The sequence below is a fragment of the Erpetoichthys calabaricus genome, chromosome 11 (genome assembly GCF_900747795.2).
Source record: "Erpetoichthys calabaricus chromosome 11, fErpCal1.3, whole genome shotgun sequence".
NCBI lineage: Eukaryota > Metazoa > Chordata > Cladistia > Polypteriformes > Polypteridae > Erpetoichthys > Erpetoichthys calabaricus.
The window spans coordinates 106,438,171-106,510,259 of record NC_041404.2 but is presented as its reverse complement, the minus strand read 5'-3'; the positions used below and the strand labels follow the sequence as shown (position 1 = coordinate 106,510,259).

Below are 72,089 nucleotides of genomic sequence, written 5' to 3'. Positions count from 1 at the left end.
CAGTCATAATTAAACATGATGAGGTGCGACTTGTGAGTCCTTTCTGTCTCTCTGGATATAAACAGCCCCCTTTGTAAGGGCCGTAATCTTTGGTGGACAGTCACTGCAAAAATGAAAACAAAGAAGCATTCTACTGATGTGAGAAACAAAGTTATTGAAATGCACAAGACTGGGAATGACTATAAAAATATCAAAAGAGTTTGAATGTCCCATTGCGCACTGTTGCATTCATCACCAGAAAGTGGAAGGTTCATCAAAGTACACAGACTCTGACTAGAACAGGCTGTCCCTCAAAACTCAACATCAGAGTGAGACATCAACTGGTGAGAGAGGCGACTAGAAATCCAACTGTCACTCTCAGATGTCTGCGACGATCTTTAGCTGGAGTAAAGGTGCAGGGGTCCACAATTTCAAGAGTTCTCCATAAAACAGGCTTCTATGGGAGGGTAGCATGAAAGAAGCCATTCCTTAAGAAGGTCCACATAAAACAATGTATGGCGTTTGCCACAAAGCATTAAAAAGACCCAGTTAAAATGTGGGAGAAGGTTTTATGGTCATATGAGACCAAAATAGAAGTTTTTGGACAGACGCAAGAGGTATGTGAAGTGTAACACTAACATTGCCCAGGCCTCAAGAAACAACATTCCTACAGTGGAATATGGTGGTGGCAGTCTCATGGGGATGCTATGGGGATGTTTTTCATGTGCTGGGTCTGAGAATCTTGTCAGAGTTGAAGGGACAATGGATGGACACATATACTGCACAATTTTGCAAGAGAACTTGTTCCAGTCTGCTATGAAAGCTCAGGAGAAGCTTCATCTTTCAACATGATAATGACCTTAAGCATTAGGACAATGTGACACTTTAATAGCTCAAAAACAGAAAGGTGAATGTTTTGAAGTGGCCAAGTCAAAGCCCTAAGCTTAACCCTGTTGAGAATCTGTGGCACTGTTTGAAAACTGCTGTTCAGAGGTGCCATCTCACAGACATAGAGGGTCTCTAGAAATCCTGCCAAGAAGAAAGGGGCAGAATCACTCCTGAGCAATGTGCAGAACTGGGGCCTACTTACAAAAGAACGAAAGCTGTTACGGCAGCAAAAGGGTTCTTGACAAAGTATGAATGTGTTGGGCTTGAATACTTAATGCAAACATCAACTTTGGAGTTTTTCTTCTTCAGTTAAATATCTACAGAAAATGGTTTATTTAGAAATGTATTGTTACAGCACAAGAGTTCACATTAAAAAGAATGAATAAATAAACGTGGAAAAATCTTTTGTCATACAGAAAATTAGGATGACTTTTAAAGTGAATGAATACTTTTGCATGTCACTGTTTGTTTCTGAAAGGGCTTGGTGGTTATTATTTTTAACAGTATTTTCCCGTATTTCTGAAATATTCACGGGGCTGACGTGAGGTGCACATTCTGCTGGCTTTTTATTCAATCCTAGCTACATCCAGTATATGCTTGCAGTCAGCTACTTATTCATACAGCTTTTGCACACCAGCTTCTTATTCTAACAGCATGGCAAAATATTCTACAGCATGTACATTAATCAGAATCATTACAAACTGATCAATTATTTGAAAAAATAAATATTCCACATTTTGGTTCTGCACAGGTCAAAAATGTTAAACACAACTTTAATTTAACAAAGGAATCTGTCTTGTCACAAAACTGTGAAAATTAAAGTGGCTGAACGTGATTTAACACTTTACAGTGCCCATGATAGTAAATCCTATTTATCAGATATTGGAGTGGAAATACGCAGGTACTCGTATCTGGCAGGGCAAAAATCGGCTGCATCTTAAAAAACGCATATGCCTTGTCACAAAACTGTGAAAGGTAAGGTGGCCCAATATGATGTAACTCACATATACTGGTCCTAAATATGGAACATCTAGCTTTTCAAAGAATGGACACGATCATATCATGTCAAATAATATGCACGTTGTAGATGTGCAAGCAGTGGGGCATTGTGGTTTGGGCTTTGTCCTCTAAACCCTACATTTGTCGGTTCAAGTCCTGATAGTGACACTGTGTGACCATGAGCATGTCACTTCACCTGTCTAGGCGGCACGGTGCGGAATCGCTGGGCATCATAAATGTAACCAGTAGTAACTAAATGTTATACTGGATAAAGGCGTCAGTCGTAAATGTAGAATATTTTGCCTTTAGAATAAGTAACTAGTTTGCAAAAGCTGTGTGAAAAAGTACAGTCGCGGGTTGCAAGCGAGCATGTAGCTGGAAGCGAATAAAAAGAGGACCAAGTACGTACTTAACTTCAGCTTTGTGTTCATTACACACTCAATGGCTGATTCTATTAAATAGTAATAATTACCACCAAGTCCTTTCCCAAACCTATCGTGTGGAAAAAAATACGCCGCTGTTTAAAGTAAGCCCAGATCCGTCTCCAGTCAGCTTCTCTACACGCTCCATGACACTACCGGCCCCCGAGTTCCTGTTTCTTGCCCCGCCCATTTCCACTGAAGATCACGTGAACAACCAATATAGTTCGCACGCAGAACCGATATAGTTCATACACAACATTCCGATAGTGTGCGTTCGCAAACCAGTATGTTTCATACGCAAAACCGATATAGTACACACATAAATCCAGCATGTTACTTTCACAAAACCGACATAGTACGCACACATAAAACCGGTAGAAGACTGACAAGGACTCAATGTAGTGCATACACAAAACCAATAGCGTTCATATGCGAAACCGATATATTACCCACGTGAAACCAGTATATTGCATATGAAAAACCAGTGCTATACGTAAGTAAACCAGTAGTATACGAACACAAACCAATATAGTTGATACGCAAACCGATTGCATACGCACGCAAACCAATGCAATTCCCTCACAAACCGATAGCAAACGCACATGAACCAGTAATAAAGTTCAATTCAATATAGTTCATATGCAAACCAGTGCTATGCATATACAAACGGATATAGTTCACGCACAAACCGATAATATACGGACACGAACCAATATGGTTCATATGAATGAAACCAGTATTGTTCGCACGCAAACCAATTAAGTATGCACGCAAACCGATAGTAATCATCCATAAACCAATAATGTTCATGCGTAAACCAATACTTTACGTACAAAAATATATGATTTTTGGCCTGTTTGGCCCCTCATACACTACCGCCATACCACCGTGCATGTTTAATAGTACAAGAGGAAGTCAGTTTAAGAAGCGCGTAGCGATTAACAACTGGGTTGGGGAACACTTAACACAAAGCATTTAAGGTGCTACATAATTTATGACGGGGTTTGAAAAAATCTAGTAAACATTCATTTTAAGATGAAGTTTAGTTTACGACATTCTACTGACAAAGTAAACTAAGAGAATAAAGTGGAAATGTCGACTTTAATCTCGACATAAACGGGGAGAATAAAGTGGAAATGTCGACATTATTCTCATTAAACGTCGAGATTAAAGTGGAAATGTCGAGGATAAAGTCAACATGTCGACTTTATTCTGGATATATAGTATTTTCTTCTTCTTCACCATGGCCCTAATACGCTTCCGTAATTATATCCTTCTCAAATTGTGATCTTTTGTGACAGTATCAGACTCGTTACAGAGCAGACATAGGGGTTTTGTTAAAACAGGTATATATAGATTTTTCTCATTCTAATTATTATTAAGCTGTCTATATTCATTGTCAACTTTTCTCTTTTTTAAGGTTGAGAAAGACATGTTTGTAGATATTTGCTAGCTGGAGAAGAGGAATAGTGAAATCTCAGTACCTAATGAGACTTCAGAGCGTGCACTAAGCTTGTGAGATTTATACCTGTGCTGAAGACACCATACCTAGGCCTTTCTGGGTCTCTCCTACTCTGATTTTACTAAATGGTCTAGTTACCCGCAGTATCTTTTCTGTGTAATCCATAAATACTCTGAAATTTTTCCTCATCTTTTAGCATCTGTCTACAGGTTGTCCTATACAATCACGAAATGTTCAACTTGACCTCATGTTTTATTCATATGCTGATAACACCCTGTGTCTATACTAAAAATATGCCTACCTCAGTGATCGTACTGCCCAGATATTTGCAGACTTTCTGTAATTTAGCTAAAAAAATAGCAATTGTTTCATAAACTGCTGACCACCATGCACATTTTAGACAGTAAAACTGGCCCTAGAACTAGACTGAGGATGTTACAGTACCATGTTATGTCTGGTCTATCCTGACAGTTTCTTTTTTACTGTTAACTAATGTATGACACTGTATAGGTACCCATTCTTCTAGTTTTATAATGTGATTGTATTTCAGTTTTTATAGTTATTTTTGATGCTTTGGTGATTTTAAAAAATGAATTGATGATATCTCAGAATACAGTTTACATGGTTGCTGTGGTTGGTGCCACTGCCTCACAGATCCAGCATCATGGGTTCAAACCCTGCCCATGGCCACTCTCAATGTATAGTTTGTCTATGAACCCAATGCCCCCCGCCTATCAAGACCTTCCATCACCCAGCCCCCTGCAATACACATACCCAAAGATATACAAGTAACTCTGAATTGGTATGTGTCTATGTGTGTGTATGACCAGACAGAAAGTAGTGTCCTGTCCAGGAATGTTTCCCGGTGTTGCTGGGATAGGCTCAGACCCCCTGAAACCTGAGCTGGATTAAGTGGAAATGGAAAAAATCTTGTCTTTCTTTTGAAAATATGGCAAGGGTGGATTCTAGCATGGTGTTGATATTATTCATTTATCATTTATAACATTTGATGTATAGCACAATATTTTATGTAAAGGAGCATTGTACAGTATATGCTTGGTAAAGCTTTAAAAGAAGGGAAGAAGTGTTTTGCATGTTGCACAAAGGAAATAATTATGGGGTGGCTGGCGGAGAGGGGTATAGAAACCTGGAGGTTGGTAAAAAATTATTTATAGTTTTCTTTGATTGCACTGGTATAGCAATTATTGGGAACCATTCTCAGTGTGACCTTCTCAAAATGAAGATTAGGGAAGATAAACAGACTTAGAATAATTTTCTTACACAAACACCACACACCTAGGTACCAGGCAGTGCTATGCAAAATGTCAGATAAAAAAAGGAAGGCAAAGGTTTAATGGCCCGTCGATGTTTACTTTGTATGGATGTTCATGCCATATCCACCTTTACTTGAAATTTCAAAAATTCATAATTATTATTTAAGCTGAGTAAAGTACACTACATCATAGGTTATATAGGAGAGGTAGTTAGTGGTTGCCAGCTGGATATTATTTTGATAGTGAATCTTTTTAGTAATGAGGTGTTAATAGAGACAGACCCATATACGAGGGGTGTTCAGTTATAAACAGGAATTTTCATGCTCTGTTCTAATAAATACTGCAAAGTCATCTTTGAACTTCTTGTTAGTAGTGCTAGCTGCTCTTTACCCCCTTCCTGTCCATTGTAATCAACATGTCGAAGCAGGAGGTACACAGTAGTGGTGTGCAGCACATTATTATTCAATTTTTGACAAATGAAGGAGTCCTTCCATCTCAGATTTATTCAAGACTTAAAAATCAGTTTGGGGATGAGTGTCTCTCTCTCTCAGTCTGGAGTGTATGATTGGTGCAAGTCATTCACAGAGGAACTATCATCTCTTCGGTCCACTTAAAGAATTTTTAGGAGGGAAGAAATTCAAGACAAATGAGGAGGTTATTGAAGCTGAGCAAGAATGGGTCAACATGCAGTCAAAAGACTTCAACTCTTCTGGGATTTAGGAGCTTCCTGAGCACTGTTTATATTTGAATGCCCCTCATATTTAATCTTTATGCCTCTGTTTTATTTTCCTCACCATGCAGATGGTTTTATGGCCTTTAAGGTAGTTGGCAGCACTGTGGTGTAGTGGACAGTGCTGCTGCTCTAGGACACGTTGATCATATCTCAGCTTAGTCTGGGGTTTCTTTCATATCTCCCCATATTCTTGCTGTCACTGTTTTCCATCTACATTCGAAACACATGTCAATTAGGTTGATTGGTGACCTGTATTAGTAATTGTTAGTAAATGTGGGCTAGAAACTGCACAGCAATTGATTGGGTTTGTGTCTGCCTTGCACCCGTAGCTTCTCATAGGTCCCAAATACCATGAACTGGATTAAGCGGGTTCAAGGAATGGATGCTTAGCTGGACAGACTTATCCCCCTACAAATTCTGGCATAAGGGCAGACCCTGAGATGTGTTAGGCATGGCCTACAAAACCCAATAGGACGGGTTATCAAAATGTACATTTATACAATTACGTTTGAAATGTTTGTAATACATGCAATGTCATACATTGCAAAAGTGATGTATACTGAAGTTGGAGTAAAAAGAAAAAATCATGGCTAAATATTTTAGAGGCCTACAACCTTGCAGTGTAGAAGTCACCCATTAACAGTTTGAGGACCCTTTCCTTCCTAATGAACAATGCCTATAAAAAGTATTTAAACCCTTGGAAATGTTCACGTTTTCTTGTTATACAACATTGAATCACAGTGGATTTAATTTAACTTTTTGACCCTAATCACCAGAAAAATACGTTGTAATGTCAGCATAAAAACACATCTCTGCCAAGGGGTGTAAGTTAATCCCAAATATAAAACATAAAATAATTGATCATATACAGTAAGTATTCACCCTTTTATTATAACAAATCTAAATCATCACTGTTAACACCAATTGGCTTTGTTTTCTCACGTTATTAGTTAAATGGAGATTGCCTGTCTGTACTCAAGGGGTTTGAATCAATTTTAGTGCAACTGCACCTGTATGTGAAAGATCCATCTTGTGGCTAGTCAGTATAATAGCCTAACGAGAATACTCCAAACAACTCCATGAAAAGGTGATTACAAAGCTCAAGCCAGAGGATGGAGACAAGAACAGATGCAAGTCACTGAATTCTCTTGGACTTAGTTACATCATTAAGAAATGGAGAATATGTGACAGTTGAAAATCTGCCTGGAGCAGACTGTTCACAGAAACTGAATGATTGTGCAAGAAGAACACTAGTAAGAATGGCTACCAAGAGACCTATAATAACTCGGGAGTTACAAGCTACAGAGGCTGAGATTGGAGAGTCTGTGCATACAACAACTTTTGCTCGGGTACTTTATGATCTTTATGAAAGAGTGGCAAAGAGAAACCCCATTGTTAAAAAATGCACATAAGATCTTGAGTAAAATTTGCCATAACACACATGGACGACTCTGAAGTCAACTGGAAGAATTAACTGGAATGATCTGATGAGTCCAAAACTGAGCTTTCTGGCCATCAGACTAAATGTCATGATTGGCGTAAGCATGGTGTAAGCATCATGCTGTGGGGATGCTACTCTGTAGGAGGCCCTGGAAGGCTTATAATGGAAGAAAATAAAATTAATTCAGCAAAATGCAGAGAAATACTAGACGATATTTGATGCAGTCAGGGAATAACAAGCTCCTTGGGACAAACAATTCAATGACACATAGCATAAAGCCAAAGCTAAAGAGGAAAAGCTTAAAAACAACAATGTTAAAGACTGGAGTGGCCAAATCAGATTCCAGATTTGAATCCAATTGAGAATTTTGACTGGAGTAGAAAAGGCTCTTCACGACCCCCATGCAGCCTGAAAGAGCTAGAGCAGTTTTGTAAAGAATTATGGGGAAAAGTGTAGTACACAGATGCGTAAAACTGATAACAAACCTGTCCATACAAACCCAAGGCCGGAAATGCCAAAGGTGTATCTATTAAATACTGGTTGCTTTGGCAATTAAGTATTTTGTGTTTTATATTTGTAATTAGGTTACACCACTTTGCAGAGATCAGTTTTCACTTTGACATTAAAGAGTCATTTATCTGTTGATCATTGTCAAAAAAGCCAGATTAAATCCATTGTGATTCTATGTGGTATCACAATAAAATGTGAAAATGTCCAAGGGGGTGAATACTTTTTATAAGCACTGTATATTTTTGATAGAAAATAATTCAAAGCAAACAGTCAGGATCTCATTGTACGTGGCCCTGCTGAGATAACAGACCCAAGTCATTTTACAGTCTAAATACATCCCTTGTAAGGATATCAAAGAATACATTGACATTTAAATACATGCATGTTTTTTTCCAACAAGATCATTTTTGTTTCTCAAGGTAGATTGCAAAGGGAAAATCTGTAGTACGTGAACCAGTGTGATACAAAGCCTAATGTAACGACACCCGTGGGAAAGTCGGGGCAGAGCTGGATGAGATGAGGCCCTGCAAACAGATCTTGAGAGCATCAGTCATGTCCGGTTGGTGTCTTTCTACCAGCCAGTGGGAAGGCCCATGGCATCACCTGTTGAATTCTTTTGAGACACCAGCCATCTGCACTTTTCCAAGCCCTGCTTATCATTCTGAAAGTTACTTAATCTAGTTCATGATCATAACCTGTGCAGGCAGCACTGTACCCAAGGCAGGAACCAGTCCGGCACAGGGCACCAGTCCACTGCAGTGCCCACTAAAACACACAAACACACAATTCTATTTTAGGCTGATAGTTTGTTGCTGGTTTATGCTAGCCCACTCTCTACCTTATTAAAGTTCAAACTGATTTTAAACCTTCCTTTTTCTGATAAAACATAATGTACAACTGAGATTGGTTAGCATGTTCTTTGATCAAGTAAAGTCATATGGCTTTCTTCAGATTAAATAATACTAGGGTGTTGTACCGTGTTAGCCATTATGAATGTAGAGAAAAGCCAAGCAAAATGACACCTTTTATTGGCTAACTAAAAAGATTACAATATGCAAGCTTTCGAGGCAACTCAGGCCCCTTCTTCAGGCAAGATTGGATTACATCTTGCCTGAAGAAGGGGCCTGAGTTGCCTCGAAAGCTTGCATATTGAAATCTTTTTAGTTAGCCAATAAAAGGTGTCATTTTGCTTGGCTTTTCTCTACATTCAGATTAAATAACAAACAAAGGTTTGTATTCTACAACTAAACTTCTGAGTTTGCTTCCTTCCAGTGGCATAGCTAACTTGCTGAAAACCCCTGTGCAGCGCCCTGAGGTGGGCCTCTCCTGTCCATAACTGTTAGTGATTTATTTGCAACTAGATCCTAGGGGCCGGCTGGCCAGCGGTCTCAGCAACATCAATATCACACTACATGCTGGTGAGAAACAAACCAGCTCTCTAAATGGAATTTGTAATCATTTTTTTAGTCGCTTTATTACAGCCACTGTAAGTTAGCAAAAATAAAATAAATTGAGGGAATGAAATGTGGGAAGTGTGGGTAGTAGTACATAAATATGTGTAAAATGTGGACTCACTTATCTTTCCAAGACAACTTTGTGAAGGAAGATGATTAAAATGTAACGTAAACTAGAAAGTAGAAATTGTTCTGTTCTATAAAAAGAAGCAATTTCAATTTATAACAAATTAAAATGACAACTCCAGCTGACAGGATACTACTACACATTCGACCTGTTTTACACAAGTTCTGAGAAATTGGACATCACATCATAAAGTGGTCATGCTCACAAATCCTCACAGTAGTGACACTAATGCACAGTAAGCCATACTAAGGTACACAATAAAACTGATTAAACTGTTAAAGCTTACAGTCGACTTGGTTGACAGGATGGATTGAAAACATGCACGAAATGACAACAATTGAGCAGAAAATGCTGGTGAAATGTCGGTGCTATAGCATTCAATGAGAAGATCAGCAGCAGCATATAATGTGTTGTCAGCCATCGAGGTCAGAGTTGATGGTAACAAGACATTGAACACTGAAGCCACTGCATTGCGACTTTGAAACCGCTGTTTTAGTTGTCCACACGTTTTATCCACTGTAGCTAGAAAGACATTGACTTTGAACCAGTTCTCAGCACACGAGTCTGTTATCTTCACATAATTTGTCAAAAAAGCATTTCTTTCTCGTAACTCGTCGGTCTTCGAACTGATCTTTAACACCCTGAGCCTTTGCCAAGCTTGCAGCAGAGTCGTGGAAAGCAGCATACTTTTCACGGTTTCCCTGAATTTTTTCATATGATGATTTGAGAAGAACTAATGCCTTGCTTAAATCGCACTGTGGAGACTGTAGTAACTTCCAAACACCATGAATGGTCTGCAAAATCTCTGTCATCAAGACAAGAATGAAAACTAAATCGAAACGTTCCATCTTCTTCTTCAGAGCAACAGCACTGGTTACTTCATCCTTCTAATTGCTTGTGAAAGTAATTCTTGTCAACACTTTCAGTACATCCACAAAATGAAAATGGCCACGAGACAATCATCTCTTGATGACCATCTTGTTGGACATAATCTCTTCAAAGTTGCACTGTCATTCAATCCAGGCTCACATTACTGCAAAAGTGCATTCCACTGGCAGCTACTATGACCAAAGAAGACATAGATCTGTTCGACAACTCCAAAAAAAGTCTAACATCTGTAACATCTGATACTACATCGTTCAAGACTAGGTTCAAATGGTGAGCGTTGCAATGGAGGTAAACTGCTTTTGGTTCTTTAGCCAAAATTCCAGCTTGAACCCCAGTGTAAATTCCACTCATGCATGCACCCTATCATAACCTTGCCCTGGCAGTTTAGTTATATCTAACTTATCATCGATGCATTCTTTCACAATTGTGTCGGAAAGGCTGCTGGCAGATTGATCATGGACTGTGACAAATCCTATGAATGACTTATTCACTTTCAACTTTTCTGGCTTACCGGCAGCATCAGTTTCCACACAAACATATCGGATAACTTGGTTAAATTGGTTAATTTTGGCAATGTCCTGTGTTGTGTCCACCATAAGTGAAAAGAAGGGTGCAGCCTTGATGTCAGAAAGAATGTTCTCCTGGACATGGCTTGCACGCAAACTTATCAATTCGTTTAGTATAGTAGGACTGAGGTATCTCACAGAGCCCTGAGGCATGGCCAGTAGTTTTTCAAGCACGGGATCATAGCTTGCAAAGCAACCTAACCACGGATAGGAAGTTTCCACAATTTTTGTTGTCATTGCCATGTTTATTATGTCCCCCTGAATGGCAAATTTGATGCAGCCAATATTAGTGTAACATTAATCATTCTGTCTATGACTTTTCTCCAGTAGTTGACTTCCTTTCGCACAGCATCTTCAATTTCTGCTGAAAGAATTTTGTTCAAACGTCATTGGTCAAGAGTCACATAGCACTGAATGTGGTCTGCTGAATTTTCGTGAACGTCAAGTATGTATGATAGATGTCCCCAGTGACAGGATCCTATTACCCTTGATGAATTTGCCTAACAATACACATAATCTTCACCCAGTGAATAGCATAATGTAGCTCGTTTAAGCTTGACCCCTGCTTTGTTGAGTTTAATGTAATATGAGTCAGAGAAGCACCAGCCTTTTTGACTCAGATCGTGTGGAAATAGTCCAGATGGCTGACATGGACCTAATGAAATCACAAATTGTTTATCGTCAGGTGTCAGTGGTTCCAAGAAATTTGCCTTGTCAGTAGGAAATTGCTTTGTCATATATATTGCTTGTTTGTCTTCATTCGTTTCTCTAGTTCGAACAGTTTCAGCAGATACAACCTGATCTGAAGCCAAACATGCAACTGAAATAATGCAATGAACTGTGCAAGTGATTCAAGTTATTACATTTTTTTTTAAAATCCATACGACCCTGAATGGGTCCCCTAAGCTCGTAGGCCCTTGTGCTTTGCACAATCTGCACAATCCATTGCTACGCCACTACTTCCTTCATATTTGCTAAGCATATAAGTGTGCCAATAGTCACATAAATCATTCTTATGCATTAAGGTTTGTAGTGCTTGTTGAAAAGCATATTACAAAGGAATATACAGTAATGGTGCACTGGGAATAATTCTCTCCTAAAAGTATTTGATACCTGTTTGATTTCCAACTGCATGGCATCAGTGTGGTTTACATGCTGTCTTCAAGTTGGAGTGATTTTCTTCACAAAAATTTAAATATGTTGTTAGATGGATTGACACTCATAAATTACTTTTGTAAGAGGGAACATTATGGTGAAATTGAAAAATGCCCTTATATAGACAAACTTTCTATTCAAGACAGGTTTCATTCCTCACACTCTTGTTTTACTGGTCACTTTTCCTGTATTTGAAAAGTATAATTCAGAGAACAAGGATGGATGGATGTTGCATAACAGGATGTTTACATTGGGTCCAAATTTCAATGAAAAGTTAAGAGTTCTTGAAGTACAAAGACACCCAAAAAGCAACACCTTTCAGAAGATACTTTATGTACACACCAACACTAATTTTAAAGAGTACTTAGCATTAAATGAAGTAAAAATTTAACTCTTCAAAAATATTTCAAATGACTATCCTCCATTCAATTCCATAATGGGTATACAGTGTAAGAAAAGGTAGTGCAGTAGTTAGTACTGCTGCTTCACAACTCCAGAGACTTTGGTTCAATCTTCAGTCTGCATGGAATTTGTTCATTCTCACTGTATCTTTCTGGGGTTTCTCCAGATACTACAGTTTCCTCTTATACCTTCCAAAGATAAACATTTCAGGTTAAATGTTAGCTCTAAATGTGAATTACCTATGGATTTGTGGATGAGAGTGCAGTGTAATGCACTGGAATTCCATTCATCAGGGTTTGCTCCCTTTCTGCAACATTATAGCACTTGGTTCATAAAATGGATGAATAAATACACTACTTAGATAAAGGGAAGTGACTAGACAGAGAATGCTGGGATATTAATCTGATTTTTGAATAATTTATTTTCTAAAGTTTGCAGTGACAGCTGATTATCGTGCTGTTATGAAAATCCCAAGCATGCCCTGCTGGTAGAGTGGATATAACCAAACGTCCACCTGCCTTACAGTTGAACATAGACATGAGACCACATCTTACAACAGCACAAAGTTTCTCCATCACTGGCAGTGTGTTCCACTGAACTGGAGTGATTTAAGATGTTTTAAACCAAATAAGGACAAGGTTCAAGCCCTTACCCAAAGAGTGGGACTTCTGACTTCACATTTATGATATGTAATATCTGCAATTGCGTGTTTTCCTTTGCATCTATGCTTCTACCTTTATCATATCTGAACTGAGTTCGCATTTAGAAAGTCAAATGATTGTCAACATTTCTTCCATTTCTTTTGCCACACATCCCACCTCCTAACTATGCAAGCTTTCGAGGCAGCTAAGGCCCCTTCATCAGGCAAACCTTGCCTGATGAAGGGGCCTTAGCATTTGTAATCTATTTAGTTAGCCAATAAAAGGTGTCATTTCACCCTACTTTCTCCTGTATCAATCTACGACTAACACGGTACAACACTCTACTTCCTCCTAACTATGTGAAGGACCAATCGTCTTATTCTTACTGAGGCATTTTGCTTCCACTTTTGCTAGGTATTTTTCTGTGTTTCTTTGCAGGATCCATCATACTTCTGGGAGTCTGTACACAGCAGAAAACACTTACAAATACTGAAAGTAAATCTTGATCACCTCATAGTGAACATGGGTGCATGCATAGTTTATATATTCAAAACAGAAAAGTAACTGATGTGGGCAAAAAGCTAAATTATGAACAAAAACAAAAGAGGAAAGCAAATAATGTTATCAGTGACCTATTAGATACTACCTGGCTCATCGTTAAAATAGGGTTCCTTCAGCTGTTGGTGTGAATATTGGCTTTTCAAACTGGAACGACTGTAGATGCAGTAGATGATACCCATTAAAGTGAAAAGGGCAACTGCAGCAGCAATAAACATCCCCACTGGCTTCATGACTGCCTCAGGTTCTGAAAGGAACAAACAATGGCATGGCTTTAAGAAGTAGCATCTCTATGCCAGTCTACACTATGTGATTTTTCACACACCCGGGTCTGTCTCTTACTCTCATCTTGCTTCTGGGCTCCTCCATCAGTTACATCATTATGCTCCCTCTGCATAGTGACCTCATCTAGGAATAACATCAAAATCATGCAAAGGATTGCTGGATTCCAATAAGACAAAGCAGCCATGGTGTGGCTATACCTGGTCACCTAAATGGGAAGAGAGTGAGAGACAGATAAAGGATTATGATATCACTGAAATCATTAAGATGGTATACTCAAACACAATGCAATACATACACACAACTGCCCATATCTTCATAGGATGTCCTGGCACAACAAACAATCGGGGACTCCAAACACTTAAAAAAAAAATCCTGCTTTATAATTTACATTTTTTAGTCCACATTCACATATGCATAAAAAGGCCTTTGTTTCATTGTGTTGCTTTAGGCCCAAGTCAAAATCTACTCAAACAGGAGGTTGTTCAGGTAATCTATACAATTTACTGTACATTTTCTGCCTGAAATGACAATTACTTAAAAGATTCATAAAGCATGTATATAATATTGATTACTTTATGGTAATCCTACATTATTTGACCGTTGTGGTTGTCAGGACTTGTAATAAAAAAAATCTAAGGATTTTAAGAGTCACTAGAAATTGGGTCAGTGATAGCCATGTTATAGTTCATCTAAGTTTTAAATGACTCATTAACACAACATCTCTGTCATGCTACAATGCAGATATACTGTATTTTCTTACTGCTATTACAATCTTGTGCTCAGTTCTTGTGGCTGTGGCCATATTTTTTATATCAACAGCTCCCATTGCTAGTCATGGGTTTCCAACATCATGACATGTTACATCATGAAGCCACTACTTTAAAAGATAATGGTACCTGCATTACAGAGTTCATTTTCTGGCCCCTAAGGTTGGTGAGCAGCAAGAATTTAAGAGGAACGGGAAATAAGAACAGCTTGCTAAGCAACAATGGGTCCAAACCAGGAATAAAGCCAATCTTTTGCCATGCCAGTTAGGAAGATCAAGAATTCATAGTCTAAAGAAGAGAATGTTATGTTGTTTGACAGAAACTCATGGAGTAAAGACACACAAAGTATTCACTGTTTATTCACAAATTTGGAGAATGAGATCTCCATCATGTCATCTATTATACTGTTGTATCATATGGCATGTCTCCCGAAAAACATGATGGCACATACAATAGAGCTGCAGAAAAAAAATTCATAAATAAGATAGTGACAGATCTGAAGTACCAGCAAAATACTTTAAATCATGAAATTAACATAAATCCACCCCAAAGAGATATTTAGAAATACAGGTATTAATCTTAGAAAAAATTAAAATGCTACAATAGCATAACAGTAAATCGAAAAATATATTCAAGGAAAGGTTCTCTTTTGGGATTTTATTATAAGTGTATTTTTGTGTATCTCTTTAAAGTCTTTTTATTTTTCATTCAAGGATTTTGCGCTTCTGCCTCGCACTTGGGAGACCTGGGTTCATTTCCTGGGTCCTCCCTGCGTGGAGTTTGCATGTTCTACCCGTGTCTGCGTGGGTTTCCTCCGGGTACTCCAGTTTCTTCCCACAGTCCAAAGACATGCAGGTTAGGTGCATTGGCGATCCTAAATTGTCCCTAGTGTGTGCTTGGTGTGTGTGTGTGTGTGTGTGCGCACCCTGCGGTGGGCTGACACCCTGCCTGGGGTTTGTTTCCTGCCTTGTGCCCTGTGTTGGCTGGGATTGACTCCAGTGGACCCCCGTGACCCTGTAGTTAAGATATAACGGGTTGGATAATGGATGGATGGATTTTGCGTCATTGCTTGGATTACACTTTTTGGATTGTAATTTAAATAAGATCAGTTTATTCTTACTTTTGCTTAAAGTTTTGGTGTTATGCCTTTGTTTATTTTTCCAGCTTCTTTACTGTTACGTATTTGATTTTATTATACTTTTGTTTGTTTATTAATTCTTGTCTCATTTAGCAGGGTTGAAAGTGTTTCATTTTTGGATTACTTATTTAGTTATTTGTGTTCTTTGTTGTTTCATTTGTTATATGACTTAGAACTTTATAAATTATACCGAATTTAAGTAGCTCCTTTAATTTTAAGAGGGTTTTACTGTGTTGGTCTTCCCATTTGGGAATAAAATCTTAAGAAAATCAGAGTCATTACCAAAAGATTTGAAACAATAAAAGTGTTAAAACTATGTTTAGGGCTGGCTGTTCCTGTATTTTGCAGCAAACATTAGAAATGACTGTAACCACAGAGAAACTTCCTAATGTTTGTGTGAAATTTACCCTTAACAAGTTTGCAAGTGTGTCCCAGTGTTCTTGTTGAACTCATTTTAATGTCTCGATCCAATTCCTTTCATAATTTTAAACACTTCAATCATGTCATCTTTTTTCCTCCTTTTGCTTAAGCTGAAAAGCTTAAACTCCTTTATTTTTTCCTCATAACTCATCCCCAGAAGTCCTAGAATCAACCTAGTCACTCTTCTCGGGACTTTTGATACTGTCGTTTTTGCAGCCCTGAAACGAAAACTACACACAATACTCTAGATGAGTATAAAGCTTGCACATAACATCCTTAGACTTGTACTCTGAGACACATCATGCTACGTAACCTGACATTCCGCTAGCCTTCTTAATAGCTTCTAAACACTGTTTGGAAGTTGAAAGAGACAAGTCCCCTACGACTCTTGGCCCTAGGATTGACCACAGTGGGTCACCACTTTTAACTTCACCTAGTTCTGATAAGGTTCCTCAATTAATACCCTTTTGCTTTCTGTGTTTTAGCCAGTTTTGCAACCATCTACACGCTATACCCCGAACTCCAACCTCTTTTACTTTTATGTCCAACTTCTAATGTCAGACCTTACCAAATGCTTTCTGAAAGTAAAGATAAATAATATCATGTGCCATTTTGATGGTATCCTTTTGTTGCTTCTTCATCGATTTCTGTGTTAATAAGATACAAGGTCCCTCATCTGAAGCCATGCTATTTACTAACACTCCTGTTCTTGCCATGTGTTGCTCAATATTTTCTTAATAAATCCTTCCATTAATTAACCTGTTAAGCTTACTGACCTATACTAGCTTGGATGTGCCAGATCACCCCTTTTATATAATAGGATAATAATTGCCATTTTGCAGTTCTTAGGAATCTCCCCAGTGAACAGTGACTTTCTAAAAATATTTGTCCAAAGTTTATGTATTTACTCACTGAAACTACTGATTTTCAAGTCTCTGCCTATTAGCAGAAAACTGCCAAAAGAGGAGGATGGATTTGATATTTCTTAGTGCAAGGATGCCCCTTCCTCGTTGTTATATATGTAACAACTTCCTCGTGTGCATATGCAGTTCAGGACCTATCCACTAGCTATCCTGAACTTAATAAAATGGTAATTAAATTGGTGGATGGTCAAAAACTGTTAAAATGTCTTTTCACTATTGTGAGAATTTTGTCTGGTTTACACATGGGGATGACATCCTAGTGCGCCAAATTTTAATCAGTATTATAGGAGATATGCGATTTGCATGACGCGATTTGTTGCCTCAATGACAACAGCAGCTTAGTTGTCTTCGTCCGGCGCTATTGAGGAAATATGAGTTCATATTCAAATTGAGTACCGTAATAGTTTCTTTCTCCTCTAGGCAATGGAAAGAAAGTACCAGGTACATTTTATTCAAGCGGAGTAAGTTAACAGTATGAAGAGAGCCTGGATCGGTAATCGGGATCCAATCTGCTGTTTTTAGGCCCACTTTTCATTCATCTATTTTAGCGATGCAGTGAGCTCGGGAAATCTTGATTAGCAGTATGAAAAAAATCTACCTGGAACTTGTTTATTATTTATATTGCTTGCCATTAACAGCGAAATTGTAACACAAGCCTATACATTATTGTCAAAAAAAAAAAAAAAACTAAAAGAAGCAACGGACGCGAGATTTTTTTTTGAAGTGTTATCAAGGGGATTGCTTTTTATAAGCTGTTTACAACTCTGGCCACAGGAAAGCAAAGCTTCGCCAGAAATGAAGTTTACATACGTGAAAAGAGAGACGTTGTTGGGCCACCGATATTACAGATGCCCGGTGTTTTCGACATAACACGTACAGTACAGGACAGACGTAGTTACTCGAACGAAGAAAAACATTATTTTGTATTCAGAAGGTCGAAAGGGACACGACTTCCTCAGCAGGAGTGTGGGATTTTTCATCGTGAACGCTTGGGTCTTGGAAGTACAATCTGTTAAATCTAACAATAACAGGTCCATTGATTAGATCTTCGAAATAATAGTGGGCGTGAGGGCCTCGGCTGGAAAGAAAATCACCGTGTCCCTGGAGGTCTAGATGCTGAAAAGGCTATAGTTAAGAGATTGAGATTTGATTGACAAGTACACCATGACTATCCCGTTAAAAAACCCAAAACGAAGGACTAAAATTAAACAATGTGTAAAATATAAATTATGTGAGAAATAATTCATGAATATACTATTAAAAATAATAGTTGTGTAATGACACTTCGCGGAATTTGCTGGTTCCTCGTAGAACCATTACTTGACAAAGAACCGCTTCATTTTCAGATGAGTTCTTTGCAGTCTGAAAAGGTGTAAATGGACAAAACAGAAAGCTTTAATGTGTAGTGGGCAATACCTTGAATGATCCAATAAATCAAGAAAAGCTGAACTTAGCTTGTGCTTGTATGCAGCATGCAGGGACCCAGTGGTATTTCACAACTCTGTTATGACCGATTCATGGCTATTTATGGAACTTGTTACGGATCTAAATAAAGGTTCCTTCTAGTACCTTCACATGGATGCTTCTTTTGGGAAGCAAACATGGTTCCCCTCTGGCGTTGCTCGTTTTGGAACATATATGCTTAAGAGTGTAGATAGTTAATGAAAGATGCTATGTGTAAAATAGATATTACTCTTTCATAGTAGTTATCAAAACTTCTTTAATCAAATTAAACTTTTTTTTAATCTCAGAAATACATTTGTATATAAATAAAAGTCGAATCCCAGTATAACTATACTGGTGCCTTATTTTTTCTGGTTTTAACTTGACGGACTACATTTACATGGAAAAGCGAGTGTGACGTTAAACTGTTCGCCTTCTGCAAAATTAACCTGCCATATCTTAGGTTCTTTTGAGGTATAAAGTTAAAAACAAAAGAGTCTAGTGAGATTATTTTAAATTATATCGTACTCACGATACTCGGAAAGCGGCGTCCTCTTACAAAAATGTCCTTTTCTAAACAACACCGCAGTTGGCACCAGGCAACAATTCTCCTGGTTATTCTGAATCCCATTGGGACACCTTCTTGGCTAAAAGCAACCGCAGGGACCTAGCGGAACGCCCAGTTTTGCTGGTTGCTATGATCTACGCGATTTGCATTGAAGTGGAAGGCAGAAGGGCACACTGAAGGCAGAGTGCCATTATCAGCTTTGCTGTAAATTACAATCACTATCCATTTAAAATATTTAAAAATATAACCTTTAAATTCAGAACTCCTTGAACGTGTGCACTACGGCCCCGGTGACCATAAACTGAATTCATTGTTTGATAATGGTTATTCAGTCGCCCCTATCTACTTAGCACAGTTACCTAGGCGGTTTCTTGGACTTCTGCAAAAAAGATAAATAGCAACTTTAGTTTTACTGACAGAAACTTTCAGTGTGTAGCAAAAACACATCTCCCTGTCCATTTTTGAAATTAAGTACTGAATGTAATATTTATTTACAATACAATACAAAGCTATCCTATGATCCATCCATCCATTTTCCTAACCCATTTATTCAGGACAGGATTGCGGGGCAGCTGGAGCCTAACCCAGCAATTACACTCTAGGAACAACACCTCTATAGGGCACCAGTCCATTACAGGGTACACACACACACACACCCACACAAGGGCCATTTTTGCCAACCCAATCCACCTACAGTGAATTCAGAAGGTATTCAGACCCCTTCACTACTACACACTTTATTTTGTTATAGATTGAATTTTAAATTGATGCATTTGGCATTTTTGCCCATCAGTCTACACTACCTCATAATGACAAAGTGAAACAATATTTTCAGAAATGTGCAGTTTTATTAAAAATCCAAAATTAAAAACCTCTCATTTTTGTAAGTATTCAGGCTCTTTGTCGATGAAGTCCAAATTGTGGTCAGTTCACACTGCATATCAGGACAAAAAGCATTCAATGAAGTCCAGAAACTCTTTGTAGATATATAAGATAAAACTGTGGGGTGAGGCATAGATCAGGGAAAGGGTATAAAATGATTTCTAAAGCTTTTGAGTGATCCCAGGAGCACAGTGCCCTCAATAGTTGTGAAATGGAAGAAGTCTTAAACCATCAGGACTCTTCCTAGAGTTGCCCATACAGCCAAACTGAGTCACTGGGCAACAAGAGTCTGGATCAGAGAGGTGACCAAGAGCCAAAAGGTCACTCTAACAGAGCTTCAGAAGTCTTCTGTTGAGATGGGAGAAACTGTCAGAAGGATGGCAACAATCCATCAATCCATTGTCTACAGTGAGGGGCTAGGTGGAAGCCATTCTTGACTTAAAGGCAAATGACTCTGAGAGTATAAAGAAAACATTTTCTAGTAACATGAGAGAAAAGCTGAACTCTTTGCACAAAAATCTAAGCACTATGTCTGGTGAAGACCAGGCACTGCTCATCATAATGCAGAAATAGGTGGTGGAAGCATTAGTGGCAGGTACAGGGTAACTGGTCAAAATCTGTCAGGATAAATGCAATCAAATATAGTGAGATCTTTGAAAAAAATCTGCACCAGAGTGCACACAACCTCAAACAGGAGTAATGGTTCACATTTCAGGGTGACAGTGGCCTACAGCATACAGCCAAGACAACACTGGAATGGCTTTGCAACATGTCTCTGACTCTTCTTGAGTGGCCCAGGCAAAGCTTGGACTTAAATCCATGTGGAGAGACCTGAAGATGGCAGCTTATAGACAATTCACAACAAGCCTAAGAACATAAGAAGATCTGCAGAGAAGAATGGGATAAACCTCCCAAATCCAGGTGTGCAAAACTTGCAGAGAGTTTACCATGATGAACCAATGCTGTAATTGCTGTCAAAGTGGCTTCCACAAAATACTTACCCGTGACCCTATGATTAGGATATAGCGGGTTGGATAATGAATGGATGGATGGATTTGTAAAAAATTTGCAAACTTTTCTGAAAACAACTTCACATGAACACAGAGACAACATGCAAAAGCCATGCAGGAAGCACCACTATACCACCATGCAATTCTGTACTGCTGTTATATCATTATTATATTTAGATTCATAAGTATTTGGACAGTGATATAATTTTCATCTGTGTGCTACCATAATGGATTTGAAATGAAGCAATCAAGACATGATCAAAGTGTAGACTTGCAGTTTTAAATTAAGGTGTTTTAATAAAAACATTATTTGAGCCATTTAGAAAAGACAGCTATTTTCATACATGGTGGCCCCATTTTCAGGGGCTCAAAAGTATTTGGACAACACTAATATATTCATGAATATAACGATCATTTTCCAATACTTGGTTGAAAATCCTTTGCAGTCAATGACTGATTGAAGTCTGGAATCCTTGGCTTTCTCCAAGTGCTGGGTTTTCACCCTTGTGATGTTTTGCCAGGTCTTTACTGCAACTGTCTTCAGGTGTTGCTTGTTCATTCGACTTTCTACCATCAGTTTTGTCTTCAGCAAGTGAAATGCATGGCAATTGGATTGAGGTCAGTTTAATGTGATGGTCATTGAAGAACTTTCAATTTCTTTGCCTTGAAATGCATTTGGTTTGCTGTCACAGTATGTTTTGCAGCATTTGTCTGAATCTGAGCATACATTATAGCCCTGTTCACTTCAGAAATCATCCTGTACCTTTTGTTAGCAGTCGTATCATCAATAAACACCAATGGTCTAATTCCATTGCCAGTCACATATGCCCATGCCATAACACTGCCTACACCATGTTTCATAGATGATGTGGTATGCTACAGATCATGAACTGTTCCGTCTCTTCCCCATACTCTTTGCTATCCATCGTTCTGGTACATATTGATCTTAAATTCATTTATCAAAAGAAAACGGTTCCAAAACTGGACTGTTTTTTAAAAAATATTTTCTGGCAAAATATAATCTGTCCTTCTTATGCTTGAGGATTACCAATGACTTGCACCTTGTGGTAAAACCTCTCCATTTACTTTTGTGAATTCTTCTTTTGAGTATAGACTTTGGCAATGATGGCCCTACCTCTTAGAGAGTGTTTGCAGTTTGGCTAAATTTAGTGAATTGTTTTTCTTCACCAAGGAAAGAATTCTGAGATCATCTGTCACATTTGTCTTCCATGTTTGTCCAGGCCTTCTGGTACTGCTGAGCTCAACATTGTGTTCCTTCTCTTTAAAAATGTACCAGATGGTTGATTTGAACACTTCTGGGGTCTCATGTATAAATGGTGCATATGCACAAAACTGTTGCATATGCCCGTTTCCACGTTGTTTACAGGAATGGTCATCCTCCCACCTTTTTTATTTGACCTGTATTTTCTAAATAGTGTGTACACATTTATTCTATGCTCGCTCCCTTCCTTGCCAGGATTTCAATTTCTAAGGCTGCTATAATATCATATTCATGTCCACCTACTTATGTCTTCATTGGTTTAGTTTGCATGGCAACATCTGCCTAGAATTGATGACTAGCATAAACCACAGGTGGGGAAATGGGCAAAATTAGTCTTGTAGAGCTGTAGTGGCTAAGTGCTGATGTTGGCCAATCTGAAACTCAGAAGTTATTTTGAGTCAAGAGTTGACACTGACTATTTATATCTATCATTTTCTAATTTTCCTATTTAAATAAGCATGCAAAGTTACCATTCATTTAAAATGCTGGCTCATATCTTGTATTTAACATGATAGGACCATATTTTTCTATGTTTGACTTTACCCTGATCAGTGGGAAAATGTTTGGTAATTTTTGACAAGCGGACCATTGTGTGAGTGTCAGGTACTAATTAGCACTTCATCATATCTGCTCATCAGAAATGTAGATGTTTTATAGAAAACATTTATTAAGAAGAATTATGACTTTCATTCCCAACCATTCACAAATCTGATTTTTTTCTCCTTTATTAATAATAATAATAATAATACATTTTATTTATATAGCGCCTTTCCCATGCTCAAGGCACTTCACAGAGTTTAAGAAAGAATGGCAGGGTGGTATACAGTATATACAGTAGCATTGCACTAAACCAGATAAATAAATAAAGAAGAGTAAGATAGTAAATTCAGAGAAAAAAAGCCTAACAGACAACATAATTGATGGTCTAGCACACACACACACAGGTTACATGAGCATCTTGACATACAGGTAAACTAAGAGAGGGGTAATAAAGTCAGGTAGAGCTAAACGCCTTCCTGAACAGATGAGTTTTGAGTTGTTTTATAAAAGAATTCATGGAGTCAGCTGATCTAATTAATTTCGGTAGGTCATTCCAGAGTCTGGGTGCTCTACAGCTGAAGGTCTTGTCACCCATGGAATGTAGATTAGTGTGGGGCACAACAAGATTACCAGAATCAGAGGACCTTAGTGGGCGGACAGGCACATAGTGATGGAGAAGGTCACTGATGTAGTTTGGCGCAAGGTCGTTTAAGGCTTTGTAGGTTATTAGTAGAATTTTATATTCACTTCTGTAAAACACAGGGAGCCAGTGAAGGCAAAGCAGGATGGGTATTATGTGCTCACTGCTGCTAGTCTGTGTAAGGACTCTTGCAGCCGAGTTTTGAATAAGATGGAGCTGTGATATAAGATTAGAGGAATTACAATAATCGATGCGGGATGTGATAAAAGCAGGGACAAGATTCTCAGCATTAGAAAAGGAGAGGAAGGAGCGAACACGAGATATGTTATGGGCAAGAAGTAATAATGTTTCTTAATGTGATTTATGTGGGCGGAATAAGAAAGGGAGGAATCAAAAATGACACCAAGATTCTTTGCAGTAGAGGCAGGACTGATGAGATCACCGCCAAGATTGACTGGGAAGGAGCTCATTTTATCAAGTTGCATTTTAGTCCCAATTTGCAGGAGTTCAGTTTGGTTGCAATTTAATTTTAAAGAGTTCGGCTCCATCCAGGATTTAATTTCACTGAGGCAAGTTGTGAGCCGAGAAAGCTCTGATGAAGTTGTACTTTTAACATTGAAATAGAGTTGAGTATTGTCTGCATAAAAATGATAACCCAGTCCAAACCTATGAATAATATGGCCAAGGGGAAGCATATAAATACAGAAAAGCAGAGGTCCGAGGACAGAGCCCTGAGGAACTCCTTGTATGACTGGCACTGTGCTGAAACTCTTGTCTATCAGTCAGATAGGACTTGAACCACTGGAGGGCAGTGCCAGAGACACCCAGCATGTTCTCCATTCTGGATAGTAGAATGTCATGTCTGACAGTGTCAAATGCTGCACTGAGGTCTAACAGAATTAATATCCTTTGTGGTGTGTGGTGGAACTTGATGAATGGAATGAAAGACATTAGCTGTCAGTCCTTCACAATATTACCTTCAAGTCATGGACAATAGCCTGTACCTCTGTACACTGTATGATGCTCAGGTAGTTGCTTGCCAGCATGATGGCAAGGCGATATACAATTTAATTTGTCTTTTTTTGATTACCTTGGAGATTTTTTTTGGAATCTTCGGCCTGGTGTTTTGCTTCCTTCTCCTAATGTGCAGCTTGTTGTTGCTGATCATAGTTATACTTTACCATTTCTAATATTAATAATGGTAAATGACTTAAAAAAGTAATTTATAAAAAAGGCTGACATGGTGGCAGAGTGATTAGGTTTGCTGCAGATACCAGCCTGGGTGTTACCCAAGTGGTGTCCATCTATTCTCCTTGTTCTCTGCAGGTTTTTTCTCCCACTGCATGTTGAATTACCTGATTACTCTAAAATGGCCCAGTGCCAGTAAGCATGGGTGTGCTTTGGGCTGCTAAGATGAATTTCACCTCTCAGCAACTTTCAACTGGTTCGTAAAAAATGAACACAGTGAAATGGAAAACAATGTTATTTCTCCAAAAAGCCATAGATTTTGTAGTGACAGCAGTTCTCCATTTGAAACTTAACTTCTAACTGGTGGTAGCTGTGTATCTGGCAGGTTATCAGTGGCTGTGTATTTCATTTGTTAGCTTTTCTTAAATGGAATATGGGGATCAGTCTACTTTGAATCAAGTATTAATTATTGTGCTTCAGCTTTGCTTGAGACACATGCCAACTGGTGTGTTTAATATTAAACACCACATAGAAAAAAAATAGTTTGAAGAAATGATACAATTATGGTCAAAGGTTGAATATGCTTATGTTAGGTGCACCGAAAACAAAGGAGAGTGAGGTCAGGAGCAAGTGCTGATACAGTGCATTGCCACACCCACGACATGACAAGCAGTGGCATAGCTAGAGTTCATGCTGCTCGGGGCTGGGGGGGCTTCAATTTGCCGCCCTCCAGCATATCTGAATATGTTAACCTATTCAAATACAAAATTAAGATAAATTTTGCATAGATTTATTCATATATAGAAAAACAGCAATAATTTTTCACATATTATTTATAAGCATCAACTCGACAAGAATATAGTATAGACACACTGATAAGCCGTGTTCTAATTGTTAGTTTAATATAATTATACTGCGAAAACCTGAATCAGTGTAGTGTACAAGTGATAGGTGGGGATGTTTTCTACCGTTTGATAACGAAATGAAATTATAAATTAGTTGTTTATCTTCCTAGAAATTATCGGTGTAATGTTTATGTTTATTTTTGTTATTGCCTCATAAATTTCAATTGCTGTGTCTGATGCTGTCACAGAAGAACAGTCTGAAAATTATTTTTGAAGCATTTGTGGATAAAAATCAGAGAATTTTACTTTTTTCATTAATGAGTGATATTTTTCTGAACCCTTCTGCTTACACACGAATTGTACTGAGCCTTTTGGCCAATAATGCCACCCCCAAAAATGTGCCACCCGGGGCGGACCGCCCCCAGCTACGCCACCGATGACAAGTCACCCAGATTAAGACCCGAGTGCAGCCATGCAACTGGTGACACCTCAGCACCACACTAGTTCAGATGGAATGGAACAGCGGGAGGTTTTTTTTTTTTTTTTTTTTTATGGTGGCTGGAGCGCCAGTTCTGTATAGTTCCTCTGCACAATTTACTCACTAAACTATACTGTTTAAGTTGTGATATGTTTACCTGTTCACTTGTACAACAAGACAGCCTTCACTGCAGCCCCAGTGATGGTTGTTATAAATGGAAACATGCTTTAATTCATAGATGTTTTGGAAAAAAAAAAACCACAACACAATTACACTTTCAAACCTAGGATATGATTAAAATATCGCCTTCCACACATGTGGCTGCATTGTCTCTTGTCCCTTTGGAGATTAAAAAAAAATACGTTTGGGAAATCATCACAGAAATGCTCCTGCTCTAATAAGGCATTTTGAAAACATCCAACTATAGATAAATATCACCACCTGCTGTCCTGAAATAGTAAGAGATTCAAACAAAAATGTTCAGTGCCCTACAAGTACAAAAGGACTTCAATTTTTTTTGGCGAGGAACACATGTGCTTTAATACAGTCCTAATATACAGTATAAATACAGTATACAGTATTATATAAATATCTGTTCATTGCTTGCGTAGACAGGGTGTTGAGCAAGATCTCGAGGTCCAGCAGCTGTTGGGCATATGTTGGTGAAGAAATATTCAGTGATCTTGACTTTGCTGACGATGCTGTGATCTTCATGGAGTTAATGTAGGCTCTGATCGGAGCTCCCAAGAGACTGAGCGAGGAGTCTGAGTGTCTGGGTTTGCGAGTGTCCCGGATAAAAACCAAGATCCAGGCTTTTAATGACTTCTTAGGCAGAGCCATCAGCAATGTCTCTGTCTGTGGAGAGATTGTCGACAGGTTTACTTACCTTAGCAGTGACATTCGTGTCTCTGGTGACTTTTCCTATAAAGTCTGTAGACAGATTGGGAGAGCATGGGGGGTGGGGTGTGTCATACTCCTGCTATCTGCGCAAAAGGACAAAGGTCCAAGTATTTAGAGTCCTGGGGCCTCATGTATAAACGATGCATATGCAAATTGCGATGTATAAAACCTAAACTTGGCGTAAAGCCACGCACATTTCCACGGTAGCTCATACCCTGTCGTACGCAAGTTCTCCGCTCGGTTTTGCAGACTGGCGGCACACAGCGTCAAAGCAGTGCTACTGTTCCTGTGTGGTTAGCCTTTCTTTTTTAGATCCACATCCCTGATGCGGCTTTATAAATACACTGAAATTAACCGCGTATTGTTTATTAGTTTAATGCATCTGATTGTAATTAACCTGTAACAATATAATGGTCCACAGAATGGTCAAACTATTCCAAATACCATAACTGCTTTAGTGTTGTTACTCTCACTGCACCTTCTTCTTCCAGCTGCTCCTGTTAAGAGTTGCCACAGCGGATCGTCTTTTTCCATATTACTCTCACTGCACCACTCAGAGTATTTATATCACTGTATCAGAGTGTGAATCACAGCTGCACAGAAGGTGATCGGAAAGAGAATTATCGGTATACAGCATCAAGCACCCGCTGCCTCAGCCATTCACTATTCACTATTTGAACTGCTCTCATCCGACAAATGCTTCAGAGTCTTTCCTGTACTGACCTTGCGGATTACAAACAGTTTCATTCCAAGAACTCTAAATGCACTCAGTCTCAATAAAGTGCTCCTTGTAGAACTGTTTGTACATAAGTACCATTACCTCACTGTAAACTTGCGATAGTTATAATATTGCACAATCTGAGCCACTTTATAAAGCGCGTATTTACATATGATGATGATATCATTTTTAAGATGAAATGCAGTAAAATATGTTTATTATATTACACAGATAAAACTAACTACATGGTGCCACAGCACTAGCAAGGAGCTGGAGCTTCGTTCACGGATTGTTCCTGCCTTGCGCTGTATTCTTGCTAGGGCTGGTGCGACATTGGAAGGATAGATGGATAGAATAATTAAACATTACGAAGATATTTCAATGTTCCTTAAAAAGTTTTGAAGAATCCGCATTCGAAGCTTACAGATGGCTTAATGTCTATTACAGAGCTGATTGTGTGGCGATTGGGTATTTGGAGAAAGAAAAGTAAGGACGGGAATTGGTGGTTAGTACGTTTGAAAGAGACAATACTTCTCTAATAAAGTATTTCATCGAAGGTCGTGCATGGCGCAGCAAGCATCTTGCGTGAGACATGAACAATCACTGCGCCACTGTGTTCCCATGTTTAATAACATGCTTTAACTCCTATCATCATGAAAATGATATCACTTATACTTCAGTATTTTAATTATTCAGAGAGCTGTAATATTATGAATGTAATGGATTCTGTGTCCTGTCAGAGGAAGAGAAAGCCCGGTATCATGTAGTGCTTCACACAAATACAAAACTAAGCATTTAACGTGCTACTTTAGTTACGATGGGACTTGAGAAATTAGTAAATTAAACGATTTTAAGATGAAGTTTATGATGTTCTACTTTAATGACAAAATAAACTATGTGATTAAAGTGGAAATTTCAAGATTAGAGTTGACATTTCGTGCTTTTTTCACACTGTGTGCCTTTTTTTTTCTCTGTATCCTAATAAGCTTTCATATGGCACTCAGACAGTGGGCTATGACTCGCCTTTTCACAGCGACTTTGATACGTGCAACTTTGTGAACTTGAGCTTTCAAGATTCTCCGACACACTATGTCACTCAATCAACTTCCTTTTGTTGTTTATACCACTGTTTAAACCGACAAATAGTAAGTTTTTCCTTGCCTCCACTTGGTATTCGCTGAAATTCTTCTATTTTCCTTCATACTTTTGCCATTGTCTTTTCACAGAAGGCTGAGCTTAAGGGCTATTTATATTGATTTGCATATTCAAAGAGGTGTAATTCTGGGAGGAGTTGGGGCGGGACAGCATGTGCGTGCACGTGTGTTCATTTTCATGCTGACCGGGATTTATGTAGCGGAAGAACGTGGAAGCTGGCGTTCGCATAGATTTATGCATCTGGATTTTTTTGTGCGTAAGCACATTTCTGCTTTTGTGCTTACGTCATGTTATAGTATGAATTCTACGCACGGTGTTATGCATGAGGCCCCAGGTGCTTCCTGTCTTGCTATATGGTTCCAACACATGGACGCTATCCAGTGACCCAAGTCAAAGACTGGACTTCTGTGGTTTGACTTTGTTTCAAATGAGCAGTTGCTCATGGAGTCCTGAATGAGGCACATTACCTGCATTGTGAGGGAGCGTCAGTTATGGCACTAAAGCCATGTGGCAAGATTCCCAGAGGGTGATCCGGCTCATGGGTCATCAATAATGTGGATCCTAAGTCGAGGACCAGTCCAAGGGGATGAAAAGTAACACCTGGCTGCGGCAGATAGTGGGTCATTTCCGTAGGGTGGGACTGGACCACGTGTTTGCCTGGGGGTTGCCAAAGCGGTTTTGTCATGTGGTGGTTGCAGCAACGCACTGTACCAGTGCATGTTCCCCAACCTGACCTGGCCTGATATATACCATATATACTCGCGTTTAAGTTCTCTCATGGATAAATCAGGGGTTGATTTTTCCATATAATTTCCGGTATTTTATAATAATAATAATTCATTACATTTACAAGGTCAGTCATATAATTTCAATGCGAAAAACTCACACTATTGGTTCAAGAGATTATGATATGCTAACACCCACGTGAAAGAGTAACCATGGACCACACTGCCTTTTTTTTCCCCCCCATGTATTGTGCCTACGTGACCACACGGTAATACCCAAACTATTCCGAAGTGACGTTTGCACTCATACACCTTTATCGTAACAGCATCCCTTATCTATGATGGTGTGTTCGATCAGAAGAAAATATGAAGTTGGTTTTAAATTAAAAGTCATTGAAGTGGTGAAATAAATTGGTAACTGTGCTGCTGCAACAAAATTCGATGTGTCAGAGAAACTGGTGCGAGATTGGAGGAAGCAAGAAGATGTAAAAATAAAAAATAAAATAAAAAAATTTAAGTGTCGCATTTTTGAATGGACGTATAAGTTGGGGTCTGATTTTATGGGTCTCAAGACCCAACTTATACGTGTGTATATACAGTATATTCATTTATATTCATAAGGAGACTCAGCAGCCAGAGGAATTAGTGATAACTTTGAGGTGAAAGAAAACCTTGCACCAGAAATATATATATATATATATAATTTCAAAGAGTATCACCAACAAGCACACAGAGAATTTTATTGGTACCTGCCTATTTTATACTTTACTGCTGTAGTTGTGTATAATCATAAACTTTGAGAAAGAGACAGAGAGTTACTTTGGAAAGTGCTCCGTAAGTTAAGATATCCCCCAAAATTCCTCTTCATGCTCAACGTTTTTCATGATGGAATGAAGGCAAAGGTCCTTGTTGGCAGGGAAATACCTGCTTCCTTTGAAATCACGGTTAGCATTAAGCAAGGCTATATCCTGGCCATGGTGCTTCTCTCTAGAAACGTGTTGACCCCACTGATAGGGTGTGGATCTGGTACTGGCTGGGTGGCAATATTTTCAGCCCACTCAAAAACCTCCTTCACAATCATCTATGAGCTGTATGCTGATGATGTTTCCAGTGCAGCTCTTCAACCAAAAAGACTTTAGAGAACCATTAAGTCCTTGCACTCTGCCTATTCCAGGATGGGCCAGGAAATCAGCACTTCCAAGATGCTGACCCTTCAGACTGCCTTCCAACTCACAGCTCCTCAAATGGACATCAAGACTGGCAGCACAACTCTAGACAACACAGTCCTTCCCCCCCCACCTTGGAAGCAGTATCTCTAATGATGCCTCTGTGACTGCAGAAGATTACGAACCATCTCTGACAAGCCACCTCAGCAATCTGCCACCTCTGCAAGTGAATCTTCTCTAACCAGTTGTTATGTATGGCAACTAAGGTCATGGTCTATTGCATGGTATATCAACTTTCCTGTTTAGATGTGTGTCCTGGACCCTCTACCAAAAGCAAATCCATATCCTAGAAGCATTCCAGAAGATCCTGGGCATTACTTGTGAGGACAGGATCCCACAAATTAAAATTCAGGAACACTGCTAATAAACCAGCACTGAGAATGTTCTGCTAAGTTGTACCTTCCAATGGAACAGGCAAATGATCCACATCGATGAGTCTCTGCTTCCCTGCTTGGTCTTGTATGGTGAACTTGCCTATGGATCTTAACCTTGAAATGGCCTGAAGAAAATCCTGGAAGGATCACTTGAAGCACTCTTTCAAGGCCTAGACCATTCCATATTGGCAGCTCGAGACACTGGTGATTCCATATTTTAGAGAGGGTCTGTTATCAAGGGAGTCCATCATTTTGAACAACAATGGACCCATCAACATGAGGAGAAGAGAAAACAAGACATCTCGATCAATGCCAATCTACTGCCCCCTGGGTGGTAGTTTCCCAGAAAATCCTGCCCCCAGGTCTGCTTTTGCCAAATTGGCCTGCTGTCTCACCAGAGGGAGAGTCACTGATGGACAAAAATATGGACAGCATCATCATTGGATCCATGTACCGATATGACTGTGGTAAAGACATAGATCTTACCATTAAATAGAAAATTAAGGCTTTATTTAATTTATAAGAATGCAGATTTTGTTTCTGTATGACTGGCTCACTTGTTGGCCATAGCCACAGCAACAGTCAGTGAAATAACCAATATTGCCATGGCAATACTTAGCAGCACAGTAATGACAACCATTCCTCCGGAGCGAAAGAGAGTCAGCTGGAGCAAGTCCAAATCTTGGGAAACACCTGAAACAGAGGAGCACATCAGAAACTTGCCATAATAACAGTGACATGTGGTTACAAATACTGTACTATGTCTAGGCAGCTAAGGAGCTCCCAGCTCTAATCAATAAAAGGAACACTCTTTCACTCAGATAACTAAAGGACATGACATTTGTAAACCTGCATAAGCCAAGTCAGGGTTGTGTGGACCACACCATATTCCAGTAGCATCATATGCAAGGCAGGAACCAAGATGGAAGAAGTGTCTGTTCTTTGCCGAGTTCACTCACATAAACACCCATAATAAAAATAAGCAAGACTGGAATCTCCAATGAACTTTACATTTATCTTTTGAGAGGTAAGCAAATGCAGAATCAGGGAGAACATACAAACATCCACTGATAGTGACTAAAAGCAGGATTCAAACAAAAGCCAAAGGAGCCATGATTCAGCAGTAACAATCATTGTGCCACCATGCTGTCAAATATAGTTGTTAAGCTGGTCATTGTCATGCACAACTATAAAAAGATTCTGAGCAACACTGAAAGCCTGTTAATGTGGAGAAATCTCAGGACACCAAGGGTCACTAGTGAATACATGCATCCAAAGTACATATATAGTATCTGAATCTTGTAATTCAGCCTGCGCAAAAGTATTAGCTATCAATAAATAACAGAGGTAATTTGGTTATAAAACAAAGTAACTTACAGTTATGATGATATAAGAAAAATATAAAATGCAATGTCAAAATGCTGGAACTGCAAAATGACAATGAGGAATTATACTGGATACTAGCCATGTGCGCCCAACTACGTTGCGCGTGTTAAAGTTGTCTGTGAAGGTCTCCCTGTTTAAACGCGGCTGCCAGGCGTGAACTGGGCCCTTTGTCGCACAGCATTATGATTTTTTATAAGGGAAACAAAATTACAAAACAAAACCCTTGGACATTGATTCGATAGGAACGGCCTACTCGGAATCACTGTCCGAATAGTAATTATGTGGTGGTGTAGGAGCATTTCTGCTTCTCTCCATTCACAGTCTCGTTTTCACGACGCTGTCGTTTCCTCTCACAATCTCTTCTCAACCTTTCTCCAATCTCACAGGTTGCTTTGTGGCAATCCAAAGAGTAAGGCAATATACACGGAGCAATGGTTATAAAAGGGGGACACATAGGTATCCAGGCTCTTTAAAGCATAAATAGGGATCACTTCACTGACATGTGAGCAAGCCAGGGTACAACTGAGACGCGCAGCACTCGCCGGCTACAACGTAACAATAATAATTTCCGGAACGTGCTGTTACGTTGTCATTCATTTTACCCACCGTCTTTCTTTCATTCATATGTTATGTAGGCACCTACCTTTTATCGTTGGCAATCTCATTCTCTAACCAGGCCACAGGAGCTAACCAGCGTAACACTGTCCACCACCCCTTTCGTTATTCCGGCACATTGTTGACATCCGTGAGTAACAACAATGTACTAAACTGGAAGGTGGTCTACGCATGCGTGGAATTTGCAGACAAACAAAGATCAAGATCCAAATAAAGATTACATATAAAGATTAGTTAATTTAAAGTACAACAGTTTGTTTAGTTTGAATGTCTGTGCTTTGAGGTGTGACTGGAGTACTACAGTCTTCAGTAGTATAAGCCTGGAGGAAATTCTTAATGCAATGCCTATGTTTTAGCTGTCTCTCTACTGCCATCTAGTGCTTCTTCTTCTAATTCATTCGCGGACAAACAAAGATCAAAATCCAAATGAAGATTATATATAGAGATTCTTATGTAAGTTAACAATGGCAGATGAATGAGGTTAATACAAAATTGTTAATACAAATTAATAAAGTAATGTAAATTTGATCTCAGTAGCCTTTAATTTTGGTTGAATTAGAATTTAACGGTGACTAAAAAAGTACTGAACAAAAGGGAGAGGCACTCTCAATAATCTCTTTTACGAGTCATGAACTGGGAGTTCAGATTTGTTCCAATAAATTAAAACTGGAAAGAAGAATAACCCACAAGCTCTTGATGCGTTTTTCTCATCAGACATTCAGGCTAGTCCCAGATACCAGCCATTTGGATTTATTTTTTGAATAAAAAGAGCAAAACTTAAAAGAAGTGGTGAGGCGGCCTTCTGCTGTTATGCACCTAAAATCTGGAATAGCCTGCCAATAGGAATTCGCCAGGCTAATACAGTGGAGCACTTTAAAAAAACTGCTGAAAACACATTATTTTAACATGGCCTTCTCATAACTTCACGGTAATTTAAATCCTGATACTCTGTATATCCAATTCATTATAATAACTATTCATGGTGGCTCTAAAATCTGTACTAACCCCTACTCTCTCTTCTCTTGCCACCACCATCTACACAAAGCACCATGATGTTCCAACAATGATGGATGGATTAAAAGCCAGAAGTCTGTATGACCATCAGCATCAAGTGACTCTGTGAGAACCCTAACTACAAAGAGGCTTATTTCATTTATGTTAGGTAGAATGCCCAGAGGGGACTGGGCGGTCTCGTGGCCTGGAACCCCTACAGATTTTAATTTTTTTCTCCAGCCTTCTGGAGTTTTTTTTGTTTTTTCTGTCCACCCTGGCCATCGGACCTTACTCCTTTTCTATGTTAACTAATGTCTTATTTTAAATTTATTTTGTCTTTTATTTTTCTTTTCTTCATTATGTAAAGTACTTGGAGCTACTTTTTGTATGAAAATGTGCTATATAAATAAATGTTGTACTTTACCTGAAATTACACCTGAGAACAGTACTTGCATGTAGTGTTCACCATCCATAAAATAAAGACTGGCCAAATGCTGAAGGACCAAGGCATATTCAAAGGACAGTTTTTATTTTATGCACAGTGCTGCTGGGATAGACCCCTCTCAGTCCTAAATTAAATGAGGATATCTCAGGAAAAGAACTAATGGGAGGACTGCTTTGTATAGCACAGTAATTCTGGTTAGTCAGTGGTTCATTCAGGTGAATATATTATATATATATATCTATATCCAATATGTACATTTGAATCTAAAATGGCTACATATTAATTGAATATTACTAGTGTATAGTTAGTCTTTTGTTTAGTAATCTGTTTCTGTTGAACTATGCGTTTATTCTATTGTACAATATTATTTATACACCAGTAACGGCACACTGCTTGATAACATGCAGTGAATACACTTTACTTGAGTATTTCTAGTTTCATCCCCTTTCTCTGTACGTTTAGCATTCGTTTGCTAGGAGGTAAATGCGCTTGCTGCTTCCTGAGCAGCTCTTCTTTTCTTCATCCTAGCAGCCTGCTTCTTCTTTTCTTTCGTCGGCATCTTTTTGCGTTAAAACTGATTAAGTCAGTGTTTGTGTTACAATTACTTAGTATGTTTTCTTTAAATTTTTCACTTAAGCTGGCAGTTAGGTCTTCAATCTGCCTCAAGAATGATTTAAGATATGAAGAGGTAGGGGAAGAGACGGTGAAGGTGGTAGGGAATGAGAACAGTGCCCTTACGCATAAGCCACATGGCCGCTCTGCTGGCCACTGCTGAGAGTTGATTCTACAATAAAACAAAAAAAAAAAAAAATAGAAATAACCTTTGAGGTCAATCATCACCATGAAAGCAGATAGTAGACGTCACGTAGTATATGTGTACCAAATTTCAAGTCAATAGGTCAAATGGTTTGTGAGCTACAGGGGATTAAAATCCAGGACAGACAAACGGACAGCCACAGTAGCTTAATATACAGTATAAGAAGAGTAATTTCAATGTTTCGGCACAGGTGGGATTAGCAACAAAAGCCTTGTATTGTAGTGTAATGTGAAAATGGCTAGGTGAATAGAATTTAGTTATTCAGTTTCATTTTGAAAACCAAAGGTTCTAGAGGTAGGAGAAAGAAAAACACCAATGCAGAGATTTCGTGATCATGTTTTCCAGCTACTGCTATGCATAGTCCTTCTTCTAACAAATTCAGCACAATATTCAGTCTGAGTGAGATATATTTAAACAGAGTTAAGATATGATAAAAAAATACACTTACCTGAACTGACATTCACCTACGTTACTCACCTCTGGTCTGCAGTGGTTCAGACCAATTTGTAGAGGCCAGCAGAGTCCGGCTGGCATTGTACAACATGAAGCAAACCCTGTGAACCACAAATCAAAAGCATACATGTTTAGATTTTAAAAAATGCCAAACTGTTTAAAATCATGCAGAGCCTCTGATCCATTGAGGTTTTGCCCATTTTTACTGCAAAGGGAAATAATGCATTACTAGTAAAATCTCATATACTGTATATGGATTTGTCTTACCCTTACTGCCTACATTTATGTGGTAGTGATGGGATAACTGGGTCAGCATTTGGAAAATTAAAAAAACAAACAAAAAAAAATATATATGCAGGGCACCTCTATACAAGAGGCATCCCATAATAGAGGACATTAAGGTAACCTGCAGAGTTCATTTCAAATCAATTTAATTTTGTACAGCACCCTTGATAGTAAAAATTCTTTAAAATGCTAGAATTAAAGGACTAAAAATCATGAAAATATTTGAAACTAATATTTTCCCCTTTTCAGAAATTCTGGACATACATTTTTGAAAACTGTGCAAGAGATTATTAAATGTATATGACCTCACAGAAATGCAGTTATTCAAATGCAGCTACTTTGAGGAGCCAGTTCATCTTATCACTTGCTATCTTTCTTATCATATAAGACCAAGTACCACTATGTAGCCAGAACAAGAAAATAAATGTATCTGAACTGTGACTGTCATTGCTTTTGTGTTAATTTAAGGAAGATGTTCTACAGCAGATGTTACATGGCAGAAACAGAAGGGGGTAGTGTGACAAAGGGGTGTACTTACTGTACAGTATAAAACAGAATAGCTTGTGGAACTGCTCTGTGAAACTAGGTGCCAATTTATGAGCTTGCTGAACATTTGTAAAATTCATCACAGGAATAAATTATTTCTTATACCAGACATTGCATGCCTTTCATGTAATAACTGATAAAACTACTACTCAGAAGGTGATTTGAAATATTACAAAATCTCTCAAACATCCCCTAGGTTAAAATGAAAATAAGTGATTCATTGCTTGAATGTTTACCAAGCCTTTAATGACTTTTTAGTCATGTACAATAAGTGTTCTATATTGTCTTTGTATTGTCTTGCATCTATGTTGTGTCTTGTATATATTGATGATCTGTACTGTGTTTCATGTACCCTTATACTTGTTTTATTAATGTTCCCAAAATGTTTTTTATTAAAATTAGTGGGTTCCTTCCTTTCTTTGAAAGAATCTGAGGACCGAGTTGTGAGCGATTTAACATTCCAACTAACTGTAGAAGCTTCCAATGCTTAAGACTATACCTTCTGCTCCTCTGAAATGGATACAGATGATCATTGAAGCCATTTTTATGTGGGTAGGAGGCTTATTTCACAGTTATACATATTTACTTAACTGGAATCTATAGCATTATATAATTTTTTTCCTCATGACTATAAATTATACTTTGTGGTACAGTGGTTAAAGCTGCAGTCTCATGGATCAGTTCATTCCTTTTGCCCAATGCTATCAGGATAGACTGCCCCCTGCCACCATGAGTAAAATTAAGCAGGCTTGAAAATGCTATGCAGTAAAACGTGTATCCATAGCAAATGCAACAATAAATATTTATTTGAATTACTATACCTAAAATACTATTTTCTTAATATGATTTGTTGATTAATTTTTAAATTTATTACTTATTAAAAGGTTCTTGTACTGTATATATTTAAATAATTTTATTTAACATTTGTACAAATGTAAGTTTGTGCATAGAAATGCAATTTATTTTGCCTCTAAGGAACTTTTCTTCATATTTCTATAATGCACTTTGATTTTTCTATCATTCTTTTTGAGCATTTAATAATAAAAAAAAATACAAAATATAAAAAAGTGTTAATCCATCAGTCTTCCTTTATTTGAATAGAAAAATCATTAACTTGAGGAAGGCAGTGGAAAAGCGTTCAAGATGCAATCCAGTAAAAACCTCTTCAAACAAAGGGTGAAGAGAATCTGATGCCAAGTACAGAGTCAGAGTTGAAATCCTGAGGTGCTATCTGGAATAACTCCGCTATTTGCTAACCAAATGACATTTGGGTATTGATTAATTCTATCCACTACTTTATCAAACTCATGGTCTGCGTGAAGGCCGGTTATTTTAGGCATTAAAATCTGAGAGCACTACAGCAGCAATAATGAGTTATATAAAATAACAAATACAACAACTGTAACTTCAGTATTGTTTATATTATTACATATATGTGTTTACTTCTTTGGATATTATCAGTCATATGAAAAGATTTGCCAACGATATAGCAACAACAAGCTCATTGTCTTCGGCTGGCTGTACTTTGGTATTTTTACCTGTTTTTGAAAAGAACTCTAAGAGCAAATAAAGATGGTTACAAAAAAATAAACAAAGACTCATACTATTTTTGCTTAGCCTGTGTTAAACCTGTCATGATTTTTTCTTCTTCTACCACTAAAGCTTTTTCCCCAATTTCATGTGAAGTGGCTACACTTGGCCAGTCTTTTCCACTCTCATTTGTTATATAGTATACTCCCTTGCCTGGTACCCTTTTCTCCCTTAGATACCCCTTCACACAGTCCAACCACTTTCTCTTTGGTTCTCGTCGTCTTCTTTTCCACACTTAAGTCCATATCCACGATTCTTCTCCCCACATGGTTTACCCCTCTTCTCATGACGTGCTCATAGGACTCTATGAATCCAGTTTATTTTTTCACAAATTCCATTTTTTTTTTCGATTTTCACTGTTATATTTTTTCTATGTTTCAGATTTTTGAATGTTTACCATTTTTTTTTGTACTGTATGTTTTACTGTAGCTGTTGCTACTTTCAAACAATAGTGAAATGGAACTTTGCATTCCTTTTAATGAAACCGTACACTACCACAACTATACCTTATTGTATCTAAACAAAGGGTAGAAGTTCAGGGCCTAAACTAAAATGCAATAAATAAATTTAAATATAAATAACTAAAAATAAAAATGCAATTTGTATGTTTAAACATTTGAATTCAGCAAAAAGTGATTATATTCTAACACCCTTAATCAGTACAATTTGTTTCAAATTGGAGCTGTGCTAATCTGGTATATTTCCATCTCCATTGAAGTACAGGATTATGAGGCGCTTGGTGTTTAGCTCACGGAGTGACTGTCTCGTCTGTAAGCAGAGTCTTATATTTACTAAAGTTCCTCTCACCGTCAACTGAGCTGACTGGGAAGTATATGTTGGGCAATGCGATCTCTGTTCCCTTGGAACATGCGTCCTGCACCCTTCCACTAATCAGCCAGTTCCACTGAAGAAGAGAGACCTCCATTTGAAGCACAGTGTAAATGCACTGTCCACTCTAAACTTAGCTCTGCTGATGGGCTAATCAGAAGTTTCAGTTTTGTGTATCTTTCAATGTGTTTTCCATAGCAGGGGCATGGCTGGGATCAAACACTCTGACCAGCTTATATACCTCCTTCACAGGGTGGACATCCCAATGTTTTGAAAACTTAGCAAAGGCTGGGTGCAATGCATCACGCAGGTGGTCAAGCACTTATCTCCTGTTTTGCACACCAATTTGATTACACAGCTCATCGGTTTTGGCATCAAAGGTTTTTGCACGTTTTTTCATCAGGTAGGAGCCCATATTCTCCATAATATTGTATGCCGAGACTGCAGTAGGACAGTAATTGCCCTGCAGAATTGTAAGAGCTGTGACGAGTTTGATGCATCCCTTAGAGATGAAGATTAACTTCACTGTAAGCGGCTCCAGTTTTTCCTCAGTTTCAATCATCTCTGGGATTTTTTTGTTACAGTCTGAGCTGATGTGTTTTCAGCCAGAAAGAACTCCTTGTAGAGGTGAATATGTTCAGCGTGGTACCGTACCGATTTGAACCAGCTATTCCACCTGGTGTTTCATGCTTTGGGGGGTGCCTTGGTCAGCATAATCTCTTTCAGTGACAAGAAAGTTACTGATCTCCTTTTCCTGGCAGGCTTCTTAAAGAAGGCAGACTACCCACATCACTAGTGAATTTGTGAATTTCCCATTGGGATTAATAAAGTATCTATCTATCTATCTATCTATCTAGTGATACAGCCTCACTGAAGTATTTACAGTGCTGCCAGGTCTCTCCCACCAAACTGAGGACATGACACAAGCAGGTTGAATGCACACTGTTAGGCATAACCCCTTTTAAAACTTCCTGGTATACTTTCAGAGAGTATGATGCATTGTCTGTAACCAGTGCTAAAATGTCATTAAGATTCAGCTGGTTGTTGTGAAGGGACTGAAGCACTGCCTGTGAAAAGTTGTAGCTCTCCATAAAGATAACCTCTGCCAGAAAATATTGGTCTGTGTAATTGTAATTATGCATATTATTTCTAATGATTCTTAACCTTTAAAATGTTTACAGACTGAAACCATACATCATTACATCTGTAGATTAAAAAGCTATACTTTTGTAGCTTCATCTAACTGCATATTTTAAAATAATTAATTACAAAGCAAAATCTTTCAAAGAACGGTGTCTATATGTTGTTCAAAGACACTAGGCAATGATTTTGATGAACACTGCACTCATTTTTCTGGAACCTCCCTGTTTACAATGACTCCGCACAAATGGCCACAGAGAGCTCCACAAACTGCTGTCTTGCATCTGACAACTTTTTTGTTTCCTTTGTTATTACCTGAAGAGGAACACTCATTGTTCTTAAATTTCTCCTTGTTCTCAAGATTGGTTTTAGATTTGACATGGTTGTTGCAAATATCTTTTCATGTCCAGTCTATGGTATGCTAGCAAAACCTGCAGGAAAGGTGTCCAGATTCATAAGTCACCGGGGCACAGTTGTGTCATCAGTTTTATAGTTAAGCTTGTGTTTTAGTTTTTTTGGATGTAGTTGGGGCATCTGATATGGATTGCTTCAACATTTGCTCCTGTCTCATGCAGCTAGTTAACTCACGTGCCTTAAATGAGAAAACACAGTAATCGCTCACAACTCAGTCCACAGATTCTTTCAACAGACAGAAACAACTGGATTTCTACGAAGAATTGCATTCGCTTGAAAAACAACAAACTAGAAAATAGTATCTGGATGACAGAACTACAGATTGCTCAAACATTTCATGTATTGGGAAGTTTTGTAACACTCAATGCTTCAGGCCCTAAATTCTGCACATTTCCATTTTTAAATCTAAAATCTGTTTTTATGCGCGCATTTCACGATTCCTTCTGTGTTCTCTGTATTGCGGAAATCATAGGACCCAACCATTCCACTTTCCCTCCTTTACTGCGTTTTCTTTAAGATTACACCAAACCTTAACTGTACCTCCAATTCTCACTTCTGATCTCATCAAGCTTTGTTACTTCAGACGTACATCAACATCCTTCTGTAACATCCAGTTTCCTTTCATGCCCCTTTTTAACAGGACAGATTTGTGATACATGCAACAATTACCCTTCTCTCCTGTACCGATTCTTCACGTCACGTAATACTCCCAATACCTTTTTTCAGCCTGACTGATTTCTATGGTTTATTTCTAGACCTATAGCTCTCTATCCTCGATTATGGTTTATCTGAGAGATTTGCACTTTTCTTTGTTTTTAATCTTGCCAGGAGATTAAACCTCTCCATCTTGTTTTTGTCCCTTGAATATTATTCTGTCTTTTTACTACTAATCTTAAGGCCTCTACAGTCATGGCTGAAATTATCGGCACTCCTGGCATTTTCCTTGAAAATGCACCATTTCTCCCAGAAAATTGTTGCAATTACAAATGTTTTGGTATACACGTTTATTTCCTTTATGTGCATTGGAACAACACAAAAACAGATAAAACCAGGCTGGACAAAATTATTGGCACCCTCTACTTAATATTTGGTTGCACACCCTTTGGAAAAAATAAGTGAAATCAAGCGCTTCCTATAACCATCAACAAGCTTGTTACACCTCTCAACTGGAATTTCCGACCACTCTTCTTTTGCAAACTGCTCAAGGTTTCTCAGATTTAAAGGGTGCCTTCTCCCAACAGCAATTTTGAGATCTCTCCATAAGTGTTCAATCGGATTTAGATCCAGACTCATTGCTGGCCACTTCAGAACTCTTCAGAACTCAACCATTTCAGAGTGCTTTTAGAGGTATGTTTGGGGTCATTGTCCTGCTGGAACACCCATGACCTCTGACACAGACCCAGCTTTCTGACACTGGGCCCTACATTGCGCCCCAATATCTTTTGGTAGTCTTCAGATTTCATGATGCCTTGCACACAGTCAAGGCATCCAGTGCCAGAGGCAGCAAAACATCTTAGAACCTCCACCATGTTTGACTGTAGGTACTGTATTCTTTTCTTCATAAGCCTCATTCTGTTTTCTGTAAACAGTAGAATGATGAGCTTTACCAAAAAGCTCTAGCTTGGTCTCATCTGTCCACAAGACGTTCGCCCAGAAGGATTTTGGCTTCCTCAAGTACATTTTGGCAAACTCCAGTCTGGCTTTATGTTTCTGTGTCAGCAGTGGGGTCCTCCTGGTTCTCCTGCCATAACATTTCATTTCGTTCAGATGTCGTTGGATAGTTTGAGCCGACACTGTTGCACCCTGAGTCTGCAGAACAGCTTGAATGTGTTTTGAAGTTGATTGGGGTTGTTTATCCACCATTCAGACTATCCTTCGTTGCAGTCTATTAGCTACAGTGCCATGTGTTGTGAACTTCTTGATTATGTTGCGCACAGTGGACAAAGGAACATGAAGATCTCTGGAGATGGACTTGTAGCCTTGAGATTGTTGATATTTTTCCACAATTTTTGTTCTCAAGTCCTCAGACAATTCTCTGCTCTTCTTTCTGTTCTCCATGCTTAGTGTGGCACACTCAGACACACTACAGAAAGGTTGAGTCAACTTTTCTCCATTTTAACTGGCTTCAGGTGTGATTGCTATATTGCCAGCACCCGTTTGCCATAGGTGAGTTCAAACGAGCATCATATGCTTGAAATAAAACGATTTACCCACAATTTTGAAAGGGTGCCAAAAATTTTGTCTGGCCCATTTTTGGAGTTGTGGGACATGATGTTAGATTTGGCTTTTTTTCTTTTTTTTTGTGTTGTTCCAATGCACATACAGGAAATAAAACGTATATACAAAAACATTTGTAATTGCAATAATTTTCTGGGAGAAATGGTGCATTTTCTGGGTAAATTCTAGGGGTGCCGATAATTTCGGCCATGACTGTATGCTCCACAGCTCTTCTCTGCACCTCCAGTTTCCTTTCCACAATGTTATTAAAACTTTAACTGCAAATACATCCATTATTTCTAAAACTACTTCTGACTTTTGTATAGGCACCCTCATAAAATAATTTTTTACCTATCGTTGCATAATTCTCCAGTACTCCCTTTTCTTTCATACATTTTCACTTTTCTTGCTTGGGAACTCTATCATATACCTTCCCTAAATCTATAAATACCACATACAAGAAACAAAAATGCATTTGCTGTACCCTTTTCTAGCATAAATCCAAATTGTTCTTCTATTGTCTCTCTAAGCCTTTTAACCATTTTTCTTTCTCAGCTTTATACCTCTAATTTCCACAATCCTAGATGTCTCCCTACTCCTTATATACAGTGCTGGGCAAAAGTAGGTTTATAATTGTGAGTACATGTGAAACAGTTTATTCTTGTATTATTTATTAATTACTGTATTATTTAACAATAATAAGACAAACACAAAAAGTGTGCTTGAGTGTAGCAATCGTAACCTACAGGTCTTTTTTCATATGAAGCACTGTAAACCTGTAAACTTTTACTCACCCCATATATAGATACAATCACACTATTTCTTCACTGATCCGGCATTTCTCTCTTCAAATCTTTCTAAACATGATGAATTACATGAATAAAATTTCTTAAGTAAATTTCTTAGATATAATCAAGGCTTTGTGCTTTGTAAGTACAGCAGTTACAAATTTTTCATTTTCCATTTGTTACATTTTTTATTTTGCCCAATACTGCATTGGCATTTTACTTTGTATTGTATATCTGAATATACTAAAATAATCTTTTATTCAATTTTTTTTTGTGGGTTTCATTCTCGGTCTTAAAGGATTGACAGTTTGGTCTGGTGGATATCTTGGTCACATTTATTGTAGTATTATTAAGGAGGACTGTAAAGAGTTGTCACTAGGGGGCAATCCAGTGTAGGTATAATAACAGATATCATTATATATGCTCTTTTATTATGGGGTGGGGGGGGGGGGGGGGGAGGAGAGAAGAGTTGTCAGTTTGTATTTTAGGCTTGCTGAGCGACTTGTGTGGGCTTTCTTTGGGAAGTGAAGCTGCGTTATTACAAAATAGAGTCGTTTGATGGAAACCTGCTGGTGTACCTTCATCAAGTGGCTTTCTGGAGGATATTACATTGAGTGGCATCAGAACAAATATTTATTTCATTAATACTAATGTTATCCGGTTTAGGGGTAGATTGCATATGGCCACATACATACTTCTTGCCTCTGTCTAAACCAGGCCAAAAGGAAAAAAAAAATCTATATGAATTACATTTTTTTAAACTGCATTCTTGTACAACCTATTAAATCTTTATATGCTATGAAAGATGTGACCAACATTTTATAGGGAGAAAAAAAAATACAAGAACAACTTAATTTACATGTAAAATAATATCTAATGCAATAGTGTTTGTTACTACTGTTAAACTATGCAAACGTAAGTATGGTCTTTGAAAATAAAGTGCATAAAAGGTTATGAATAATAAAAACAAGACACAAAAGGCATTCAATTTACTTTCACATTTCCAAGATGTCTGAAATATTAAATGTCATCTCTATAAACTGTCTCCCCGTGAGTGTAGGTAGGTGTGGTAACCATATGGTTGCCCAGTGCTGGTATGATGAGCTTGAAGAACTGGAATTCTGTTTTGGACGGAGCAGGATAGGGGAGAAAAAAAAGAGAAAAAAAAAAAAGAAAGAATCAACACATAATAGTAGTATTGCTTTGAATGCATTTATTTACAGATTACTAACCACATATGGTTTTTCCCTCCACAGTGAAATAGTTTTAATTGAAAATGCTGTTACTATGAAGATGTGTTAAGATGCAAAACTAAATCAAACTAAAACAAGTGCATCCTGAAAGACATTTTATGTTAAGTTATACAGTATAGTAAAGCGTAAGACTAAAAGTACCCATGCAGTAAAACAAATATTTTTTCAGAGATATAAATTGTGGCGGACGGCTGACTGCTCAATCCGGCCAGAACGCCCAGAAAGGAGAAAGATGGGGGAAAGCAGTTAGAGGGACACTGCCTCACCTCACCCAGAATGCCAGAGGGAGATGCCCCTGCAGCATAGTGGCACCCCAGATTCCCGCAGGGCACCATGGGAGTTGGAGTTCAGCTATACAGCCCTGCTGGGTGCCGTGGGTGCCATCAGGACACACTGCAGGAAGGCTCGAGAATTTAAAATTTCCCATATAGCCCGGAAACACTCGGGAGTCATGGGGACGGAACCACAGGAGTACTTCCGGGCTAAAGAAATCCACAAGTCTCCATCTGACTTGTAAGTGCAGACAAATCACGTGGCAAGAAGGACAGAAGCACTTCCGGGTCTAAGACTATTTAAAAGGGCTGGTGGAGACTCACCAAGCGAGCCGGAGTTGGGTTGGAGCAGGACAGAGCTTGGTGGGAGGAGTGTTTGTTACTTTGCTTGTGTATGGTGGTGGAGGGGCTTTTGGGCATGACATCGAGAAGAAACACAATTAAAGATCTTCTTGGTGATTTTACCCTGTGTGCAGTGTGTCTGTTGGGTTGAAAGAGGCAACAGCAACCTCTTGTGTCCACAAAATATAAAAGTGTATTTGTGCTTCAGGACAAGATCATCAACAATCTTGACAATATTTTATGTAATTAACACATGCACAGCTAATATTCCAAAATGGGTTAGCTAGTTATGATTTTTCTCACTATGGGATTTAGCATCAATTTTATATACACAAATATATACATATACACGTCTACGCATGAAGTGTGTGGGTCTGTCCAGCCCAGAAGTGAGAGGTGTGTGGGTCTGTCCAGCCCAGAAGTGAGAGGTGGAGTCGGGGTAAGGGCTCGGCCTCAGAGGAAACAGAAAACTCGCTTAGCTGCAAATAACATAAGTGAGGTGAGCACATCAGCAAAACGAAACCTCAGAAGAAAGACAAAGTCGCTTAGCCGCTAACATCGGCAAAATGGTATCCTCTTTACTTTTCCTCCCACTGCTAATACACAAGCGAACCGAGCACGTCAGCAAAATGCATCCTCCTTGGAGAGAGATGCCCAGAGTAGTTCCTTTTAATTACCTGATATCTCTACATTTCAGTTTTATTTCCTGATGATTTCAGTAGTTTCTAGAACCCCGGGCTTTTTACAGCATGGGCTTACACAGATAGTATTTAATATTTGGCCAGCAACTGATAAGACTGGAATTGTAGACTGGCTGTACAGAAGTTATTTGGACATAAAATATTGCAAGAAAACAGACAGTGTGGGAAAGCAAATGTTACTTACTTATATTTCTTGTTGGGAAGCACCTGCACTTCACAACTGTCATTAAGGCAGTCTATAATGGGCCCCAGTTGATACTTTGTATCTGTGATTATTAGTGGCACAATAAATAGAGGATCACATTTAGGGACTGGGTACAGTACAGGAAGCTTGTAGGTTGTATTATCTCCTATAAAAAAAATATAAAAAATAGGATTTTGTTTTTGAATTGGGTTAACCTTTTCAGTAAATAAAAACTGAATATATAAATAACATTGTGTAGCAAGACGAAATACTCAAAGATAAAAACAGAACTTAAAAAATTCAGTTTAATGAATGATGGTCTAGTGAAATCCTACTTTCTATTAATTGCACCAATTTAAGAAAATGGCTGGTATATTTTGGAAGATTTACTGAATATCAGGCATATTAGACAATAAAGGCAGAAGTATAAATTCACGCACCTTCCCTCAGCACCTGAATCTGGATTGTGGCGGTGGTTCGATTAACCACAGTCTTATCAACTGCTTGGCCAAGCCACTGTTCATAAAAGCAGAAGGCTGGTTTAAGCCAAAGAATGGTGCTGAAGCGTGACATTTCACCATAAGCCAAAGATATAGGGTAATCTTGGGGGAAAAAACAACACAAAAACATACATACGTAGGTGTTTAATAATATTAAGGACCTATTAAAAACACAGCAAGAGCAAACTACACCTTTTTTGTAGGTCTGTGAGCTACCAACACTCCAAAAGCATGTTGCTTGAGACAGAATTTAAAATCGTGAGAAGTTTAATACAGTTCACAGAATTGAACTAATTTATTCATTAATGTTTTAAATCATGTATTATCTGTAACAGTGATGCATTTGATTCCATAATGCACTGGATTATGACAAACCATATAGCTATGTTTTAAAAAAAAAAAAAAAAAAAAAAAAAGACATAACCCTTTGTTCATTTTATGGGTTTATATACTACTGACCATATTTATCCAAGCATTTCAGAATAAGTAATAATTGTCCCAACAGGCACTCAGTGTAAAAAAATCTCAGTGCAATGCAAATTTGGTTCTACTCTTAGAAGTAAGAGTAATAGCATTTTATCAGTTTTCCAAATTGAGGAAAATACCCCTAAACTTCACCATGACTTAGAAGAGCTTGTGAGTGGCCTTAATTCTCCAGAAGAGGACATTTGGTCAAAGATCAGCACAAATATTCTGAGAAAGACAATATTTTGGAAATGTTCCAAATCAATGATCTTCTAAAACAGATATGACAGAGATGGAGAGAGATTTAACATAAATCTTACATGTCACATGATTGCACCATCTGTGTGAAGCAGCTATGCAGTGTTAACTGTAATGAAAGTGTTGGTAATGTTACATTTTTTGGGCCATGGAGAAAAATGCAGCTTTGCAATAGCGCACACACACTGTGAATCACAAGCTATATCACAGTAAGAACACAAAAGGTAGCCATGGATGCAGGACATTATTATGATGTAATTGTGAACTGGCAGTTATGTGCATCTAAGTGCAATATCCTTCCTAATGAAGTTTTTCTTAATCTTCTATAACTTTAAATATTATTATCCTGGTGTCAAAGCCTTAGCAATAGTATCAGAAAACTACAAAATGCCATCACTATTTCCAAGGAAACTACAAAATACCTTCATGAACGGCATCTTTTTGCTCAGGGTGCCATAACATTGTGGCGTCATACTCAAATGTGAACCCCTACATTTTCAGGAGAGTGGGTGTAGGATGCTTGATAACTTGTTCTCATGTCCTACTTTAGGGTAAGAAATTTTTTTCTTAGTAAGATCTGTAGTGCAATTCCTAGTAGCCATTCTAAAACACTTGACAAATACAGGCACAGTCATTACTAATAATCACCTAGGGCCTCATGTATAACACCATGTGTAGAATTCCCACTAAAACATGGCGTACACACATACACACAAAATGTTCAGATGTACTAAAACTGTGCATAAACAAAGTTCCACACACTTTCCCCTAATAAATCCCAAACAACAAGAATTTTCACACACACACACGCCACTCCGACTCCTCCCAGAACTTCACATATTTAAATACACAAATCATAATATAAAATACCCCTTCTGTTAAGCGTATTGTTAAAAGACAATGGCAAAAGCACATTTAAAAAAAAAAGTGGTCAGATATCAAAATCACAGTGAAAAGGCGAGTAGCAGCCCACTGTCTGGAAAGGAGGGGGGGGGGGGGGGGGGGGTGTCTCAAAAGTAATAGCAAAAATGTCGATTTTATCCTCTAACTTTCTACTTTAATGATAAAATAGACCGAGATTAAAGTAGGATGTTGTAAACTTCATCTTAAAAATCAATGTTTGATTTACTAGATTTCCTCAAACCCAATTGTAACTAAAGCAGCATGTTAAACGCTTCATATTCTTAGTGTTCCCTGACCCAGTCGTTAATCTCTACTTCTAATACAGGCTTTCTCTAATGCCAACAGGAGCGCACAGGCAGCGATAGCCACTCCGAATATATTACATTCATGATATGATAGCTCTCTGAACATTTTAGAATACTAAAATGCATATTTGATATCATTTTCATGATGAAATGCATTAAAGCATCAAACAAACAAGCTGGGGGCATGGTGGCACAGTAGTAGCGACGAACTGGCGCCCCATCCAGAGATTGCTCCTACCTCACACATGATGCTTGCAGAGAATAATTTATTGCAGCAGTACGGTCTCTGTCAAACATTCCAACCTCTAATTCCTGTCCTGCCATATTTTATCTTTCTCCAAGTATGCAACCACCTCACGATAAGTACCGGTTTATACTTCATGATCCGAATGCGTATGTACACGCATCATGGATGCCACACATTCTGAGAAGCATTCGACTGCAGATCGAAGACTCAGCATTCCAAGGCCCTGGCCTTTCACAGTCCGCCCTACGGCTTCCCACAGTCCATAGAAAGAAGGAGAAGAGCAGCTGTACAGTTTTTCCCATTGGGGAAAAAAAAAAAAAAAAAAAAAAAAAGAGGCTGAAAACATTGTTTTAATTAAATATTTTTTCCTTCTTGTATTCTTTAATATCTATATATATAATTCACTAAGCCGGAAGACAAGTAGCCACCCATGGAAAGCACGCCGGAAGGGGCGTGGATTCACTAAGCCGCCAACAAGTAAGATACCCATGGCGCATGCAGGAAGGAGCCACGCCCACTAACTCTAAGACCATTGGATACGACGACAACTCGCAGAGCCATGCCCACCAACTCGGACGCGACGCCTCGGAAAACATGCCGTCATTTCTGTTTGTCTGTGCCACAGTCCACATGCAGCTCTGAGTCACGTTGACTTTTCATTAGTCAACCTCAGTGGAACCTTGGTTCACACAGAGGCAGCGCCAGAGAGAGACACAGGCACACACAGGCAGCCCGAGAGAGAGAGCCGCGCACACACAGGCAGCGCAACAGAGAGAGCCGCGCAATCCTTTAAAACTGAGGTTAAAACACAATGAAGGAAGCAGTCTTTAAAAACCAATAAGTCCTGTGCCTCTTTTTCATTAGCGTCTCACCTGCTTCACCGCCCTGCAACAGTTGAGATGCTTTCTCAGCAGCTAACCTTCTCTGTGCCTAACTCCACTACTGTCAGTCGCCTGATTAAAAATGGTGAACTCCTGCAATGTTACTATCTTGGTTAGCTTTTAAATAAAGTTCGGATTTGTTCAAATGTTCCTTTTTTCCCCCCCTGTGCTTAAAACTCATTTAAAAAAAAAAAAAGAAGTGTTTATACAACTGCTGCAATGTTACAGAGAGAGAGAGAGAGGGCTCGCCTGCTTCTGAGAGACAGAGGGGGAGGGGGCTCCCGTGCTGCTGAGAGAGAGAGAGAGAGAGAGAGAGAGAGAGAGAGCCTGCTCATGCAGCTGAGCAAGGAGCCTGGTTTTTTTCCCCCCCTGTGCTTAAAACTCATTTTAAAAAAAAAGTGTTTATACAACTGCTGCAATGTTACAGAGAGAGAGAGAGGGCTCACGTGCTTCTGAGAGACAGAGGGGGAGGGGGCTGGGAAGGCTCCTGTGCTGCTGAGAGAGAGCCTGCACGTGCATCTCAGCAAAGACAATTTCCTGTTAGATTTGCCTTTCCAATGACAATTAATAAGGCACAGGGCCAAACTTTCAAAAAGATGTGAATGTATCTGCCAAAACCAGTTTTCAGTCACGGACAGTTGTATGTTGCTCTTTCCAGAGTTCCATCTTTTCATTCACTTATTGGTATGCCTGCAGGAACACGCGCAGCGAGCCAGAGAGAGCGAGCGACACACACACGCATACAGGTGCGCGAGAGAGAGAGCGCTGGACGCATAAGCATAATAATACTTCATTACATTGATATACCGGTGTTTTCAGTATTCAAAGCGCTATCCACACAGGGAGAAACCAGGAAGCAAACCCAAAATCTTCCACAGTCTCCTTACCGCAAAACAGCAGCACTACCATTGTGCTACAAGGCAGTTAAAGAATGCACCGGCCTCAATTTTGTTTTCACTTCTTTTTACAGCGATCGGATCGTAGCGTGCATTGTTGCAATGTTACTTTTTTTGGTGGCTTATTACATTACGGATGTTTCACATGTTAATTTTTTTCCCTGTGCTTAAAAGACATTAAAAAAGTGTTTCTCAACTGTGACTCCGGAACAACTCAGTACGCAAGCTATACTAAACGTCAACAACGAAGACTCGCTACACCTTAATGAACAAGTGCTAAAACTTATCCCTACCGATGAAGTAACTTTCACCAGCGTGGCCTCCATCGTCACAGACGATCCCGCTTTCAGTCACGGACAATTGTATGTTGCTCTCTCCAGAGGTCCATCTTTTCATTCATTCACAGTGGTATCCACAAACCCACCCCATTTGGACAACTGTGTCGTTCAGCAAGTGTTCACCCATCAATACATAATTATGCAGCGTATGTTACGCCGCGGGTTGGCTAGTTTGTTTAATTTCAGCTATATTAACTTTTTAACTTATTAGATGTTATGTAGCTATCTGCAATGTTAGCATACAATGTGAAATGTATTTATTTAACTTCATCATTAATGTTTGCTAGATCCCTTATTTAACTTGATTTTTCTGTAGCTGAGTTAGCGATTTCTAAAAGCCCGATAATACTAATTTGGCAGAAAGCACTATTACATATTATTTCGTCTTGATTTCTACATTTCTCCATAAAGGCAGAGAATATAAAACCAGCATTGATTACATTGATTAAAATATCTAAATGCCTCTTTGTAAAAAGCAGGGAGATTACAGCATCTTGCTGCCTCACCTTCAGAGCCACGAAGCCCATGTTGTAAAGTATACAGGTAATTATGCATGTATGGGTTTGTTTTTTTTTTTTTATTTTATAAAAAGAAAGACACTAAGCAACTTTACTTGCAAACAATGATGATGTTTAGATTTCTATATTAGAATTTTTAAATACAGTTTAAAAAGCTGAGCTAATCCTGCATTTTCTATTGTTAAACAGGTTTTACGATCCACTAATGCAACACAGAGTGTATCACAAGTGGCTATTTCCATTGTTGTTTTTGTTTAAAAGTCATTGTCAACAGTTTACTGTACAGTATATCAGTATTTAATGTTTTTCTTGGATTAATTTTTTTTACTCCTTGTATTAGGGCCTTCCAAGTCAGATGACTAGCCATGACTGGAATTTTCATGTTGATGGTATGACCATTTCATACTATAACTATTTTTGTATATGCCTACATTTAATGTTGTGTCCAGGTCTCCAGATGACCTTTTTGTGGTTTCTCTGTAGAATGTGCTGTATTTTGTTCTTGAGGCCCCCTTCGAATTTAATGAGGCATGTCTCAACTTTAGTATTCTTCTTTCATTGTAGCATTTGTGGAGGTAGGATTATATCTGCCTGTGGGTTCCCATTTTTGACACCTTCTACAATTTGTGTTGGATATTTGTGCTATTTATTATTATTTTTCACTTTTAGCATACTGTCCCTAGTGGTTTTGATGTTACAGAAAACGCCTACCTTTCAAAATCCACATTTTTTAAATGCATGTTTGTACAAGTATATTTGTACATTAAACTCCTTTTAACAAGCAGATTCTGCACGATCATCTTTAAAAAGGACATGTTGGTGTACAATGTTGCTTGAGAGCTCCATCCCCAAGGGGTAAATGGAATTTAAATTTCCTTTAATAACTTTTGTTCAGTTCTGCAGTAATGTGGTAGTTATGTTTAGCCATGATGTAAATCAAAGAAATCATCAAAATGTTTACCATTATAAACTTAAATGTTTCTTTTTGAAATCACTCAAGTAAATACATCGGACTAAGCAAGCAAACACCCTTCTAAATGAAGGCCAAGAACCCAACAAAATATTAGAAGGCACAGAAATGATGCACAGCCTAGACAGTGTCATTTTTGTGCATTTTCTTTTTAAGCATTTCCTAAGATAAATATTATCTTTTTCTGTTTTCAGGTTTAGACTCTATTGAACCATTAATGAAAGACAGAAGATGAGTCAAGACTTGCAGTACATATTAAGTGAAAAAAATGTCCTGCTGTCCTATTGCACTGCGTTAACGCAGGTTTCACATCTTTTCTTTTAGAACAAACATCAGCCTCCCTTCTCCAATATCCAGCACAGGTCATTGATGAGCAGATACAGACACGTCCTTTTATAAACTTCCTTAGGAGAGATAAAATACATTGTTGACGCTGGCTTACAATGCTTATTGTATAGTGAATAAAATGTATGAAAAGACTTAATGCTTGTCTCAGATGCATACTATTAGTCATTAACCAGTAGGAGTCAAAGCCCAAAGACTAAAAGCCTGTTTTACCTCTTCTGGCACAGAAATACAACTCTTAAAGGCCTTAGACAATTTTACATGCATTGTGTACGGTGTTAGTAATAGTGTATGGTAAGAAATATTGAAGACTTGTAGAATCTGGGAACAAAAACAGTAATGTTAATAAATGTATAACAAATTAGGAATATACTTTATGGTTTCTCTTTCCTTTTTTTAACATTCCTTGTAAAAGTGGAGGAAAAGGATATAATCTTTATGATAAAGAAAATTCTTTACATTTTTTTTTTCTCTCCATAAAATGTATTGCAGCAACAGGGAATCATTCAGTGTCTTACAGAGGAAGAGAAGAAGTGTGCCGAGAATAAATTGGTGTTCAGAGGGCGAGTCTCACTCCCTTTGTTACTGTCAATGAAGAAAGATGACCTACGTAGAGGCCCTTCAGAAATTTCATTTGCTATCTGAATTTCCAGAAGAGGAGAGGGAATGTCTTTAGACCTTTCATCTTCCCTTTTGACACATGGAAGACGTGCATCTGTTAGTACAAAAATGCGACAGGAAAAAGGAAAAAAAAATTACTGTGTTTTGTTAAAAAATGTAACCTAAGCATACATGTCCCTCATTGTTCTGTTAACAATGTACAATTCTTGTTCTATATTTTATGTATTGTGTAACTTTTTTGTAATAAATGTTGCAAACCAACTTCATCTTTGCAGTCCATCGTCTCAGATCTGTACTTCTTAATGTTATGTATTAAAATAATGTTTTATAAGACAGGGCAAAGAAAAATTTATAAAGCACATTTACAACAGCCTAAACTGAATCAAAGTGATGTACAAGAAAGGGTAAATGAAGCAGTTAATATATACACACTATGTACACATCACAAGCATAACCAACCATTACATAAAAAACTCAAAATACCCACACCCATACACAGTATTTATAATCCTGAATGTACAGGAGCCAACATAATGTCAACCTTTTTGCCGGGTCAAATGCCAGTGAGACAAAATAAGACTTTAAAGACGACTTAAAAATGTCATGTGTTGAAGAAGACTTAATATAATAAGTGGAGTCTTTCCAAAGAAAAGAAGCAGCCACCGCAAAATCCCAAACCCCCCCTTTACTTCAACCTCAGGATAACTAAGAGCATCTGGTAAGTAGACGGCATTGTTATTGTTGGCACATATAAGTGAAGAGGTCCTGAGGGGCAAGATGGGGCTGTGCCATTTAAACATTTGAAAACAGGTAATAGAACTTTAAAATCATTTCTAAAAGTGGACTGGAGCAAGGGGAGTATTGGTGAAATACAGCCATGCTTACAAAAGCCATTCAATAAGCAAGCAGCAAGGTTGTGGACTAGTTGCAGGTGTCATAAGACCTGATCAACTTGCACCTGCAAAGAATTGTAAGAGCCCAAATGAGATGTTATACAAGCTTGGATGGTATTTTCAAGAAAACTGAAAGAATGAAAAGCCTTTACCTTAAAGTCTCAACTGGAAAAAAAGCTACATTTAACATCAGAATTTATCTGTTTGTCGTGTGTGAATGAGCTGTCAAAGATCACACCTAGGTTGCTATGCTGAAGCTTTATGATGTATGGCAAAGTGTCCAAGAGCAACATTAGAGACACGCCTACCTTCTGAACCTTTGGAAGTCACAATCTCAGTTTTATCATCATTTACAAAATTCATTGCCATCCTGACTTTAATATCATTGAAACAGGTATGGAAGGTCTGTATTGTCTCACATTTATTTTAGTGGCAAATAGACTGGAGTATAATCGGCATAGCAGTGAAAGGAGAAGCCATACTTGTTAACAACAGAGCCTAAAGGCAACATGTATAACAAAATGAGAACTGGTCCAAGGATGGAATCCTGCAAAAAAGAGGAGCTAAAGAGGATGAAAACTCACCCAAGAGAACAGATAAGCTCCCATTGCTTAGATAAGATTTAAACCATTTAAGGGCATTACCTTGGATGCCTACATACTGTTCAAGGAGGGATATAAGAATCATAAGATCCACAGTATTAAAACCTGAGGCAAGATCTAGCAGTACAAGAATAGAAGAATTGCCAGCATTAGTAGTTGGGAAGAGGTCATTGTAAACCTTTAACAAAGGTTGTTTTACTGCTGTAAGAAGATCTGTATCAGGGTTGGATGTTTTCCAGAATACTTGATATTTCTGGATAAAAATAGTAACGACAACTTTTTCCTAAGACTTTAGATAAAAAGGCAGTTTAGAAATTGGCCTGAAATTTGACACATTAGAGGGCCCAGTTTTAGATTTTTAATAAAGTTACTGCACCACAACACGTTTCAAGACAACAGGAACACATCCAGACATCAAGCGAGCATTTATTAAGGTAACAAAAAACCCCTTAAGTAATTGAGGGGATACTGTCCAGGGGGCATTTTGAAGGATTCTGGCGTTCCACCAAATCAAAACAACAGAGATGATGACACAGGCTCAAAGTGGTCAAAGACAGCTGAACACACTACAGAAGAGATGAATCCTGAGCAGGCAGTATGACCATGAACTAATAACGTTAATCTTATTTACAAAAAAATTACACCTCTGTTTTGAGAGTAAGTTGGGCTATGAGAGAAATGACAAATTCCTAATACAAGATTAAAGGATTTAAAAAAAAGGATTCGTAGTTATTGCATCTATCCAAACAAAACATTTAAAAACCTGAATCAACGTATTAATTCAGTTCCAAAATAAATGAGACGTCTATGGAAATAAAGCAGGATGCAACTTTCAATAATGCAAATTTTTACTAATACAAATTCCTTTAGAATTCTTTATCTATTAAGCAATTTAAAAGATTTGTCTCACTTTTTTTGATAAGTACATACTTAGTTAGGGTCCCGGTCTTTTGTCCGGTTTAAAACAGTTATACTTCACCATGTTATACCTGTCCTGACTACCGTAATCTTGGCTACTCCAAAATAGTAACAAGCAAGGACCACATTTACTTGAAACTGAGCCAACTGAAATGTAAATATCCATTATTTCTTGTAATGGAGGGCGCCCTAACCAAAACATTTAAACATTTTTATCCAGGGTAAAATTTCATACAAAACCATAATAAAATTGTTTAGGGGTAACCAAAATACCATTCATTCATTGTCTAAAAAGGTTTGCGGGGTTGCTGGAGCCTATCCCAGTCAGCATACAGCACAAGGGAGTAACAAAACCTGGACAGGGTTCCAGTCCACTGCAGGGAGGACGGATGGACACGGACACAAACACACACATCCCCCTAGCGCCAATTTTTAGCAACACCAGTCCACCTAACCTGCATGTCTTTGGATGGAGGGAGGAAACCCATGCAGACACAGGGAGAACATGCAGACTCAACACAGGGAGGACCTCAGGCTCAAACCTGGGGCCTCATGTTATAGTGTGAATTTTATGCACAGCGTTATACATGGCGTACGGACAAAAGTGGAAATGTTCGTACGCACAAAAAAAAATTCAGATGCATAAATCTGTACAAACACCAACTTCCACGTTCTTCCGCTACATAAATCCTGGTCAGCGTGAAAAGTAATGCACGTGCACGCGCCTGCTCTCCCACCCCAACTCCTCCCAGAATTACGCCTCTTTGAATATGCAAATCAATATAAATATCCCTTAAGCTCAGCCTTCTGTGAAAAGACAATGGCAAAAACACGGGGGAAAAAAATAGAAGAATTTCAGCAGATACCAAGAGGATGCAAGGAAAAACTTACTATTTGTTGGTTTAAACAGTGATATTATCAACAAAAGGAAGTTGATCGAGTGACAGAGTGTCGGAGAAACTCGAAAGTTAAAGTTCACAAAGTCGCACAGTGCTCGAAATAAAAAAGAAGCGGTCAGATATCAAAGTCGCCGTGAAAAGGCAAGTCGTAGCCCACTGTCCGAGTGCCATATGAAAGCTTATTAGGGTACAGAGAGGGGGGAAAAAAAAAAAAAAAAAAATAGGGACACAGAGAAAAAAGCTCGAAATGCTAACTTTAATCTTGAAATTTCCACTTCAAATCACGTATTTTGTCATTAAAGTAGAACATCATAAACTTCATCTTTAAATAGTTTAAATTTACTAGTTTCTCAAATACCATCGTAACTAAAGTAGCACGTTAAATGCTTTGTTTTGTAGGTGTTCTATGTGCTCTGTGTGTGTGAATCACTACATCCTTCTTAAAACGGACTTTCTCTTCCTCCAACAGGACACAGAATCCATTACATTCGTGATATTACAGCTCTCTGAATAATTAAAATACTGAGATGTATACTTGATATTTTCATGATGATTAAAGCATGTTATTAAACATGGGAACACAGTGGCGCAGTGATAGTGACGAACTGGTGCCTTGTCCAGAGATTGTTCCTGCCTCCCGCAAGATGCTTGCTGCACGACCTTCGATGAAATAATTTATTGCAGCAGTACTTTCTCTTTCAAACGTACTAACCCCCAATTCCTGTCCTTCCTTTTCTTTCTCCAAGTAACCAATCACCACACAATCAGCTCTGTAATAGATGTTAAGCCATCTGTAAGCTTAGAACTCTGATAATTCAACACTTTTAAGGAACATTGAAATATCTTCGTAGTACATGTTTAATTATTCTATTAATCTATCCATCCAGTGTCGCGCCAGCCCCAGCAAGAATACAGCGTGAGGCAGGAACAATCCCTAAACTAGCTAGCACTGCGCCACTGTGTCCTCACATTTAATTACTAACAATATAGATTTAAATGACGTTAACACTATCTGTATAATGTAATAAACATTTGCTGCATTTCATCTTATAAATGATATCGTCATCATATGTAAATATGTGCTTTATAAAGTGGTGCAGGTTGTGCAATATTATAACTATCGCAAGTTTACAGTGAGGTAATTTGTAAGTACAAACAGTTCTATAAGGAGCACTTGATGGACTGATTGAGCGCCTTTATAGTTCTTGGGATGAAACGGTTTCTGAACTGTGAGGTCCATACAGGAAAGGCTCTGAAGTGTTTGTCGGAAGAGAGCAGTTCAAATAGCGAAGGGCTGAGGCAGTGTGTGCTTGATTCTGTATACTGGGAATTCTCTTTCCGATCAGCTGCTCCGAGTAGTGCAGGGAGACTAATATGGAAAAAGATGATCTGCTGTGGCAACCCCTAACGGGAGCAGCTGAAAGTAGAAGAAGATGGTGCAGCGAGAGTAACGACGCTAAAGCAGCTATGGTAATTAGAATAGTCTGGCCATCCTGTGGACCTTTACATTGTTACAGGTTAATTAAAATCAGATGCCTTAAACCACGGGTGTCAAACTCTGGTCCTGGAGGGCCGCAGTGGCTGCAGGTTTTCATTCTAACAATATTCTTCATTAGTGAATTTTTTTGTTTTGCTGCCAATTATCTTCTTTTGCCCGCATTTTAATTAACTTGACCTAGGCCCCTTAGTTGTCTCTTTCCTTAATTAGCAGCCAAACAATAATGACACACAAAATGAGCCAACACATGACCAGCTCACCTGTGCCCATCACACAATAACTGAAAATAAAGAAAAGCGATGGTTTTGGTAAGGCTGATCTCTCCGGTCACCAAAACATTTTGAAATTGGTGTTCTTAGAAAAAACAGAAAAAATCAACAGGTTTGGAAACGTCTGCTGTGACAGAATGAGAACAGCAACAAGCCATGGAATTAAATAATGGGTTTAATTAACAGCAAGTATCACCTTCTCATTAAGTGATTGGTTGGAGTTTGAAATCCCACTTTAGCTGGTCATTTGTTGGCTCGTTTCACATCTCATTTCTGTTTGGCTGTCATTTAATGAAGAAAGGAATAAATACAGAGGACTGAATCCTTAAAAACAGGGCTATTAAAATGAAGGGAAAAGAAGTTAATTAGCAGTGAAAACTGGTCACTGATTAGGAAAAGGGTTAGAATGAAAACCTGCAGCCACTGTGGCCCTCCAGGCCCGGAGTTTGACACCCTTGCCTTAAACTAATGAACAATATGCGGTTAATTTCAGTGTATTTGATAAAGCATGCTTTGTGGATGTAAAAAAGAAAGGGAAACCACCCAGGAACTGCAGCACTGCTTTGACGCTGGGTGCCACCAGTTTGCAAAACTGAGCGGAGAACTTGCATACGCCAGGGTATGAGCTACCATGAAAATGTATGTGGCTTTACGCTGAGTTTAGGTTTTATACATCACGATTTGAGCGTGGAAACGGGCTTACGAAACATTTTTGTGCGTACACACCGTTTATACATGACGCCCCTGGTCTCCTTACTGCGAGCCAGCAGTGCTGCCACCAAGATACCAACAGTATAAATAAAAAATCCATCATTTAATAAGTATTGGTACTTCAAGTATTAAACCTCTTACTCACTCAAGTGACATACTTTAATTTATAAACCATTTACCAAAACACTAATTTTTATGTAATATATCTGTCCTGATCCTGTAATATTCACAGGGAGAATCGAATTATGCATTAAAATTAAAAACCAGGAAAACATTTGAAAGTTTAATAACTCCATTTGAAATCAACATTATAATTGTAGTGTAGAACAAAAGAAAACAGACAATTGTGGACTGTAAGCTGAATAATTTAAAATTGTTTGTATTGAACAATGTTTGAAAAGTGTTTTTTTTTTCTTTTACTGAACTTGAAAATTTAGACAAATTAATTTAATTAATGGAACTTTCCCTTTTAGTGAATGAGGTTCAAGAAATAATGTAAAAATACTGTCAAATATTTTGAATGACATAATTCACTAGAACAGAAGTTAGAGCAACCACATTCATATTTAGTATGGTTTCCTTAATATAAAATAAAAATAAAAAAAAAATAAAAAATGTCCTCTCTTTTATCTATCGAATTGGGAATCCTATTATAAATTTTTTTGTTTCTAAAAATTAAATACGACAATAATAACAAACAAAGTCCGATTCTTGCCTCGTGATCGGAGGAGTGCATATTAATATCACCTTTCAGGATTACAGGGTTAAATCAAGGTTACTAGCTTGCTAATGAAGCTATTTGACAGAACAGACACTAAATGCTGGAGGCGTAGATGGCCAAGTCTTTGACCTGCAGCCGGATAAAATTGGTGCGTTCCCAGCTCATTTGACGCATCCTCTCTCTACTTGGAAATTAAAAATCGATATGTGAGGTAGTTGCAGTACCAGCAAAATATTGGGGGCACAGTGTGTTCAACTTGGAACACGATGTCAGAGTCTTTGTTTATTAGCAACATGTGTTAATCGCCCCATACTTCTGGCAAACCAGTGTAGCGGCAGGCAGCGATTGCCACACAGAACACTTTAAAATTTATGATATTCAAGCTCTCAAGGACATTTAGAATCCTTAGATTTATACTTGACTAGCAGTGCCCCACAGCTCTGCCCACATATTAGTGAAACAGGACAGTGAGGAGGATCCTGCCCAGCTCCCCACCTCCCCTTGTCCCACAGCCTCTGTCTCAGATTAGCGCAAATATATCGCTCCTGCAAGCAAACTTTGACTCTTGGTGCAATGAGAGGAGTCTCAACATCAACCGGAATGTTCAAGCAAATTATAGAGAAAAAGAAAAAAAAAAAAATCCATTAAGTTGTTCTCTTGTGAAAAGCGGACAGACATATGGACAATCATTCGATAGATAGAATTACTTTCAGGATGAGATGTGTTATAGCGTGTATGTCACATTTTACAGATAACATTATTATTTAAATGAAGTAAATAATTACACATGTGGGGGCAAGCAGGTGACAGAGCAGCAGCACCGCTGCCTCACAGGAAGTCACATCCTGGTGTTCCCTACCTGGAAGGTGCAGGTTTTCCTGGTGAATTTCCACAGTGTGCTTCAGTTTCCTTCCAAGGACATGCAGGTTAGGGAATCTATTGATGCTAAAATTACGCTAGTGTACGCGAGTGAAACAGAACTTTTATACATGCAAGCCACTTTCCTGCAAAGACTAGTGTGCATGTAGAAAAAGAACTGAAAATATCATACTGACCTTTAAGTATTTTGACACTCTTGATATCCTTCTGCTGTGAAACATTCTGACCTGTCATTGTTTACACATCTTAACTATTCTCATACACTGATAATACAGAAATTATTATTATATCTATTGACTATGTATATTGACTATATTTATGTATCTAGATTGCAAATACCATACATTGCATCAATGTTCATATTGCTAACTACACGTCAATATTCCTGCTACTTCTTTGTCTAGTCTTGTCTTTGCACAATGTCTTACCTTGTTTGTGTTTTAATTTTAAAAATTTAAATTCTATTTTTAATTTATTATTTACACATTATGTTGTTACACTGTGGACCCTGAGCTTCGCAATTTCGTCTGTCTGTATACTTGTCTATGGTTGAGATGACAAAAGTTCACTTTGACTTGAGTGCTTGTGTTCAGTTTGCAATGAGCGAATGCCCCATCCAGGGATTTTTTTCCACCTCACGCCTAATGTTTGCTGGAATGGGCGTGTCCATGGATTAATGGAGGTAATCATTAAACATCCAATCTTTTCAGAGATAGTGGCAAGGTGTCCCGAGAATGTAATGGATGTTTCAGGCAATTCATAACACAGTGAAGTCGGTAGTTGTTTTCTCACCATGATGATATCTTACACTGCCACTTGGTGGAATCTTCCAGAGTTACGTAAAGTACGAGCAGAAATATAAACCGTACACTGCTTGTGTAGCAGAAGCGTCCGCAGGAGCATGCATCACGTGGATTATTACCCCGGCCTAAGCATCTGTAATAAATGTAAAACCAGCTGTAAGCTTAAAACCCTAAAAGCTTTGCAGAATTGGCAAGTACTGAAAAATCTGTTATACAAGTTTAATCATTCCATCCATCCAGGGTCGCACCAGTCCCAGCAAGCATTGGGCACAGGGTGAATAAGAGCACACACATACACAGCATCAGTTTAGCATCACGAAATCCCCTAACCTGCATGATTTGGAAGGAAAACGAAGTACACAGAGGAAACTCACCAGGAACACATACAATCTCAGGCAACGGACACCTGGGACATGATCTCCTTACTGAGAGGCAGATGTGCTTCCCCTACACCACATATTATCAGTATACATTATTTAAATGAAGTTAATTTATCTGTAAAATGTAATGTACATACTTAAATGGATTTCATCATAGAAATGATATCAAGTATACATCCTAGTATTCTAACATCACAGAGCTCCAAAAGGATAGCTCTTAGAAATCTAAATAAACTTAAAAGCCAGTCAACATCATCTAAGTATGCACTCTCTTCTAAATCTTCCATTTGTGATGTCTTTCCAACAATGCTAAAGCAGCTATGGTAGCTGGAATAGTTTGTTCATTCCGTACATCATTATATTGTTACAAAATTATTACAATCAAGTGAAATAAATGTGTAAACAATGCACAAATAATTTTGATGTACCATGGATGCGAATCTATAAAAAAAAAAAAAAAAAAAAAAAAAACAGAAACAGTACCACTGCTTTGATGCTGGGTGCTGCCCATTTGCAAAACCGAGCAGAAACTTAGGTACGCATGGTATGAGGTTGCCATGAAAAGAAGTGTAGCTTTACACCAAGTTTAGTAAATTAGCAAATGTAACATTTTTGTGTGTACGCAAATTTTATACATGAGGGCCCCTAACCTGCATGAAGTACCAAATCAGGTAAACATCAGGCCTTAGGAAAAAGACGGGGGTTTGGGGGATGGGAATCTGCTTTTATATATATATATTACACACACACACACACACACACACACACACACACACATATACACAAGTTCACTTATTTTGCTGTGCTACCAACACTATATAATGTCAAAACCATACACAGTTTGGTCTGCAGTATGCAGACTAGCTGTAAAAGAATAAATATTTACAGTGGGTACAGTGTAGCATTTGTGACTACTTATCAGTCTAGAAAGGGTGCAAGGTTATTGCCAAATAGATGGGGATTAAAAAAGTAAGGTGAAATTCACATACTCCAGCAGCAGCATTACTGATAAAAACAATATTAATTAATTATAAATATGAAGTCAATTATTTTACAGTAGGAAGAATCAGCAAAAAAATGAAGAATATTCAAAAAAGTTGAGGATATTGCGAAGAACAGACAATGTTGCAAATTAAAGATAAGTACTGGCTTTGTGATACTCTTGGCTCAAAAAATAACTTGAATGGTACATCCAATGATCTACATTCATCTGTTAACATAGTAGATGTTTCTATTAATGACTCTATGAAAGGTAGCCAGAAAAACCTGTGCCAGCACAACTTAAGTTTACACAACCTAACCTAAACATGAGATTTTTGCAATAAAATGTCATCTGGACCTTCCAAGACAAAAAACATAAATGTTTACTAAATATTTAAATGTCTGATGAAAAACAATCATCGTATATCACCACATAAACCTCATAGTAACACTCAAGCAGTGAAAATGAAAGGGCGTTTCACAGTCATTAGGTCTACCTTGAACTCCCCTTTGTAATAGTATATTCTGAAGGAACACATGGGGTCACCTAAAGTATGGCAAACAATTTTATCAACACGCCTATAACTGCATGACTGAAAAATAATGAAATTTTAACATTATTTAGCACTCATACTGAACAAACTCAGCTGCTGCATGATCTTAAACCAGACTGCCTTATCACTATAATAATAAATCATAATAAGTTTTATTTATTTATTTAGCACTTTCATACACTCAAGGACGCTTTACAATTCAAACACATTAATACTTATTGAAAAGATGGGTTTTTAACAGGAGTTTGAAATGAATAGATTTTTTTCTCACGTATGCTGAAAGGAAGACCATTCCAAATTTTAGAGGCTATCACTCTGAACTTAGCGTCTGATAATCTTCATGCACGGGCAGGAGAGTAAGGAAGCAGCAGCTCAGATAGAGGGGCTAAACCATGACGGGCTTTAAAGGTGAGAAGAAATAATTTTATATTTGATTCTTGAAGAAACTGGTAACCAATGCAAATCATTGAGGACAGGAGTGATGTGAGCAGATTTTTTAGTGTGTGTAAGTAAACGAGCAGCAGAATTCTGAACATATTGTAATCTATTGATATACTTAGTTGGTAGTGTACTAAAGATAGTTCCAAGAGTATGGAGAATGTTATTACTTAGTTTATTTAATTGTTTAAATCAATAAAAAACAAAAAAATAAAATCATGCACATTAAACCAAAATGAACACAAATACACTAATATTGAATAAAATGTAGTTGCATTAGCGACAATTTAAATCTTGACTGTCCAAAGTCAAAGGTTTCAAAAATAAATAAATAAATAAAAGATGCTTGTTACTATCCTAAAAAACCAGTCTACTGCCTACTTCATTAATAGTTAGTTATAATTTTGACACAGAAATGTAACCGGCTTTTGTTTAATGAAAACTGAAAGTGCAATGTAACAAAATATTCTGAATCAATGGCAATTCTAACACTTCACACAATTTCTGCATCATAATAAAACAAAGTATAGTGACATTCTTTAGCAGTACAACAATATACTAGCTCAACATTAAAAAAATAAAACAAAAAAAAAAAAAAAAAAACCCCACAGAGTTGGCATCTGTAATGTATTGTCTAAGAATAACTTATTTTTGTAACAAGCCCTGTAAAATGGATGCCTACTTCAGAAGCAACATGTCACATATCTCTGGAACCCCAATTAGCAAGAATTAATACCAAAATATATATAATAGCTAAAAATAATGTACCTTACCTGGAATTATTTTTTCTCAAATGCCATTTTACAAAGAAATCCAATGGTCATAAATTAGCACAATTCAGTGATAATCACAGGTTTTGAATCGTTTCAATTTAGCATACAATATTATTTTCTATGCTTGCTCCTTGCTCCAAACACATGTATTACCACATACAACTCAGCATTTGTGTGAAGGTCATGAATGAAGAAATTTCTTTATGCAAGCAGCCAGCTATAAACACATGAGAAGTTTGACACTTTGTTCCTTTATCAATTTTAGGAACTGTTCTGGTTTACATATTCTAAAAAGTAGAAGTCATCACATTATAAAAGTGTTCAGTATTCTTGACAGTTTGAACTTTATCCACTGAAGCAAAAGTGGTTTAAAAAAAAAAAAAAAAAAAAAAAAAAAAAAAAAAAAAAAATGAAGTGAAATGTATATAAAAGGACTGCTTTTGCAAACAAACCAAAACTTCAGGCCATATACAGTACATAGTCCTTATTCCTGAATCACCTCAGACTATAAGAAATAGCTAAACATATCATTAAAACAAGAAAGAAGAGTGGAACAAGGCTGGGCCGACCTAGCTAAACATTTGCAACATCTTCACAGACTGAATGAAACGGACCAATTAAATGAGTCATAATTAAAACAGAAGCACTCTGATCATGTTCTAATATATTAATATCTATATACTAAGAATATCCGGTTACTGTTCAGTCAAAATATTTGCATAAATGGCATTTATAAATCACACTTGAAAATGCAGCAATAGTCAAAGTGGCAAATCTAAAAATAAGAAGCCATCTCATCCTAGAGATCTATTAGAAATTCAAACTGAAAGCACTATTTGATAGCATTCTTATTTTAAGTCAATACCAGTTATAAAGCGATGACTAGTGAAATCAGCATTACCACAGGAGTAGTTGAACTTAATAAACTTTGAGCTCCCTATCAACTCCTAGTCTCGGGGACTTGAGGGTATATCGGTGTCGTTATGTTGTGGACCTGTAACAAGACAAACTCCCTAGAATACACAAACTACAGAATTTTTATTGCTCCTCAATGAAAGTGCTGTGCCATAACTGCCCAGGACACAAAAGGATGTTTTGCTCCAAAGAACAACACACTCTCTGTTGCTAACAATTACCAATGCTGTAATAGAGCCTGTGTCGTAATATCTTGACTGTCCTGCAGGTTTAATGTTCTCACCTCTATTAGCTGGCAGACTAAATGGCAAGGTCAAAAATTTAAGCCTAACCAAAACAAGACATGAACAGCAAAAGACACCTCCAACGTTTGACCAATGACCACCACAAAGACAAGAACTGAATGGCATATATTTACAATATGTAACAAATGATAAATGTGTACAGGTTTTTTTTATTTTTTTTTTTATTTGCTCCTGTAAAGAACATTGTACATGCCAAGTCGCTGCGCTTTTTATATTCCACTAACTCTCCATGTGTTTGTTCTGGTGATAGAATGTCCAACTGATTGGACTAGCCAGTTGCTACCAATAGCACAGAGGTATTTCAGTTCCTCTCAAGATAGTCAAAAGTCCCTTCAGTATGAAACAGGTCTGTGTTCAAGGACATTCTCCACTAAGCCGAGTCTACTACACTTATTGTGGCTGGCACCAAGGGACATACTAACTTCATACTTAAACCATTTCAACTGACTCCTCTTGATAAACAAAATACTGATGCTACTCTGAAGACTTCTCAGTTTTGACCTCCTCATGCTATTAAACAGCATGAAACCCACAACCTTTCAGAAATGTACTTCATATTATCCACAGTCCTCGCAAAATTGCACATGCTGCATACATTCAACAGACATAACTCAAAGATCAACTCTACATTCACTCATTAGCAGTATACCAAGGTAAATCAGACCTGTCACTTAAGGCACTTGCTTTTTCTTGATAGACAGAGATCAAGGTACTCTTCATGAAATTAACCTTTATTTCAGATTTTGAGGTATGAATGCTTTCCCCAACCAAACTCCACTTAGCTGCAAATCACTCCACAGGACACAAGAGTTCACCGTTTAGTAGTTTTGACAGCTAATAGAGGCGATTACATTAACCTGCAGGACAACCAAGATACTTTACAGGTCCAGGCCAAGATGTCAAAATAAACATAGTATCAGATTGGAAATAAACCTGCTAAGTTGTTAGCAGGTACTACTTAAGATGTTACCTTAATCTTCATAAAACTTACTAAATTAAACAGCTAAAATACACATACTAGATGCTAACTTGATGGTATATGGGAAGTAATTCATAACTGTTTGAACATTCCAGAAATCATTTTAACTAAGGCCCAATATGAAAAACATCAACTCCTCAGAAAAAACTGAGCTTGGCAAATAATATGAAAGTTTGCATACCAATTTGTCACCTTTCAGTTGCCATACTAAACAGAAAATCTCACATCAACTCAATCAGAGGTTTCAAAGCTGATTCTCATAAGCAATGGCTTAAATGTTTTGACACACCAAATGTTAATACCAACAAAGGACAAAACTGTATTTAAAAGTCAGTGCTGTCCAATATAGCTCACACCTCAGGTAGAAGCTTTCCATAGCATACAATATCTGATATAATGCAAATAGAATAATATTGACAAATCATAAACAAAGTGGAAGAAAAAACAAAAAGGTAAAATACAACATTATTATAAATTAAACGTTTAAGCAGAACTCCAAAAGGAGTGGCACAAGTACTGAATTATAAAACTACAAGGCCACTCTTCACCTTTGACCTGATGAACCTGAACATGTCATGTAAACTGACTTTTATTCAATTATAATTTAGACAATTCCTTTAGTTCTACCCATGCAGAGTACTAGAAATGTACAAAATAAAACATTTACATGACTTCCTAATTTTAACTATACACAGATTCTTTTTGTGACACTGCAACTATGTTGAAATTGAGTTTACTAGGCAGAATTTTTGGTTTTATATTTGTAGATGAAAGACATTCAGATCATTTGGAAATATAACTTTTTTCCAAGAAGTAGCAAGATATTTGAAAATATTAAGCTAAAAACAATATACAATGTAGTGAACTTTTTAACTTTCTAAAGAGAATAAAAAAGTTTGGAGTCATGCAAATTGAAAGACAACTATAGGACCGAAATAAAGAAGCCTACAATATGTAAAACCAATGTTCAACACATCTAAGTAAAAAGTACAACATGTAATGTATATAAACACGTATTTAGCTAGCCATTAATCTGGAACTAAAAGAAAACTAATTGCTGGATTGTGTGTAAAAAAACAAAGGTCTATGTTAATCAAAATATGTGAGAAATCACAGAAATTCGAAGACCATCTAAGAAGGTTTGATTGTGATTGCACATGGCTGTAAGCATTTCACCGCATTTTGTACCCGCGAAAATAATTACCCTTTAAACCCGTTACAGCTCTGGACATAGTTTTCATTATTTTAACTTCCCGTTATGGGGGAGGACAGGAAACAATAACCTAACCGCCTGTCAGCAATGTCCGTAAAATAAACGGAATGTGCCATAAGGAAAATCTCACCTATGACGATTTCCAGGACAGCGAGTCTCCAGCAAAATAAAAGAATAAAGAGTGCTCTTAAAATAACGGGAATACGCATTCTGCCAGTTTACTAACTGCAAACAAAGAATCCGCACTTATGACAACAAGGAAGTGAAATGATTGACGCGGTCTAGCACCTGAGCAGTCGCGTAAAGTGCTAGGCCGGTTCTGTTTCGATTACGGGTGGGCGGAGAGGGGAGGAGCCGAGCCGAGACTAGTAAGTGGGCTAATTTAGAAAAAAGATCAGTCTGTTGTTTTGGAATATAAGTATTTAAGGAAGGGGTGTCGAGGTCCAGTCCTGGTGGGCAGTAGTGGCTGCAGGTTTTCATTGTAGCAATTTTCTTAATTAGTGACCAGTTTTTTTTCTGCTAATAAACTTTTTTTGCCTTAGTTGACTCAGACCCCTTAGTTGTTTCTTTTTCCTTAATTAGCAGCCAAATAATAATGAGACACAAAATGAATCTCCACATATGCAGCTCACCTGTGCCCATCACACAGTATCTGAAAATAAAAATTGGTGAACGTCTCATAAGGCTGATGTACTCAGGTCACCAAAACATTGGTGCTCGTAGAAAAAACAGGAAATCAGGAAATGTCTGCTGTGGAAGAATGAGAGCAGCAATAATCCATGGAATTAAAGAACGAGTTTAATTAAGAGCAAGAATTTGCTTCTCAGTAAGAAACTGCTTGGAGTTTGAACCCCCAAATTAGCTGGTCAACTGTTGGCTTGTTTCACGTCTCATTTCTGTTTGGCTCTTATTTAATGAAGAAAGGACTGAATCTTTAAAACAGGGCTATTAAAATGGAAGAGAAAATAAGTTAATTAGCAATGAAAACTGGTCACTGATGAGGAAAAGGGTTAGAATGAAAACCTGCAGCCACTATGGTCCTTCAGGCCCGGAGTTCGACACCCATCATTTAAGGTGTGCTGTACGATTGCTAAACGTACACAAGTGCATTTCTAGAAAACGAATGTGCCTGCAGCCTGCATATTTTTATCAAAGAAAACATATATCCATCCATTATCCAACCCGCTATATCCTAACTACAGGGTCACGGGGGTCTGCTGAAGCCAATCCCAGCCAACACAGGGCGCAAGGCAGGAAACAAACCCCGAGCAGGGCGCCAGCCCACCGCAGAAAAAAAAATATGATTCTATTTTATAGAGCATCCTTGCAAGCCTTTTGTTTGTCAAAAAAGTAACGAAACAATTTTTTCTTACATGGAGTTATTTCTAATCGATAAGAAAACACTGCAAACCAATGACGTACAAACGTACACCATCAGCAAAACCTTTTATATCAGGATTTATATTAATCATATAGTTGCATGTTCCAACATTTAAACGAATCGTGTTTTATTTTAGTTACTTCTGTTAGAACATCTTTAGCCAAGAAGATTTCATTAACATTGACATTCTCCAATCCGCTTAATCAAATTAGAATAGTGTTCAGTTTTGTCTGTTTAAAAATAGGCGAAGTAAAGACTCACCATGGCGCATAACTAAAAGGGCAACCTCTGAAAATGGAAGGATGGATTATGTTTTTGATTTGTAACTCAGAAGTAATCCAAACTATATTGTCAAGTTTTTAATTTCAATGGCACATGATTTGTCTCTTGTTCAAGTCCATAGGTATTCATCCTGTATTCCAGAGGGTTTTCCTTCGGGTCCTGTGGTTTTCGCCGAAAATCAAACATCCCTCGTATTATGTTTAAAAGAGACGCTGTGCGGACCGTGCCAGCTTGCCTTGCCATACAATGGCCTTCGCTTCAGGGTTGGTTCCAGATTGCCCACGATTCTGTAACGTAGCAGTGGATTTAGTTAACTGACAGGTAGGGGCCCGTGCAAATTATATAAAATGCGAGTATGTCTATCATTCAACCTGCATTCAACGCCACTTTTCAATTAATTTCACACTTAACAACAACATCGGTTTACCTGCACACATTCAGTTATTGGCACTGTAACAGTAAGTTAATGCAACAGATTTGTTACGTTTTTAACGAAATGCACTGTTAATGCAAATCAAACATCATTGGTACTAAAAAAACCTATTTGCATTTTGCATATTTGTACCTTTTTATATTACTGTTGTATTGGAACATTTGAAAAACGTTATATGTTACTCATTCCATTAATGAATCGGTTCATAACAAACGCTTAAAATTAAAACAAAGAGAAATACACATGTAAAAGAATTTGTTGTGGACACACTCTTAACACTATAACTAACAGATATTTCTATTTTTTTTCTAAACTCCACATATACTCACAGACACATGTCAGTGAAATTTAATTTATTTTTACATGGCACAGTCCCAGTATATAAGACGAGCGCTTTATGCATTTATAAACACTGAACTGGATCCACTGGATAAGTTTCTTTCATATTCATGTATGACATTCATTCAGAGCAGCAGACACAGAAATAACTTAACGCGCTCACCCCGTAGTTTTGGGTTGCATTCTAACTTACCGTCGATGTCTTTGTAATATGGAAGAAACACTGGACAGTGAAGTAATAATAATAATCTTCTTCTTCTTTCGGCTGCTCCCGTTAGGGGTTGCCACAGTGGATCATCTTCTTGCATATCTTTTTGTGCTCTGCATCTTGTTCTGTTACACCCATCACCTGCATGTCCTCTCTCACCATATCCATAAAACTTCTCTTAGGCCTTCCTCTTTTTCTCTTGCCTGGCAACTCTATCCTTGGCATCCTTCTCCCAATATACCCAGCATCTCTCCTCTGCACATGTCCAAACCAACGCAATCTTGCCTCCCTGACTTTGTCTCCCAACCATCCAACTTGAGCTGACCCTCTAATGTACTCATTTCTAATCCTCTCCATCCTCGTCAAACCCTGTGCAAATCTTAGTATCGTTAACTCTGCCACCTCCAGTTCTGTCTCATGCTTTCTGGTCAGTGCCACCGTCTCCAACCCTTATAACATAGCTGCTCTCACTACCATCCTGTAGACCTTCCCTTTCACTCTTGCTGATACCCGTCTGTCACAAATTACTCCTGACACTCTTCTCCACCCATTCCACCCTGCCTGCACTCTCTTTTTTCACCTCTCTTCCACAATCCCCATTACTCAGTACTGTTGATCCCAAGTATTTAAACTCATCCACCTTCGCCAACTCTACTCCTTGCATCCTCACCATTCCACTGACCTCCCTCTTATTTACACACATGTATTCTATCTTGTTCCTACTGACCTTCATCCCTCTCCTCTCTAGAGCATATTTCCACCTCTCCAGGGTCTCCTCAACCTGCTCCCTACTATCGCTACAGATCACAATGTCATCAGCAAACATCATAGTACACGGGGACTCCCGTCTAATCTCGTCTCTCAACCTGTCCATCACCATTGCAAACAAGAAAGGGCTCAGAGCCGATCCCTGATGAATCCCACCTCCAACTTGAATGCATCCGCCACTCCTACTGCAGACCTCACCACTGTCACACTTCCCTCGTATATATCCTGTACAACTCTTATGTACTTGTCTGCCACTCCCGACTTCCTCATACAATACAACAGCTCCTCTTGAGGCACCCTGTCATATGCTTTCTCCAGGTCCACAAAGACGCAATGCATCTCCTTCTGGCCTTCTCTAAACTTCTCCATCAACATCCTCGGAGCAAACATTGCATCTGTGGTGCTCTTTCTTTGCGTGAAACCAT

The 72,089-nt window shown here is 38.1% G+C and overlaps 1 protein-coding gene across 1 annotated transcript; it reads right to left on the bottom strand.

Moving 5' to 3' along the window:
• Positions 1 to 31,409: 31,409 nt before the first annotated feature.
• LOC114660055 (uncharacterized) lies at positions 31,410 to 68,575 on the bottom strand. The gene is made up of 5 exons (XM_028812568.2): positions 68,384 to 68,575; positions 46,716 to 46,877; positions 46,276 to 46,441; positions 35,740 to 35,816; positions 31,410 to 31,699 (listed from the first exon to the last, which is right to left on the bottom strand). The coding sequence occupies exons 1-5, from the start codon at positions 68,460 to 68,462 to the stop codon at positions 31,560 to 31,562; spliced, it is 624 nt and encodes a 207-aa protein (XP_028668401.1). The 5' UTR covers positions 68,463 to 68,575; the 3' UTR covers positions 31,410 to 31,559.
• Positions 68,576 to 72,089: the final 3,514 nt, after the last annotated feature.

Coding starts and splice junctions, on each gene's coding strand:
- LOC114660055 (XM_028812568.2), bottom strand. CDS start 68,462: ATGCGTATTCCCGTTATTTTAAGAGCACTCTTTATTCTTTTATTTTGC. Junction 35,817..46,275: donor CTTCCCAACAAGAAATATAA/GTAAGTAACATT, acceptor TGTGGTTCACAG/GGTTTGCTTCATGTTGTACA. Junction 31,700..35,739: donor TGAACCACTGCAGACCAGAG/GTGAGTAACGTA, acceptor CCTCTGTTTCAG/GTGTTTCCCAAGATTTGGAC.